At 43.6% G+C, this 60,948-nt stretch overlaps 4 protein-coding genes and 2 long non-coding RNA genes across 7 annotated transcripts; 2 read left to right on the top strand and 4 right to left on the bottom strand.

The window, feature by feature from the left end:
* Window positions 1-292: 292 nt before the first annotated feature.
* HOXC8 (homeobox C8) lies at window positions 293-4,922 on the bottom strand. Its single transcript, XM_058168274.1, has 2 exons — window positions 3,897-4,922; window positions 293-2,164 (listed from the first exon to the last, which is right to left on the bottom strand). The coding sequence occupies exons 1-2, from the start codon at window positions 4,330-4,332 to the stop codon at window positions 1,872-1,874; spliced, it is 729 nt and encodes a 242-aa protein (XP_058024257.1). The 5' UTR covers window positions 4,333-4,922; the 3' UTR covers window positions 293-1,871.
* A 7,058-nt stretch (window positions 4,923-11,980) lies between these two features.
* HOXC9 (homeobox C9) lies at window positions 11,981-15,800 on the bottom strand. 2 transcript variants are annotated; one of them, XM_058172527.1, is made up of 2 exons: window positions 15,374-15,800; window positions 11,981-12,302 (listed from the first exon to the last, which is right to left on the bottom strand). In XM_058172527.1, the coding sequence occupies exons 1-2, from the start codon at window positions 15,798-15,800 to the stop codon at window positions 12,046-12,048; spliced, it is 684 nt and encodes a 227-aa protein (XP_058028510.1). In that variant the 3' UTR covers window positions 11,981-12,045. The 2 variants fall into 2 exon arrangements, with proteins under 2 accessions (XP_058028510.1, XP_058028509.1); XM_058172526.1 differs by having other exon boundaries at window positions 14,543-15,496.
* LOC131192923 (uncharacterized) lies at window positions 14,191-15,912 on the top strand. Its single transcript, XR_009153815.1, has 3 exons — window positions 14,191-14,464; window positions 15,563-15,692; window positions 15,773-15,912. It is a non-coding gene; the product is annotated as an uncharacterized LOC131192923 (long non-coding RNA).
* A 536-nt stretch (window positions 15,913-16,448) lies between these two features.
* LOC131192260 (uncharacterized) lies at window positions 16,449-21,579 on the top strand. Its single transcript, XR_009153682.1, has 2 exons — window positions 16,449-16,697; window positions 21,400-21,579. It is a non-coding gene; the product is annotated as an uncharacterized LOC131192260 (long non-coding RNA).
* Window positions 21,580-29,019: 7,440 nt separating this feature from the next.
* On the bottom strand, window positions 29,020-34,413 carry HOXC10 (homeobox C10). Its single transcript, XM_058169365.1, has 2 exons — window positions 33,537-34,413; window positions 29,020-29,948 (listed from the first exon to the last, which is right to left on the bottom strand). Exons 1-2 carry the CDS (start codon window positions 34,405-34,407, stop codon window positions 29,671-29,673), a joined length of 1,149 nt encoding a protein of 382 aa, XP_058025348.1. The 5' UTR covers window positions 34,408-34,413; the 3' UTR covers window positions 29,020-29,670.
* Window positions 34,414-46,772: 12,359 nt separating this feature from the next.
* HOXC11 (homeobox C11) lies at window positions 46,773-49,223 on the bottom strand. The gene is made up of 2 exons (XM_058171020.1): window positions 48,524-49,223; window positions 46,773-47,005 (listed from the first exon to the last, which is right to left on the bottom strand). The coding sequence occupies exons 1-2, from the start codon at window positions 49,221-49,223 to the stop codon at window positions 46,773-46,775; spliced, it is 933 nt and encodes a 310-aa protein (XP_058027003.1).
* Between the last annotated feature and the right edge of the window lie 11,725 nt (window positions 49,224-60,948).

Genomic DNA, 60,948 nt, shown 5'->3' with positions numbered 1-60,948 from the left:
TCCTCAGAATATTAAGGGACACACACACACAGAGGTTCCCCAACACTCCTTTGGGCTGACTCAGCTGTGGTCCATAGAGTACACAGAGTGTGTGTTCCCACATTTCATTTAGCTTCATCTTAATCCAGGATGCAGATATTGGAACCTCAGACCGGGTTTTTTTTTTCCCTTTCGACCAAAAGCTGGATCTTGGTTTTTAGGCTGTCCATAATTTGAAGGTACCACTTGCCCACCAATAAGTTTTAGCAAATGAGTTTATAGGGGTGGGTGGATCTAAAGAATCGCCCAGCTATTAAAAAGCTCAATCTAGTTATTTTCCCCCTTAAATTTTATTGTTTATTTACGTAATATCTCACGTATACAATACAAATCCACGGCCAGCCAGAATTGCATTTCCGGCTGAAATTGCTACATTCAGAGTTTTGAACACTTAGAAGACTATGGTTGACATAAAACAGATGACATTTCTGTGTGGGTGTACTTCGAGCATCTTGCATTAACAGATAAGTCAAGACAAATAGATAACTATACATTCAGTGCAATTAAGTCCTAACTACATTATAAGCACAATAAAATAATACAATACTGTGCGTCCTTAACTAGGCAGTTTCAGTTGTTGGGAATTTTTTTTTCCAAAACAAAAAACAAAAAAACAAAAAACAAAAACGTAAGCAGCAACATACGACAACAAAACCGCAGTTACAAATACTTTCAAAGCATGATTCCTTCTATAGGTAGTGATAAGATACATTACAATGGTTTTGATCTTATTAATTATTATTAATAATATTATTATTATTTTCTGCTACTTAGTAGCTTGCATTAGGGCAATACACAACTCTTCTCAAACTGATTATGATGCTGTGGTTTTTGCAGTTCTTTATTACGTTATTTGACTAGGTATAAGCCCCCATCTTGTTGCTAATAAACGATTATTGCAGGTTTCCCATTAGGTAGTATATGAAGAATGCTCACACAAGTGATCTAGCAAATAACCCCATCGCCCCAGAAACCTTAATTTAGCTCCCTCTCTTTCACGGGTATCCTAAATATATTTATTCCTGGATCAGAGTAGAACTTTCCCCTCCCCTATACCAGGGTGTTTAGGGGTACACCCCTGTCTTGAAAATCGGAGGGCGCCTTGTAGGTAAGTTCTCTCTTAAGTTCGTAGAAACTCAGCAAGCGTGAAATGTTTGTCTTCAGGAATCTGCCAAGCCTCCACTTTTCCTAAAGGGGCGACTAGCCAACATCAGAATAATAACAATTGTTCTTTAAGTGATCGTGGCTGACAGCTAAAAGCGAAATCATAAATGTACCTTAGCTTGGAGGAGTAGATGAGTAGATAAGCTTGTTGCTGTTGTTGCTTTCCTTTAAAATTAAGATAAACCTACTAAAGAGATTATCCTACTCTCCTCACCACCCCCTTTAGAGCATTAGAGATGGGGAGGGCGGCTGCAAGAGGCATTCCAAGGAAGTATAGACGATGGCTGTATTTTTGTTCTTAGAACAGGGGAAATTGCAAGGAGTTGGGCTTGGGAGAGATGCTGGTGCTACTGGGGTGGGTGGGGGCCAAGGTACATGGTACTCAGAGCTAACTCTGGGTTTCAACGTGGTTACAATCAATCCAGTTCTCTCTTTATTGGGAGAAAAATTTGAGGGAATAATAAAATAAAGAAATATCAGCTGCTATTGGAGTAGGCAGAAAGCAGGGGAAGTACTCTGACAATAAAAAAAGGGGGGGGCTACAACTGTTTGACAGGTAGTTACTGTTGTGTGTGAGTCTCTCCGTTCTATACTCTATAAAAGCGAATGACCGTCTCGTAAACATCTGGATTTATCATCCGCCATAAAATGAGGACTTCAAGGAGAAGTCAGTCCTTGCTTTCTTCTTTTTCCTCCTCTTCTTTTTCCTCTTCCTCGTTGGTTTCCTCCTCTGTCTTCTCCTCATCCCTGGCTCCCGGTAGCTTATCCTTGTTGTTTTCTTTCTTCCATTTCATCCTCCGGTTCTGGAACCAGATCTTGACTTGTCTCTCTGTCAGTCCGAGGGCATGAGAAACCTCAATGCGCCGCTTCCGTGTCAAATAGGGGTTGAAGAGGAATTCCTTCTCTAGCTCCAAGGTTTGATATCGGCTGTAAGTCTGCCTGCCACTGCGCCTCCCGGGAGCTGTGTGACACCAATAATAATAATAATAATAATAATAATAATAATAATAATAATAATAATAATAATAATAATAATAATAATAATAATAATAAACAAAATTAATATGGGTAAGAACAGCAAATATGTGTTAGATCCTTCTTTCCCTTCCTTTTTAATTTTTCTTTGTTTTTTTCTCTCCTACAGGATGCTCCTTCCTTCCTCCTTCTTTCCTTCCTTCCTTTTCTTCCTTCCTTCCTTCCTTCCTTCCTTCCTTCCTTCTTCCCTCCCTCCCTCTCTTCCTTCCTTCCTCCCTCCTTCCTTCCCCCACCCCTTCTCTTCTCGTCAAACTCCTACTGCCCTGCTCGCATTCCTACCTGTACACAGCCAACCATGGCTCCAAACTCGGGCAGGCAAGCTCGCTTCTTTCACTCCCCTCCATCCTCGGTATGGCAAACCGGGAGTTTTCTGACTCTCTAGCACACAATGCAGCCTCTTCCTTTCTCCATCTTGGCTGATGGAAACCCTCAGGATAGGCGTTTCGCTCCCCGCTTCCTTTTTTTGTTTTGTTTTGTTTTCCTGCTTCTTGCTTGTGTGTGGGAGTGTCTTCCCAATACATCCATATGCATAGCTGTGGCAACCGAGGCGTTGAAAATGCAATCCAACGATTATAGATTACAGTCAAAATACTCGGCTCTGTCGGTATTGGCTCTCCATAATCTATGGTATCAAATGCCACACACGCTAGGGATGTATTTACCCCATTCTTCTAAGTGCCCCACTAGAGATCTGCTTAGAAGTCAAAACCCTCAATCACAACAATAACTTTTGATCTTTTATTCCATCCTACATGTTTGATCCTAAGCCTTTCTGGGCTCCCTTCTAATAATCTTAACAAAACAACTGTTGTGTTTTTTTTAAAAGCAAGGACCTTTTGACTGAAACGGTCCTTTAATTTACCTCTGTAAAACAACCAAGACTCCACGTGTTTTAAATTAAAAGGCCTTCTAAATAATACTCTACAATGGCGAAACTTGCCCCAGGTAGGTACATCTGGGTTGTAGTTTTTATATCTAATAACATATAGAGGAATTATAATTATTAGTAGAGATTGATCTAAAAGATAAAAACCTTACATAAATGAAATTTTAAATTGGACCACGTTGGCTCTTCAAAGGTTTTAACTTTTAATTGCAATCCCCACTCAAAACAGCCATCTCTTCTCAAGCAGTATCTCTCTCTCTCTCTCTCTCTCTCTTTTTTTGTAAAGCTCACCTTTTAGCCCAAGGCGTCAAGCGGTTAAGCAAAGCTATATGACATTTTAGAAAAAGCAGCCGTATTATGAACATGCTAATAACCTCGTGGGAGCTGTTCCTTTCTGCTCTCCTCCCGGCAAGCCATAAAAAGAAAGTTTTACTTTATTGTGATTTAAACCCAGAAACCACCTTTCTGACTTTTCCAAGACAACGGCAGCCCTTCTACTTTTTTAAACGAGAAAACAACAGTTTCTCCCCCTCCCACGTCCCCGCCATTGCCCAAAGAGGAAGAAGGGAAAAAAAAACAACACACAGGATTATAACCGACCCTTCTGTTTCTCTATCTGCCTTTCCTTGTCGCTTCAAAATTCAGATTACACTCCCCCCCCCACCCTCCTTCCCTCCTTTTCTTTCTTTCTCTGTTCAAATAGGGAAGGAAAACAAAACAAAACCACTGTTAAGAAGGAAAGAGGGAGGGGGAGGAAAAAAAAGATCCTAACCGTGCGGTCTCATCCATGGGAACATGAGACTGGGAGAAGAATTTTGATTTAAATGCCCTTGTCCCTCGCTAGAGTTACTGTTGGAGGAGGATTTACAGTCAGGATATTGAACCACGGCCGTCTCTTGCTGGGCACCATAAAGCGACTGCCTTGGTAGGGCTTCGTATCCATAGAATTTAGACGCCTCTCCGTGGCACGCCAGGGCGCAGGGATTTTGCTGGTATCCAGAGTTAGAGATACTGGAGGTTCCGTGGTGGAAGAACTCCTGGACGTGATGTGAAGGGTGTTGAAAGCTGGGAGCCGTGGTGCCCGGACCGTACACGAGCGCATGGCTTCTGCTCACACTTTGTGGAAATCTGCAGTCGTAGTAAGTTGGTTCCAGGGACTCGCCGCCTTTGTACTTGGAGAAAAGAGGATTTACAAAGTAGGAGCTCATGATAGCTCTCGCATGAAAAAGGAAAGAAGGAAGTCGACCTTTTTTCAAAAAAAAAAAAAAAAGTCTTTAATTCTATGAGATCAGTGCTAAGGACTCTCGTCCTCCCCTCTCCCTGGACTCCGCAAAGTCCTGGTTAGTGGCTGCTGGTGTTTTTTTTTTTTAATGCGCGCTCTCCCTCCCTCTCTCTCTCTCTCTCTCAAAGACGTTTCATAGTGCCTGAGTGGGTATGGCTGCTTATGGCTAAAGCTCTCGACTTCTCTTATATCCGTCGATAGGTAGAGCTCTCTCTCTCAGTTTCTCTTACTTGTTCCCTTCCCCTTAACACCACAGGCAAATTCCTCAAACTCCCGGTGGTGAGGCTCTCACACGCGATCTGGATTCATCAATCCAACCCGCCGAGGCAGGCTAGGAAGGCACTGACAAGGGGAAATCGCGGGGTTCGAGGCGAGGTGACGGGGAGGCGAAGGAAGCAGCCCTTCGGAGGAAGGAAAGAGGGGGGGAATCAGACACCCTCATATCGAGTGAGTGGAACAGGGTTATGAAAGGTGCGCAGTAATACCCTTAGGTGCTCGCTCGCTGGCTCTCTCCCTCGCTCCCCCCTCCCCTCCCTATGCTACGAGCCTCTTCACTGATCTGAGCAAATACATGCGCGGCGAGGTCAATTTAGGTTACTTCAACAGGTAATAGGTAGAAAACTTCAATCCGGATCATTTTTCCCGGGGAGAGCGGTTAGCCGAAGAAAAATCCCAAGACCACCATAGCAGGCCATAGGACTTGGTTAAAAGCAACCCACCTTCTCCCCCGCCCACGCTCCCGCCCCCCCCGTCTTTTCAAAAGATGGAATTGTCCTTACATAAGGAGGGTGTTCGAGAGAGGGGTCACAAGTCCCATTTCAGAGGAACAACCACCACCAAGTGGATGGAAGGCAGTGTTGGTGTTGTTCTCCCCCCCCCACTTTTGTTGTATACAACTTTTGGTCCCCAAAACAAAGATGGCGGGGATAGTTAGTTTATAAGCATTTATTGGGGTGGGGTGTGTGTGTGTGTGGGGGGGAGACTGAAGAGGTCCCCGAGGCATCCCTTGAAGGAAAAATGGAATATGGGGTCCATGAGGAACTTCAGGTCAGGTCTGAGTAATGGAAAGAGATGTATAAGGGGAAAGGGATATATACACTTGTGTAACTCCTGCGGGACGGGGAGGGGAGGAACTTTGGGAAACAGAGGCCAGAATTTGTCCCGTCTATTATCGAAGGTTGTGGGATGGTTCACATATCTTATGCATGTGGTATGTTTCCAACGTGTAGTCTTGCAAACCTCTCCCACACCACATTTCCACCACCACCCCCTCTATACTTTTTCCACTCCACAGTGACCATTGGCTGAAAGCATTCAGTTGGGAGATTTCCTTTTTTGTTTTTTAAATGGCTGCATTAAAGAGCTCAGGCCATTAAACAGAAGCATAAAAATCAGCAACCTTCTCTCTTTCTAAAGTTTAATATTTCCTGTGCTTTTTTAAAAAAAAGAAAAGGAAAAAAAAGGATTAAAAAGAAATATCAAAGCTACTGGAATAAATTAACTGTCCTCCAGGCCTCTTTATACTAAATGCACCAGAGCAATTTTTCTTCTATCCCTCCTCCACCCTCCAAATCTTTATAGTGTTTCTCTTTTCTCCTTCTCTTTCCCCAGAAAATGGCAAACTAAGTCAATTTCAGAAGGGAGGGGAGAGGAAATCGAAAGTGCTAGGCAGGGTGCAGAAAAGCAAAGCTAGGTTGGCCTATGACTGCAATAAAGATTGAGTTGGATTTGAAAGAGCAAACCACTGAGTCCATCCATCTCTGAGGATATTCACCCCTCACATTTTCTTTTATTTTCATGAAGCAAATAGCATTGGTTCCTAAATCCTTTGAAATCAGAGGAACAAAGATCACACAAGGTGTCCCTTCATTATAGTTTTTCTCAACACACACAGAGATACACACACAAAAAGAGAAGATTGACCCAAGAGCCAACCATTCTTCAAAAACAAGGGATGGTCTGAATGGTGCAAGAAATTGGGGTGAAGTGGATCCCCTCACTTTTCCCTCCCACAAAACACTAAGACTTAGTTTACTTTTTCTTCTTTCTATTTTTTTATTTAATCAGCACATGATATCAAATAGGATTGCAAATGATAAAAGACCTCTACAATTATTCCTACACTGGAGGCAAGAAAAACCCTACCAGATCTTAAATCAGAGAATCCTGTAGCCAAGCTCAGCAACTCTGAAACAGCCTAACAATTTTGGGGTTTTCAACTTGTCTTAACTGGCAGATTAAAGCTCAGAGTCATCAACAGGATAATTTACCAGAACTGGAAATCAAAACCTTTTTTTAATTTTAAATTTTTGGCATGATTGTCTTATTGCTGTAGTACAATATATTGAACGTTGTGGCATGTATGTGTTTGTGTGTATATAACACATTTTCTTATGTACATATGTTATATACACACACAGAAAGTTCTGTGATGATAGAATGTTGGTCCTTATATACATCTCACTCAGTCATATAGATTTTTATTTGATTTTTTTTTTAAATTATCTTCATACACAAAGAAAAAAGAGAAAGGCGGTATAGCACAACCTGCTTGTCTCACTAAGAAGCAGAGCTACAGAAGAGAGAAGGCATCAAAAAGACAGAAAAGTAGGAAAAACTTCTCATCAAATTCATCCTACGCATTATTTTTTGGGAAAGGCAAGCATCATTTTGAGGTTTTTGTGTCTTGTTGTTTTTTTAAACGCTCATCGAAGACGCCACATTCATTTCTGCCAGGTGATTCAAACGTGCATAAATGTTGATGAAATATAGCATATATAAACTACGCCATATGCTCTCATTATAAGTAACTGGATTTTGACGTGCTGCTTCGGTTCCGGCTATAAAACGTTAACTGCTGGCCTCCTTGATTACACAGATCTGCATTTTTGTGCCTTCCTGCAAATAAAGGTAAAGGCGCGAAGTATCTTTTGTCCAAAATGTGCCTGTGCGTTTTATTAGTCAAGGAATTACAGAAGAGGGTTCATAACGCCTTTAAGGGCAGGGGGTGCTGCGCGAACCCTCCTTTTTTTTTTTTTAACATACACGGCCCAGTGGTTCGCCATCCAACCTAACCAAACAGTGGGCTTGTGCTCCAACCTAACTTTGACGTTGTTTTTGCAAGTCATCGCTGACCGATGCACATTCAGCCCCCCTCAGATTCTGGAGCTCGGCTCCCACCCCCCTCTCTGAAATCGTCTTGTCAAGGCCTGGAGGTAAGGCGCCGCTTTTTTTTTTTTTTTTTTGGTAAATAAAGCGACTTGGGGGCGTCTAAAGATTGAGCAACAGCGCCATCTCGCGCCGGTTTGTCCCCAAGGCACGCGCCCTGCGGAACGGCGCGGGGTGGTGGGAACATGAGAGCCCCTTTCGGACGGTCAAAAATAGAGACAGATCTCCCAGCACCACCTCCTCCTCCTCCTCCTTCTCCTCCCCCTTCTTCTCCTTGGTTTTTTTTTTTTTTTTGGTACTCCACCCATCCCTTCCTCCCCCGCCTCTCTCCTCCCCCCCCCCTCCACACCATCCCGCGTTCCCACTCCATGCATACTATTAGGTCCCATAGGAAACAAAAGCCGTGTAAAACCCCATTTCTTTTCCTAAATAACAACAAGAAGAAGGAGGAGGAGGAAAGAATTAGAACATCTGGCGCTATTCGGTCAACAACAGATTCCCAAGGCTTGGAGGGGGGGGGGAATTAGGTTTTAATTATTGGAGGCGCACCCTTCGCTCAGGTTTCTTCTGCCCCCCTCCCCTCTCTTCCGCCCTGCCCCAGCTAAAACCCCGGTTCTCAGAACAATAACCCTCACGGCACCCCGCTCGTGCGCGCGCGCGCACACTCGCACCCTTCCACCACTGCCCGAGCGAAAGGCAGCCGCTTCCCTCTCACCTCTCCTGTCCATCTCACCCCCTCCCGCCGCCGCCCCCCCTCCCGGTTCACAACCTTTAAAAAAACAAGGGGGGGGCTTCCTCCTCTGCCAAGCGCTAGGAGGGGGAGCGGGTGGGTGGGGGACAGAAGGTGGGCGAGAGGGAGGGGGCGAAATGCGTGTCTGTTGTTCGTTGCCGGTAGACAAAACATTCCAATAATCCAGTTTCAAAGGGAAGAGCACCCCACCTTATTAAAACCATAAAACGATTAAGGCCAGACGTCTAGCCGGTTCCGTGGTCCTGTTTTTGTTCAATTCTATTCAGCGCGGAGACAATCAAAGTTGTAAAAGCTGGCATTTTTGGGCTGCGGAAATGTACCTCTGGGCTGCTTTCAAAGCCGCTGTATCCTGTCTTTTTTGTGTTGACTACAAAAGGGTTCTGTTTGGGGTTTTGTTTTTAAGGACAAGATGAGAGGCCCACTCCTTCCTTCCTTCCTTCCTTCTTTCCTTCCTTCCTTCCTTCTTTCCTTCCTTCCTTCCTTCCTTTTCTCCTTTCCTCCTTCTCTCTCTTTTCTCCTCTCTCCCTCTCCAATGCGTATACATATCCCCATCTACCCCCACCCCTATATAACATCCACACAAGCAACACCACCGAGAAATGGGGGAGGGGATGTTTTGTTATTAACGGGATTTTTAATTTAGCAACAAAAGAAAGCATAACGAATCTGGCTGAGGCGAGAAGTAGGTTTCACCAACGAATGCAAGGTTGCTTGCACAGTCGGTCCAGTTGGGTGAAGATGCTTGAAGATACAGTCTCAATATGCATATTTGAGTAAGTTATTCCCAGTTACTTCTGGGAAAATGTACACACACAGATCCATACATACATGCCTGCCATTAAATTATATCTATGAAAAGAGATGCCCTGAATTTTATGTGGAAGACTTGTGCAGAAACTGACACTATATTCCGCCATAAAACAAAGCAAGCTAGAAAGAAACGGGGAAAGAAAGAGGGAGGGGGGAGGGAGGGTGGGTGGGTTGGAGGGAGGGAGGGAGGGAGGAGGAAGAGGCGAGAGAGAACAACAGTCTTATGGAAACAAAGGAAGCATAACTTACATTCTTTTCTTCTCCATTACCTCCAATGGGAGCTCTGCTCTGCTGAAGACGATTGGGTAGGGGGGAGGAGGGGTTGGGGGAGAGAGAAAGGTGAAAGAGGCTGCATCTTTAGTCATCTTGAAAATGAGGACTGGTGGAACTGGAAGGGTCTTCAAGCATGGGGAAGGCTCAAAGTTAATAAAAGAGACACAGGCCTGGGACTAGTCTATCAGAGAGATGGTGGGAAAAGGAAGGAAGGAAGGAAGGAAGGAAGGAAAGAAGGAAGGAAGGAGGAGGGAGGGAAGGATTTTAAAGATGGATATTCTTTTTTGTTTTATCTTTTCAAATCCACATTGAATGCAGGGTTGTAACTACTAAATTGCCTCCGCCAGCATTCCTGTTACAGCAGACAAAAGGAAGACGAGGGGAGGGGGTTTATACATATTTATTTATTGCCCTTTACACGGAACTTTTCAATCTTTCCTGCCCTTCCGCATTGCTGGGTGATCGGACCCTCTTGAAAAACACTGCACAAAAAGCTAAAGCTTAGCTGTTACATTTTTTGTTTGTTTGTTTTGTTCGAACGGATAAGCATTATTTTCCTGCTCCCAAGTCCCACCTCCCCGGTCTTATGCAACCTAGATAAACACACAAAGCCTGCAAACTTATTTTCATAAACGAAAAGGCAGACAAAAAGTACGAAGTAACCATTTGAGGACATCAGCGGGCAAAGGGTTCCAGGTTTTTTTTTTTCCCCCCTTAAAAAAAACAAAAAACATTTATTGTGTTGTTCGTTTCTAGGGAGGCTTGGATCTAACAAGCTGCGGTCTGTTTACCATTAGAAAAATTAGAAGTTATTTGGCTTCTTCTTTCTTTCAAGAAAAGCAATGCTTTATAAACAAGTTGTGCTGAAGAATCTCACAGGCGTCTTTTCCCTTTTTTAAATTTTTTTTTAAAAAAAATCCTTTGACTTTCATTTCAACGGCCTGGCAACAGGAGACCTGCCTCTGCAGAAAAGCTTTTTGAATGAGCTATGAGAAATTAGAAAACCTGGCCTTCCACCATCCCAGAGCCCCCTCCTCGCGTTGCCACCTTTCCCGCCGGCCCCCCCCCGGGTCATTTAACTCGTTCCTAAACAGAGAGACCCTCGGAGTTTTAACACTCCCAGATTCCCTTTCTCCCGGCCCGAGAAAGCGGTTTTAAAAGGGGCCAAGGGGCTGGGGGGCGGGGAACCTTCCATCCGAATTCCACTCTCTTAGGCTTTATAACATTTTAAGCTTTTTATTATTATTTAGATGATGCTTCTGTCGCTATTCAGTCCTAACACTACCATTAGGAACACCCCATCCCCCCTCCTCTTCCCCCACCCCCCACCCCTGTGGTGGTGGTGGTGGTACATTACGAACCTAATTCGTAATTGCTTGGGCCCCCAAGCGAGACACTAACAAGTTTTTGGCACTTCGCTGATAATCCCAAAGCGTTCCAATAGAATAGTCTCCGGGCGATCACAAAAAGTAAAGAGTAAAACTATCTGCGAACAGAACCGGACTGGAGCCCTTATTTAATCTCGTACACATTCTTTGATTGCCCAGGGTCATAAATTAGTACAATTAATTACCCCAAATTAAAATGCAGAGCACCCTGCCGCCTTTTACCCGAATCTTCTCTCTCTCTCTCTCTCTCTCTTTTACGAGCATGACTTTAGGCAGATATTGGTATATTGAGAGACAAGGAGAAAGGATCAGGAGCTCAGAGACTGAGAAAGGAAAATAGAAATAAAAAAATAATGGTAAACATTGGGAGCCGAAGATCTGTTGTTTTCCTACAACTTCCCCGAGAGAAGATTATTCTGGTCTTCTATTTTTCGAAGGAAACCAGCGGTAATTAAATGGAGCTTTCCCCCCCCCAGAATTTGTATCCTTAAGAATTCCAGAACGTTGTGTTTCCCTGCTCTTCCCTTCCTTTACAATTTACTCGGGGGAGGGGGTATTATTCCTCCATAGGAGTTTACATTTAAAAAAAAAAGACACCTTGATTACCGACGGATTTTTTTCCTCCTTTTTTGGGGGTGACGTTAGGTATATATTTACAGAAAGCTGTTCTACTATAGCAAAACATAACAGTGTTACAAGAACGGTTCTGTGACAATCAGAGAAGACACAAATAAGTACACCAGTTAGACAAGAGGACAGAAACATTGTTTTGAGCAATCACTCCCCCCCTCACTTTTTTTCCTTTCTCTTTCTTTCCACCCCCCACCCACTTTTATTCTTTGCATTGTACAAAATATGCAACCACAACATCATAAAATAATTAAAAAAAAACCACTGGATAAATTTAACTTACAAAATAAAATACTAATCCAAAAATTCAAGTACTTTTGTTGTTTTTTTTTTCTGAAAAGAAAAAAAAGTTTATTTTTAGTTGCAATTGTTAGGGGTGTGTGTGTGTGTATGCGTGTGTGTGTTTGCATTTTGTAAAGAAAAGCACTTTTTATGTTTCTCTTTCCCTCTGTCTCTGTCTCTCTTTCTCTCTCTCATTTTTGTTCCAGAAAGGTTTGCCGTGTTTAACTAATTCTAAACACTCATCAGCACATTAAGGGGGAAAAAGTCAGGAACAATTTCTTTCATAGGAAAAACCAGCGCCTTGATTTCTCCACAGAGTGGAAGGATGTGGCCAGTTTCACTGCTGCTCTTTATTATTGTTATTATCGGTTTTCTCTTTATTCATTTTCTTCATTTTCATCCTCCTGTTCTGAAACCAGATTTTGACTTGGCGCTCAGTGAGATTTAGAACCCTGGCCACTTCATAACGGCGGTCCCGAGTTAGGTACATATTGAATAAAAACTCTTTTTCTAGTTCCAGCGTTTGATATTTTGTATAAGGACATCTTTTCTTTCTTGTAGAGCGTGCATGAATCCAATTTGCAACAGGATTATCTGCAAAATAAAGATTGGTGCGTTTAATTTATTAATAATTGTTTATTTACCTACCCACCTCTGTTTGTTCATTTAGCCCTTACCCAGATCTGCATTTATTGATGGCAGTACCTTCAAATAGAGATGCTCTAAATACATAGCCCATCCTTATAATTTTAGTATTTATCTAAAGTCTCCTATCTAAAATGTCTCTTTAGACAAGCGAGCATTCCCTGCTCCAGCCTGAAGTGACCTTCACGATTTTTAAGGGCACATCTATTCTTTTATAGGAACTGAGCGTGCACTGTGTTCATCAGTGTGCAAGCAGGGAGGCACTAAACAGTAGTGAGTTTAACTAGTTCTGTTCTGCACCCTGCTTCTGACTATCATTTGATTTTATTTAGCGATCATTTTCTCCCACAAGCTGCAATTCTAAAATAAAACTAGGGCCAAGAGGTTGTAATAGCAACAATAATAATAATATGCCTCTCTCGTCTCTATTAAGGGTAACTCAAGAACACAATCATGAAAAGTCTAAATTCCCACCACTTCATAGGCCCATAAACTCTGTTTACAAGCCTGGCTCTCCAGCTCTCTCCCCTATAACTTCCCATTGATGGAGCTGCCAGCAATTTTAAAAGGAATGAATATATATATATATATATTCAGACAGTGCCCCAGAAGAAGCCTAGTGGTTTCAAATAATAATAATAATAATTCTCTTCCCTTTTCTGAGCACTGAAATACTATCCCTTGCAGACCCTCTTTACAATTTTCTCTGAAGGAATTAACTCGTCCTTCATATTAATTATTTCTTGGGTGAAATTTGTAATGTGATGAATATGCTATTGATAGTAGTCTCCTTTAGTCCATGGTCTGTGCCTCTTTCCCTCGCTCCTTTCTTTCCCTCCCCATGAATTTGTATAAGTACATTTGCCTATGTACTCTGTCTGTGGCACAAATACAATTAAAATTATCAGGATGAACCAGTATTTGACCAGCATTATCAGGCCTGAAAGGATTTCTACACACCTGGCATGGGAATCTGTCTATAGAGCACAAGGGGAGGGGAAGAGACCAGCTCTGTTTATCTCTAGATGGGCACCCCCCCCCCCAAAAAAATGCACACACATATCTTTTGCGGGGCATGTGAATCAATAAACAAGTGGGCATTATTTCTTGGCACTAGGGTCATCTTAATTCCACCTATTTTGCTTTCTGTTTCTCACCTCCCACCAACTGCACACAAGAAGAAAAAAAATCTCCCATGTTTAAATGGCAGATGTCCACTAGGAAATGAACATTTCACTGTGCAGAAGAATGATTACTTAAAAAAAAAAAAAAGCAAAGCAAAGCAAAGCAAAAGCCCAAATCCCTTGGAGACCCTTTCAGCTGTTTTAACAGTGTTCAAGGTTATTTCGTCTCTCTCTCTTTTTAAAAAGTCCCTTTACTAGTAAGTTACACTGTAGAATTCTTTTTCTTTAAAAAAAATGGAAATGGGGGGGGGGGAGAAAAGATGATGTGTATTATTAACTATTCTTTCCAACGTTTGGACTTCTCTTCCCCCATCTGCTAAACTCCCAACAGCGTTCTGTACTTTCCCTAAATCCAATTATTTGTTTTCTCAGCCCCTTCCTTTATTTGCTCTATCCCTCTCCATTGCTATCCCTTAACTTTTCGATCCCCGTTCTGGATGGAGGCAAAAATCTGGGGAGGGGGGATAATTGTCTGGAATGGGGTTTTGCTTGTTTATTTGTCCCCCCCCCCACCCAAAGCTTCCTCAGGAAAATCTCCCCTGCTTTTCAGTACACATCAACATCCCAATATTCTTTCCCCTCCCACAGACCCCTGATGGCTTTTGCCAGACTTCTTCCTTCAAAAGTCAGAAGGACTAAAATGCAAGGAAGAGTGTGGGCAAAGCAGGTTATGGCTAGTTTAGGAACAAACAAAGTAGCCCAGATGCGAAAGAAAAGCAAGCGAGAGAGAGAGAGGACGAAGGACCCATCCAGATCCCGTAACAATAATAATGCTCATTAAAAACAAATCCTTTTTTTTTTCTTCCCTTCTTCGCCCCCTGCCGCCCTCCGTTCCCAAAAATCAAATAAACCAGCTTTCCTCCAGGTTTGTCAGCCCTTGTAGCTGGAGATCCAAGGGAAGGACGCCAAGAATTCTAAACAGTAAAGGTAATTTCTTTTTATTGAGCACTGTGCCAGGAGGCTGTAATGCCTTCCCGGTTGTAAACAAGAATGACTTCGACTTACTAGGGTCCAATTCGGTCTTTTCTTCTTTGTGTTTGTTGGAAGCGACGGCCTCAGATTCCGGAGAGGGTATAGTCTGCGGGGTTCTGTCCCTGAGATCTCCCGGGGATCCGTACATATAATCCGGATAACTACGTCCATCCACCGGTCCGCAGTCCCTGCGGCCGTGGAAGGCGTCGGGTTTAAGCCCGTAGTGCCGGCTGCTGGCTGGAAAACCTGGGAACGAGACCGCGCCGGAGATAGGCTCCAGCCAAGTGCGCATATACCGAGTGTCAGTTCCAATGTGTGGCTGGTGGGTGTACGGGTGGTAAACCACGGACGACTGGGAGTGCACGGGAGCCCACGAAGTGGTAAAAACGGCCGGTTTGGGGGCAAAGCTGCAGGACGGAAAATCTGCACACTCCGGTACCAATCCTGACGGTCGGGCTGCAGCAGGATGAGAGCCAGTAGCTGGGAACCGGGACGCCAGCAAGTCGTCGCTCTCGTGGCTAATCAAAGAATCTACATAATAGTTGCTTATGGGACCCGAAGCCGACATTGTTCCCCCCTCTTTTACATTCATAAGATTATTGTATGAACTGTATGTGTACTTTTTATCTTCTCATAGAACAATCAGGGCAGGTAATTATTTTTTCAGCCTTTCCTAGCGTGCCATTGGCTCCGAGATCCCACGTGATTATATTTACCCAAAATACAGTGTAGATCAATCCGCAGGTCTTTTTTTTCCCCCTCTCCCTCTTTCTATTTTTTTTTTTTAAATAATGCCTATGCGACTTGGGTTTTCATCAAACTCTTGAAATAATGCCGTTATTAGCAGCAGCGGTCGGATCTTACGTGTCGTAAGCTGAAAGGCGATTCGCTCGTTGGCTTGGCTTGGCTGGCTGGCTGGCTGGCTGGCTCGGCGACCTGGCTTTTCCATAGCCCTGCTGCTAATGAGGGTGTAAGGTAGCTGGTGTAGCAAGGTAGCACAAGGAACTATTTCTTGACGCAATTTGTCTCTGTCTACTCGCTCTGCTTCTACAGCTTTCGATAATGGATACATTACATGGAAGATCTTTAAAAGGGGAGGTGGCCGATGGAAGGTCCTTACGGAGTGATCCTGCTTGGCTCTCAGCCTCTCCGGCACCGGCTCCTGAATTTTAATTACATTCATGTATGTATATGTATGTGTATGTGTATACCCACAGATACATATATTCATATACACATTCATGTTTTGTTTTGTTTTGCCAGATAAAACCATCCGTTTTTCTACATACATGTTATGTGTATGTGAGGGAGAAGACTGGGTGAACACACACACACACTCGCACGCACATACATACAAACGCACAAGACGCACGCACGCACATGCACAACACACACACGCGTGCACACTTTGTGGGAGGAAAGAAGAAGATGCCTTTGTAAAACCCAGAGACTGGAAAATAGCAAGAACTCCCAAAAAAGTGGCATTCCTCTTCCCAAGAGGCTACATTATTCGGCAAGTAGTCGTAGATGTTTTTTATGTCCTTCAATAAAATTTTTACGAGGATCATTTGATTGTTCATGAATGTGTCGTTCACTAAATAAAACTGTACGAGTAAGTTTCAGTGATGAGGCATAAGTGGGAGTGAGGGAGTTTGTTTTTGCAACTGAAGACAGAAAGCTAGGGTGTGTTTGTTTAAAACGATTTGTTCTCTTTTCCTAGATTAATGTGTGTGGGTGCCCGCATTAAAAATACCTGAAACTTTCTGTCGATTCAATCGATTTGCAGAACTTCACTGAAAACACGTATCTGTGTCTGTCTGTCTGTCTGTCTGTCTGTGTGTGTGTGTGTGTGCGCGCGCGGGTGGGTGGGTGGGTGAACGCACGCGCGTGCGTGTGTTAAAAAAAATATAACCTTGGCTTGGTAGAGTAAGGTGATCGGTATAGTTTATTACCCTTAGTGATCTGGAAGGGTGGCTTTGGTCCCTGACTCTGGAAAATAAATCTGCAAAAAGGATGTGTGTGTGTGTGTGTTTGTGTGTGTCCCTCGGTTCAAGAATACAAGAACACAACAAGAGAGGCAGCGGCAGCTACTACTACTACAACAACCGTGTTGTTCCTTTTTGTGGTTTTTGTCAAAGAAGGACCAAGATTTCCAATACAATAACAGCAGAGGCGGCTTGGAAGTGAGGTACAGTTTCGACCCAGTGGAGGGAAGGGGGTTACAAGGCTTAAGGAAAGTGGGTGCTTATGGGGCTGGAGATGGGGGAGAGAAAAGGGACATTCAGAGGAGGGGGGAACCGTGTGCCCCAGGGAGATGGAGTAACCACTAGGGACATACTCAAGGCTGAGGGCTCAGGTCTCCTCTTGCTACAGGAGCAGGCAGTGGATTTATTTTTAGGCAGCTTGCTGGGGGTGGGTGGGAACTGAAGGTGCATTTGGGCAGGCAGGCAAAGTAGCAGGCAGAGCCATTTCCCCTCTCGGTTAGTGCTTATTCACTGGTTATTGTCCTCCTCCCCCTTTTTCTTCTCCCTTGAAAAAGACTCTGGAAAAGTTGTTTGATGGAACTGATTAAATGGATATTAACTCAGGAGGTCTTGATCGGTGTGCCTCAGCCTGCCCTGGCGGGAGTAGTAAAACTGTATTTTATTCCATAGGGAGCAGACTTGAAATAGAAATGCTGTACGGTTTGGATGTGTGTCCTTGTGCCTGTGCCTGTGTCTCTGCATCCAAGATTTGAAAACAGTCTTGCTGCAAATGCTGCACTAACCCCCTTCCGTCCACAGTTCTCCTCCTGTTTTCAACCTTGCACTTTCTGGAGGAGAAATTGTCCTGCAAGGAACCTAATGTGTCCTTTGGCCTGCCTTGAGTTCATTTTGTCTGTCAATCACAATTCTCTAATGACTTCATCTTTCCCCTCTGAATCTTGGGGTGGGGGGTGGGGGGGACTATGCTTTGATGGTCTTACCTCTGGGCTTTATATGGGTAGAAATATAGGAGCATGTGGGCGGGTGGAGGGATGCAAAGGGGGATAGGAAACATTGGAGGATATCAAATCCTTGCTTAGTTGCACTGAAGAAATATAATTTTCTTTGCAAAGAATCAACCTTCCAACTGATTGAAAGATCATATATATGTGTGAGTGTGTGTGTATGTTTGTGTGTGTGTGTGTGTGTATGTACGTATATATATATATATATATATATATATATATATATATAGAGAGAGAGAGAGAGAGAGAGAGAGAGAGAGAGAGAGAGAGAGAGAGAGAGAGAGAGAGAGAGATGTATAATGTATGTGTACATGTGTTTATATATATGTATATCCTATACAAAGAGTAAACAGAAAGTATAACATTAAGCATAAAAAGAGGGACTAACGCATGAATCCAAGTCAAGAATAACAGATTAGAAAAGGACGCCGGGGCGACCATAGGAGAAGCCAGCAAGGTCACTGAAATATCCTTGAAAGAAGCATTTAGCATTTAGCATTTAGCCCGACAGCAGCTGAAAAGTAGAAGTTGCCACTTTTATTTACCAGGGATCCTCTTATCCCCGAAAACAACAAAAACAACAGCAATTTTCCCCCACGGCTGCAGGTTGTCGTGGGGCAATGATCCTTGAGGGCTCAAGGTGCAAAGATCTTGATGCAAGTGCCCTCTGGAAGTTGTGCTATGCCAGGGAACATAAGATAATGAAAGAGACAGAAAGACTACAGATTGTCCACAGATAAAATCAAATGAAAGACATGCCTTTGCATCCAGAATATTCTATATCTATCTATTTATCTATCATCTATCTATCTATCTATCTATCTATCTATCTATCTATCTATCTATCTATCATCTATCTATCTACAGTATCTATCTATCATCTATCTATTTATCTCTCTATCTCTCTATCTATCTATAGTATCTATCTACAGTATCTATCTATCTATCTATCTCTCATCTATCTATTTATCTATCTACAGTATCTATCTACAGTATCTATCTATCTATCTCTCATCTATCTATCTATCTATCTATCTATATCTATCTATCTATCTATCTATCTATCTATCTATCTATCTATCTATTATAATCAAAACTCCTCATTCCTAACGAAGAAAGGTGCCCCTTTGAAATGGGCACCATTCTGGGAAAGGATAAATTTTCAGTTAACCTTGCCAGAGCAGGGTGGGAGGTATTGGGGGTGGGGTGTTCATATTTTCAAATGTTCTTCTTTGGGGACAAGAATTTTAGTTACAGAAGTCTAACGCATTGGCTACATTTCTATGCACTCTGCCCAGATTTTGCATCGTTATCTAGGTAGCAAGGTGAAAATCTAGCCAGCTCACAAGGCAAAAACCTGCCCTTCGATAAAAGATACAGTAGAAAGTCCTTAAAAGAACGTGGAATGTCCAGGTTATTTTCTATGTGAATACATACATACATACATACATACATACATACATACATACATACATACATACATACATACGAATATATATATATATATATATATATATATATATATACATTCAATTATATATATATTATAGATTATATATCTATATCTCATTGTATTTTATAGACTTCGTCGAAACGTAGCCAAGACACTTCCAATTTTACACGGGAGAAAACCCGAACAACCAAAGACATATATATATATATATATATATATATATATATATATATATATATATATATATATATATATATATATATATATATATATATATATATATATATATATATATATATATATAAAATACAATTAGATATAGATATCTCATATTAAAGCGAGGATAAAGGAAGAAAGAGTCATTTTATATCTCATTGTATGATATATATATAATAAATATATATATAAAATTTATATAATTGTCTTTAAAGCTAGGAAAAGGAAGAAAGGAAGAGTCATTTTTAAAAAGCTGCGGTTTTTTTAAAAAAAAATGTCATCTGTGACGTGCATGGGAAAAAAAAGAGTAATCTGAACCCCTCTGGAGATTTTATCGATCCTCAATTTAAATATGGCACGGAAGAATTATTATTTTCTAAGCGATTTCTGCCAGTTTTGTTTAGGTAGAAAAAGCTGACATTTGGCGAGCAGCCAGCTACCTATATTCCCCCTAGCGCACACTTGCACATCAGTGCACACCCACACGCACGATTGCACAGTTCTTCTTGCGTCCTTCCTTTGGCCCACACACACACACACACACACAGAGCCGTACGCAGTCTCGCTTCGATCTGATCCGGATATAAACTGTTGGCGTTCCGAATTCTCTGCTCCCCGTTTATTTCTTTGGGCTCCTGAGAAAAAAAAAGAAAAAGTTTCCCCTAATTTGAGAGGCGGACTCAAAAGTAGCCCCTCGCTGCCGCCGCGAGGACCTTAGTCCTACTCTTCTCTTCAGGAAAAGCGCTGAAGGTCGAGCGAAGGGTCTTCCATTTGTCTCTTAACCGCTCCCAACCTGGTCTACTTGCCCACTCTAGGCCTAAGGGGATCCGTGGAAGCAACCACAACACCCACAACCCACGGGGGGCTCCCAGAATTCCTGAGCAGCCGCTGGATTCAGGCTTGGAAACCGTAGGAGGAGGAGAAGGCGGAACCGGAGGAGCGCCCGAGAAACCTTCTGCAGCTCGATCTCTCCAGGGCGAAGCTCTCCGAGATGGTTGGGTTGAGCAAGCAAGCAAGCGAAAGACAAGACACCCATGCCTCCAAGGGATCAAAAGAGACCCACTCGCCCGCCCCCGCCCCGCTCCGCTCCGACTCCACCCTCGGGGCGCATTCCTTCGGCCCCGGTTGCCCAGTTATCTCACTAAACACCGTCAAGTTCGCATTAAAAAAAAAATCCACTCCCCCCCCCCACTCCCTCTTCCGGAGAACTGCTGAAGCCGCTTTCTCCTTCCCAGCAAGGCCCCGCGGTTGTAAACTGAAAGCATCGCGGGGTTGACAGCCCTTCATAAGGCAGAGCTCAATCGGTCCCCGCCGTTTAATATTTTCCCCGCGTGGGGACGCCTTTCTCCCCTAGTCCTCTCCCAAGGCCGAAGCACCCGAGTGGAAGAAAAGGGGGAATAGTGTATTGAAAAATGAAATGGGCTGCTAACGTCCACGAAAAGAGGCGGCGAGGAGGCTTGTGGCCTGGCAATTCTTTAAGGGTCCTTCTTTCGGGTGGTGATGGGGGGGGCGGCTGAATTCCCGGCCTTCCCTTCCCACTTCCAACCTCCACTTGCTTTTGCGGATTAAAAAATAACCGCGGCGGAGGGAAAAAGAACTGAGCAAGAACCCGATGCTTCTCTGCCATCCAAATGGATTTTTGGGAATGTCAGAGCGATGGAACCCTACCGTTGTTCTAAGAGGGACAATGGGAGCAGCGATAGTTAATGGTAGCAGTGGTGAGGGTGAGGAGGAGGAGGATGGTGCTGGTGAAAAACAGCAAGGACGTCGTTTCAGCTGGGTCAAAGATATCTCGGGTTTTTTGTTGTTGTTTTTTACTCTCTTTCTTAAACTGCGTGGCTCGGGGATAATTCTGTATAAGCGCTGTATTTGCAGGAATAATGGGCTATAGAACTTTACTTCCTGTGGGCATCTTCTTTCTATTTAACCCCAGGATAAAAGGTGGGGGGGGAGATGGAAAGAAAGCAGAAAGCTTAAAAATGTTCAGTACATTTAATTTTAAATGCAGCCTCCAGGAGTCTGTACCTGTTTAACCACCGCCTCTTTTTCCCTGCCCTTAAAAACTCTCTTCCTTGTGGTTAAGAATTTTGTCAGATGTTATGACTTGAGATGCCAGAGTTTTTAGTGCTTTGGTGGTGGCGGGGATAGAAGAACAATAAATTCCGAAGCGCAATTAAACCTCAGGACTAATCCATTTCACTGTGCTGTGGGTGTTTCCCTTGAACATTTCAGGCTGGAGGAGGAGGAGGAGGAAGAGAAAGAAGAAGAAAAAAGAGGAGCAGGAGAGGAAGAGGATGGCAGCAGCAGGAGGAGGAGGAGGAGGAAATTCACAAATGGAAGATGAAGTTGGGAGACATCAAAGGGACACAGTGTTTAAATGAGACATAAAACGGTTGGTCTTCTGCACCATTATCTCAGATCTCTCTCTTTCTTTTTCTTTTTTTTCCTTCGGTAACACAAATACCCACAACAGAATTCTTTCAAAACAGAATGCATTGGGGACAGGAGGGAGCAGGAATCACAGTAAAAAAATTAAAAAATAAATGAAAGCTCACACCAGACTTCCCCAAATGGAGTGCCTGTAAGATGTATGTATGTATGTATGTATGTATGTTATCAAGGGAGACTATCCCCACCTATTTCTCTGTTTAAAAACCAATACCAAACCCACCCTCCCCACTCCAGCATTCTCTTTCTTTCTATCAAGGCTGCTCAGAATGAAGCCTCTGGCCCACAAAGAAGACTCCTTGTGGTCTGTTTCAACCTTATTGCTGTCAAGGAGCTTTGCAGCCAGCTAGGTGTTAGTTCACATAAACAGGAGGTGGGGGGGGGGAGAGAGAGAGACAGCATTTATAAACAAGGGCAAGTTTCAGCCAAAGGCAGAGACAGAATGTTAGCCCCATTCTTCAAAGCCCCCCCCATCCCAGGGCTAGGCCTTGTCCTCAATTAGTGGTACCTGCTGCCCTCGCCTTAGCAGCCTCTCTTAGAGCTGAGTCAGGATACCTTTCCCTTGACAAACACAACACAGGCAGAGGCGGCTGCCTGCCAGCCAGCCAGCCAGCCAGCCAGCCAGCCAGCCTCTCTTTTTCCTGAAACGGTTCAGAATGTTCCTTTGAACTTTCCAGGAACTATTAAGAGTGTGGCTCAAAGGTGAAGGCGAACAGGGCAAAGAGCCCAGGAAGGAGAATTGCGTGTTGCACAGAGATGGTAGATGCAGATATGCCTCCCTTTCATTCTCTGCCACGCTGTTGAAATTCATTTTTTTAATCGATGCAGATATGCGCATGCATTGATATGCATATTTTATTGATATGCATATTTTATCGATATGCAGATATACCATATGCAAGCATAGCCTGCGTGCAGACAGCAAGGAAACAAGCTGAAACCTGCACCAATACTTACAAATGCATGCTCTATAGAGAGACCAAAAACCCTCCGCGCCCCAGCCCAATGAAAAAAACAGCTTGTTTCAAATTATTGCCTTCCCCAGGTTATACACGGGTTGTTGGTTTTTTTACAAATTACTCTCCCTCACGCTCTCTTGCTGTAAATACTTCTACCTATATGTTCATATGCATGATATATGTCAGTTTATTTTACACACAGAATAGAAAACACAAGAATACTCACATGATTCAGGGAAAGACTGTGTATTGATGCAAATGCAACACAGGCTTAACAATAGTTACACTGTTTGCAGTATGAAAATAAAAAGGCATTACATGCACAAAACTTTATTTGGGAGCATTCACTGAGCGATCACTGTATTTGGATAGGTATACACATTTATTGTATCAACTTATAGAGGCTGTATTAACTTACAGAAATAATTATACATGGCATTGCATACATTATATTGGACATACAACATGTGCGCCTCTGTTCCCTACCAGCATCTTCCATAAATGCTGGGGGGGGGGGAACCAACCTAGATAAAACTGTAAGAAAGGTTGCATGTAGGTTTGCATGCCGAACTCTGGACAGCAAAAGAGAAACTTTTTGAAGTCACACCTGCTGTGAAATGCAGAATTACAATCACACACACACACACACACACACACACACACACACGAGAAAAATGGAGCAACACTGGCAAATGCACGTTGAGGTTGCTAATATTTTATAGGCATAACAACAGCAGCCCCCTCCCCAGAACGAAACATATCCAGCAAGCAAGAAAAAACAATATTTTGCTGAGAGAGGAGAGAGAGAGAGAAATGCACAAAACAGCAAGAAATCTTTCTAATTACATCTTTTCTGACATTGGAGATTAAAAAGCAGGCTGCAATAATGTTTAAGTCTCTAAATTCTTCACTCTCACCCAGCTCTAATAGAATCATTTAAAGGGGGAACACACAGTAGGGGAGGGTTTAATTTTTATTACATTTCTTGACTTGGGTCGATTAAACATACATTACTTTAGATCTCCCCCCCCCCTCCATGTGAGAGGAAATGTGGGAAACACAGAGATAAATGCATATAGGTGTATTCACAGATATACGCATACATAGATACATAGATATAGATATATACACAAATATACACACATATACATAAAGATACACACACACACACATATATATACACACAAACTTAAACAGCCACACTACACATGACTGAAGGGTACTTAGCACTATTATCCCACTCTTCTTTATGTTGCTATAGGGGGTATATTTACAGGAAGACGGAAAAACGTTTCTATCTATAGCACATAATGAAACCATTCAATTATCTCAGGACCATGGCGAATAATTAAAGCCTTTGACGAATAATTAAAGCCTTTGACCGAGCCATTTATCTGCAGACCGGTGACTTTACACTAAGCAAGCACAATGGGGGCACTTTCGTTTGCTTATTAAAATGTTTAAAAATCGGAGGGCGTGCGTGGGTGTATTATTTAACATTGGGGAGAGGGGACCAAGAGATTTTTAAGGAGGTCGCTCCCAGGACGTTCGCTTGCTTGCACCCCCAATCGGGGCTTTAGTTTCCATACCAGAAATAAGAGAGGAGAAAAGCAATGTAGACCACTGAGCTGACAACTTACAGTCGTAGTCGTCCCCCCCCCCACTTCTCCCCAGCCCCACCCGTTTTGTGGTATTTTGTCAAGACCAGGTTGCCCCTCTCCTTCGAGAAAGGGAATCCGTGCACCCCCAACCCCACCCCACCCTTCGGTCTCTGAGACTCGGGTCTCCCCAAATCGACTGCTGAAAGTTTGCTAAGGAGCCTGGAGGGTTCAGAAGGAACGGTAGAGGAGGGTGAGTGGGGGGGGGAACAGTGAAAACAGTGGCCGGAGAATCACAGCAGTAGCAAAATAACCTTTTTCCAGTGAAAGTGCATAGGTACATCCTCCCTGGGGTGGGGGGTGACCGGGGGGGGGGCAGACTTTTATTTCTAATAAAAAATTGTGTTTAGAAAGGAGCCGTCCTAGAGCTTGACTGGGAAACAGGGTTCCCTACACACCTTTGTACTTCAGCTGCGGAAATGCATTTCTTGTCTATTAAGAAGTATATGCAGCCGCTCGCCCCAGGCTCCTGCCCTTGTCCCTTGCTCTTTCTCGCTCTCTCGTTTCCTCTCTTTAGTCAAGGATCCTGGGTTGCAGACCGCTGGGTGAATTCTTCCTCCGGTGCTAGTTTGCCTGTTTGACACTTTTCTTCTTTTGGGGTGTCTCTGTGTGCATGTGTGTGTTTGTGTGTGTGAGAGATGGTGGTAGTGGAATAAATCCCCACGATTCCCACCACCAATATAAACCTGAACCCCATCTGGAAGGATAAAGCTAATTTAGCAGCAATTTGCTCAGTGGCGAAAATCTCTCTCTTGCCACTTCAGTCCTGGTATCTTGGAATTTTTTTTTTCTTGAAAATCTCGGCGCCCGCACACCCGCACGCACAGCCGGGTTTAAATCCCAGCCTCCAGATTCACCAAAACAACAACAATCACCATTACAACAACTTGTTTATCCCAACACCGGGCAGAAGGGGTTGTTTTTTTCCCTCCCCTTCGTTAACGGGCTACTTAGCTACTTAGTAGAGGGGTGGGCATAAACAGATTGTAATCCAGGCTGCTCGTCCAGTAAACTACACCGGATCCTGAGCTCCTGGTTTTGCTCCCCTTTTCATTTTGAAGAGACTAAACCTTGAAAACGCTCTCGAGGAGGGTCTGTGAACCTAGAGTATCGCTTTCCGCTTTGTTCTTCAAGCCAAGGAACATAATAAGACTATAATTTATCTAAGTGGATTCTCAGAGTCCCGGGCAGGTTATACCAGCAATAGATTGTCATTGGGAGTCAAGGGGTTGTAATTTCACTCTTCCCCGGCCATTTACCGAACACCTGCGTTCATATAAACGGAGGTCTTGCACACTTCACAGCCTCCGTTCACTTCTCACAAAACTCGGCTCCTTTCAGAAACCAGGATGCAAAAGAACCCAGGTGGATCCCCCTCTCCCCCCCCCAAGGAGAGCAAAAGGTGGTCCTGAATCCCGAAAACCTCTAGGCTACAAATGCAGACAATTATTCCGATCTTAAACTTAGAAGCGTTAATCACCCGAGAAATTTTCAGAGTCGGGGGAACCCCCTCCATGTTTGTCCGCCTGGAGAGCCCCGTCGGCCAGAAACAACAGCAACCAGCAAGAGTCATCTGAAGTCCAGAGGCGAAGCGATCATAAGTGCTTGGGGAATTGTTGGGAAGGTATATGAAGCCGTGTGGTGAGTTGGAGACGGTTATGAGGTTTGGCGAACCTGCGTCCCTGCCCCCAGAAATGCCCTCCTGTCCGTCTCTCTCTCTCTCTCTCTCTCTCTCTCTCTCTCTTGCTAATTTTTCCCCCGGAGGGGGGCGGGGGGGGGAGAAGTCTGTCTACCACCATTTGTTCGCTTTGCCTGCTCCCTGTTTTAATAAAGGCTGCCGGCTCTTTCGTCTGGCTGCGTGTGAGTAGCAAAGGAAAAGGAAAGGGGGTCAAAATAAAAAGCGGGGTGGGTAGGTGGGGGAGGAAGGTTGCCCTTGATGAAGACTAACTGACGTAATTAAGGCAGTTTCTTGTTGCCGAGTTAAAAGCCAACCCCAACAACATGAAACTACCTAAACCACGGAACAGCTGCAGAAAAGGGCGAAAGATCCACAGTCATTTCTGCCAGAAAGAAAGAAAGACAAAAAGGGATGGAGGGGACAGAAAGAAAGAAAGAAAGAAAGAAAGAAAGAAAGAAAGAAAGAAAGAAAGAAAGAAAGAAAGAAAGAAAGCATATTTAGTCCCTTCGTTGGCTATGCTTCAGGATATGTTCCTGCTACCTTTCTCATCCCACGTTAGAAGCTAAGCACAGGAATAACCAAGCCCCTAAGAAAACATACTTCGAATTAAGGCAACATTTTTAATCTCTTCATTAAGATTCCCCCTCTCCTCCCCCTCCTCTTCCCTCACCCCTCCCCTCCCCTTCCTTCCTCTTTAATAGAATCTGCATTCAACTCTCTCTCACTCTAGTTGTCTGTGTGTCTGCGGTTGAGCTGCTAGTATATACTGAATTACAGCAGAATCCACTATCCTTCACTGGCAAACTGGCTCCGGCCTGACATTATTCATTTTGCGTTGCATATTGCCATCGCAGCTTCAGTTAAAGAAGGAGGGGGGGAAGAAATATCCACAAAGGAACGTCTCTGCGTGGGCCTGCGTGTGTGTCTGTGATCCCACAACATTTCAAAATACCACCAAACGTCCTTGCCTTCCCTTCTTCAGAGTCCGTGTCAGCCAGAACTCTGAATCCGAAAGGGCACGTTCAGGGAATACCCAACTCCCGACTTGTTTGAGGAGTGCCAAAGTCCTCTGGCGACCAACAAAAACAAACCAAAAAAAAAAAAAACACAAACCAAAAAACCCAAAAAACCTCAGACTCTTTCGTGTCCCTTCTAAAGAAAGCTCAACTTCATCAAAAGTAAGTTTAAAAGGGGGGGGAGGAGGAGGAGGAGGAGGAGGAAGAAGAAGAAGAAGAAGAAGGAGAAGGAGAAGGAGAAGGAGAAGGAGAGAGGAGAGAGGAGGAAGAGGAAGGGGTGTGGTGGGATCAACATGGAAATCTATGCACCACCATTCTTCAGCCATGCATATTCTGATCGAAAATGAGCTGTCACACAGGCACAGGGAAGCCCCCTTGATCCAACCCCCCCTCCAAGTCCTAAGACACCAAACCAGACGCCCTATCTGGATCAAACCTAGATCGCCTCAAAGTGGAGTTCACATCCACGCTGCCTTTACCTTGAGTAGACGCAGGAAGAGGGGGGAGGGAGGGAGGGAGAGAAACCCAGACACACACACACACACACACAGAAATCCACTTGCATCTCAGCCATGTATCTCAGCCAAGAAATCGTCTGTCTTACCTTCTGCACGCCTTCCACCGTGACATTCCCGTGCTCTGTACTAGGCTGGAAGCAAGAGGTGGCTTTAAAAAAAAGTGTATTCCTTCTTTTCTTTTTTCTTTTCTTTTCTTTTTCTTTAATAATAGAAAACGATTCTTCCAGAGGAGGAGATAAAAGGAGCATGCCTTTCCTTTCAGAAAGGGAAAAAAAAAAAGAAAGAAAGAAAGAAAGGGAGGGGGAAAGAAAGGTGGAAAGAAAGACAGACAGAAAAAAAGGACCCCTAGCTATGAGGAGTGTGCATCCCAAGAAAGCTGCTCTGCTTCTGACTTGCTTCCCTCCTCCACAGTCACCTTTAAATGCATCTTTTACTGCTGCGGCACATTATATTTGCAGATCATAAAATCCACCTCCAGCGCTTACCAAGACTGTCCTGACATTACTGTTTTATGACCTTGACTTATTGTGGTCACCTGGATAATATTTAAATCAACGTTATGGTCTCTCACTTATATTAAACCCGCTAGGATACTCTCCTGAAAGCCTTAAAAGGATGAGTACTAGGGGGAAAAATACCCTAGACGGAGAGGGAGGGGGGGACGTGGTTTTGGCACGGGGGAGAGGAAATCACTTTGAAAAATATCCAGTTTGTCCAGCGTTCTAAGAAATTTATTTGGCTCCATATAGAAAGGTACATGCACAGATTCCACATACAGGATATATTTAAATAACAAGTCACCAAAAAGAAAGCACAGGCATTCCCCCGACCCCCTTTCCCGCGATAAGATAGCTAGCGGTGCTGCCTTATTATTTTCTTTTTTTCTTTTCTTTTCTTTTTCTTTAATAATAGAAAACGATTCTTCCAGAGGAGGAGATAAAAGGAGCATGCCTTTCCTTTCAGAAAGTAAAAAAAAAAAAGAAAGAAAGAAAGGGAGGGGGAAAGAAAGGTGGAAAGAAAGACAGACAGAAAAAAAGGACCCCTAGCTATGAGGAGTGTGCATCCCAAGAAAGCTGCTCTGCTTCTGACTTGCTTCCCTCCTCCACAGTCACCTTTAAATGCATCTTTTACTGCTGCGGCACATTATATTTGCAGATCATAAAATCCACCTCCAGCGCTTACCAAGACTGTCCTGACATTACTGTTTTATGACCTTGACTTATTGTGGTCACCTGGATAATATTTAAATCAACGTTATGGTCTCTCACTTATATTAAACCCGCTAGGATACTCTCCTGAAAGCCTTAAAAGGATGAGTACTAGGGGGAAAAATACCCTAGACGGAGAGGAGGGGACGTGGTTTTGGCACGGGGGAGAGGAAATCACTTTGAAAAATATCCAGTTTGTCCAGCGTTCTAAGAAATTTATTTGGCTCCATATAGAAAGGTACATGCACAGATTCCACATACAGGATATATTTAAATAACAAGTCACCAAAAAAAGAAAGCACAGGCATTCCCCCCCCCCGACCCCCCCCCTTTCCCCGCGATAAGATAGCTAGCGGTGCTGCCTTATTATTTTTCTTTTTTCTTCTTCTTAAATATAATGGGTGACAGCACCACCTCACTGGAAGGAGACTGCATAAACTACATTGAGTAAGCACTTCTCTCTGCTATTTCCACATATTCACACGTATGAAATTCATTGGCGTCATTATATCTTTTATTATTGTACAATAGGCAGGCTACACTAAGGTATGGAAAAGCAAACTTTCAAACATAGCTAGTGTCCTAAACATTTTAATTTTTTTTTTTAAATGGCATTGATGTAGATCCTTCGGTCTTCCAAGCCCCCAACACACCCTTTTCTTCGCTTTGTGCTGTTTCTGAATAACTTAAAAACATATTAGAAGATGTTTGGAAAGCTAGTAAGCAACCAGCTGGTTCTTTATTTTACATATAGAAACACTATATATATATATAGTGTTCACATGCTGATGAATGCATCTCCGCTCTATAATCTTTAAATATCCAAATTATAGAATTTAACACTTAGCCTGAGGTCTTTTCCTTTCCCCCCCTCCCCAGCCTCCCTCCTATGCTCCTTGCAATTACGTCCAGGGGCTGCAGTGGGGGAAAATAATAATGATAATTTAAAAAAAAATACTGCACAAGATTTGCAATGATTCTCCCCATATAGCCCATCCCTTCCTTCCTCTGAACACCTTCAAGTGAAATTAAAATTGGAAGTCAGTTCCCGAATTCGGTTCTCTCTGTTCATTTTCTTGAGTTTCATCCTGCGGTTCTGAAACCAGATTTTGACTTGTCTGTCTGTTAGATTAATACTCTTGCTAATCTCCAGGCGGCGCTCGCGGGTCAAGTACATATTGAATAAGAATTCCTTCTCCAGTTCCAACGTCTGATGTTTAGTGTAAGGGCATCTTTTCTTTCTTCCGCTCTTTGCTGTCAGCCAATTTCCTGTCGTGTTTTCTGCCTTTATATCCTCTGTTAAAAATAATATTATTAAATAAGTATCTATCGGAATAGCAAAGCGAGCTTCCTACAGTCAAGGCTACTTTTTTTCCCCCTGCAGCTTTTTTTGCTAATGCCAAAATCTCTCTGTCCACTGCTAAAAAATAATGGGCGTTCTACCTCCAACTCCTTTTTTACTTAACATTTAGCTATTTTTTAAAAAACCCAGCCAGATTAAGCATTCAGGCAAATAACAGGAGCTAAGGGGTCGCAGAAAGCTGGGGCTGAAGTCCTATTTTAAACAATATTCACCTGGATATAAGCTACATAATATCAGCTCTTACTGGATTTGCCCCCCCCCCGCCCCAAACACACACACACACACCCTTCACGTATGACACATACGGAAAAACGTAAATGGGACGTTCCGCAGGAGACAGGCCGATTTTTTTAAAAAAGCATCAGATCTATCAGTAGATTCCTGCAGTTACAAAATTCCATTCAGGTTTGGAAAGATTTAATAATAATAATAATAATTCCAGAGGTTTAATGGTTGTCCTAATTAGCTACTGCTTGCACACCCACAAAGCTCCCGGCTCAGACACTGCTCTGAAACTATCCCTTCCTATTCAAAACTCGTCAAAAGCCAAACAAGATAGGGTGGGAGATTCAGAGGGTGGATAGAGAGAAATATTTTGCCTGTCTATCTCTCGCTCTCTCTTCCCCTCCACCCCCCCGCCCCGTTCCCAATAGTCCAGACTCCATTTTCCTTTGATGTGAAAGCTCTGGGTAGTTTTATTATGAGTGAAGGTAAACTTTCGATATTACTTTTCAAAAAACAAAAACAAACCGACCAGGATTTATTTGTACCTTTAAAATGACCCATCTTCCTATCTGCCTGTAACACACACACACACACAGAGACACACACGTATATACAGCACCCCGACTTTTTCCAAATATCCCTTTTTCATACAGGCGTGCCCAACTCTAACTGTTCATTTCAGTCTCCAAATTCACAAACACCTCCCCAGATTTGAATTTGAATCTTTTACCACTGGTGGCAGAATGTGAGGGCAAGCCTGAAGCCTTGTCTCGTCTACGAGGAGTCTTCCTGCCCCTGGATCCGAATTCTTGCCCCAAATTTAGGAATAGCAGCAAGCTGCTCCAAAACCGACCAGCGAATTCGGCTGCATAGAAAAGCCTTTCACGTGTTTAGCCCTCTGCCATTGAACCCTGTTAGTTCCTTCTAAGGGTTTGCCTTTCCCCCCAAACCTTAAACTCCTGTTCCACACCTTGCATAGGGCGTGCTGGATGTAAAGTAATAGAAACAGAGAGGAAGACTCCACATAAGACACAGAGAAGGTGGAAAGATAATAATAATAATAATAATTATTATTATTATTATTATAATCATCATCCCAATCAAAATTCATCCCCCTGCTGGCATAACAGTGTTGGATTTCCAGCAAATAGCTCTCTTCTTTCGCAAGGAAGAAAATTAAATAAAACTTTGGAAAAACCTAGGCGGGACATTTCAAATTCTTCATTAGAACTGACTGTTGTGATTAAAAGAGACCATGAAGTTGTTGGCTTCCCCCCCCCCCTTTCTCCCTTCCGAGAACCTAAAAACCAATCCTATTTTTATTATTTTTGTTCATTTTACTTTTGTGAATTGAGGACGCTGGAGAAAGTGTAAGCAAGAAAGCGTTTTGGGCGAGATTAGTTTTTAGAGATTCATGACACTGCACATTTTCTTCTTTGATTGGTAGATAAAATAATCTATCCTTGGTTGCGCGGAAGAGGGTTGGAAAATCCGTTTTAGGCCATTTTAAATTCGTATTTTAATTCCATATAAACGCATATATAAAGATGTAGGTGGAGACATTGATAGATGTAGATACATACATATGGACTGTATATATGTGTACACATGCAGACCCATGCACGCATTTACATACACAGACACACATATACACGAGATCAGATGAGAAATAGGAAGGACGAAGTGCTTGTATTCTTTGGTGGAATTCAAGCAACTTCTGTGTGCAAAAGGATTTGGTGAAAGCATGCATACTAGCACAAGTATGTATGCTTAGAAAATGTAAGGACTCCATATAAGCCAACTGGTCTCTATCCGCTTTCTAAGTTTTTTCCGCCCCTCCAATTCAAAGCTGGGTTTTGTGAGGCTATGGAGTCCTACACGCCAAAGTAAGAAACACCTTTCTTTTTTTTATCTGTATCTATTCCCAATAGTTGGGGTTTTTTTTGGGGTGGTGGTGGTGAAGGAACTCTTTGGGTAAAGTTAATCCTATTATGAAGAAAACAAACTCCACATTTTTTTAATGCTTCTGCTCTCCTCCTTCCTTCCCTTCCCTTCCTTCGTTGGGAGTAAAAGGTGACCTATAAATTTAATAAATAAGGATAAATAATACATATTTAAGCCCCTCTCCAACCCTTCTATCCGCTGGCTACTTTTTTTAGGCTTCACCTGCAAGATAAACTTCTTCATTCCCGCAGGAGCTGTTATATGATATATGAAGGTATCTTCTTCATTCCCGCAGGAGCTGTTCTCACCCAGAACACCCTTAACTTCAAGCAGAGGGTTCCTACACCTTCGCAAATGGTGGGCGAGAAGACTTCCTTTCTGTGCCAAAAAACGACCCTTGAAGCAGCAACCTCGGTGATTCGGGGGGTGGGGGGGCATGCAGCTTTGAGAATGGAGCTCAACAATCAAGTCCAGTTTGAAGTGTTTTTGGCAAACCGTTCCCAGCACACCTCACGTCCCCTCCCCTCCGGTCACCTTCGCCCCCCAGCCCGCAGCCCAGCCCTCGCCAGTCAAATTCTCCTCAAGACAATCAAGCACGGCCACGCCACCACAACACAACACAACTACATCCCCAAGAACTTTAACGCCTGCTTTTCATCAGGGCTGGGAGAGGAAAGGAGAGGAGAGGAGAGGAGAGGAGAGAAGGGGGCGAGCTCATCCACAAGAGCACGTTTGAGAAGTTGCAACCGCTCCTTGAACCACTCCCTCGCCCCTCCGAAGGGGCTCGTTCAGCGCCAGAACCCCTTGGGATCTCTTGACTGAGACCAACCAAAAAAAAAAAAAAATCCACTTCGCCAACGTAACCAGACCACGTCGCCTGCCCCTTCCCCGTCAGCCCCAGCTGCTGCCCCCACGAAAACCACAGCACGCCAGGCAGGGGCGTCCACTTCTGGCCAGGATGGCTGAGCCACACACTGCGGTGCCTTCTTTCAAAACGGATTGGAAGGGGGCTGTTGTTGTTACTGTGCTCGTGATTATTCTTGCTGTCACCCGTGGTGGTTTCGTTCTTACTGCTCTTGGTGGCTGGTGGCGCTTCCGAGAGGGGACAGCCAACATCGCCACAGGTCCCAGAGAGAAAAGTTGATGGAGTTTGACTAGCAGCCCCAGAGGCTGGGGCTCAGCTTCTCGAATCATAAGCCTAATCGCATTAATGGTAACAAATAACAACAACCACAACCACGGCCACCACAATAACGATAACGACCAGCTCCAAGTAGCACCAACCAGAACCGCTGCCCATTCCCCTAGGGTTCCTCCCCTGCGAAGCCAGCAGAAGGATCCCCTGACCTTACCTTTTGCCTCGTGGTCCGAATTGTCACTGCTGCTCTCGGCACACTTCTGCCCGCTTTGCTCCGTTTCCGACGGGCTGAGTTTGGCCACCGGGAGATTCTTCTCGGTCTTGACGTCGCCAGCCGGGCTGTTCCGCAGGTTGGGGTCCGGCTTGGCGCTTTCGGGGAAGCTCCCCGGTGCTCCTGGCTGGGCGAGGGAGGCGGGTGTCGGAGGTAGAGGTGGGGGTGGCCGCTCGGGCGGCGGCTGGGGTTGTTGCGCGGCGGCGGCGGCGGCGGGAGCCGGCGGCGGTGGGCCCGGGAGCTGCTCCCGTCGCTCGCTCGCTTGGCTGAGACCCGCCCTGGGTTCAAAACCGGCCTCGTAGGCGCTGGGGCTACCGCCGCTGGGCGCCTTCTCCAGGGAGGAATAGCCTGGGGTGGCGCGGTAGTAGCTAGGCAGGGGCACCTCCTGGTCAGCGAGGCAAGCTTCAGGCATCTGCCCGGGGTAGAGGGTGGCCTCGGGGGCGCTTTTCGCCCTTTTCTCGGCGTTGTACATGCAACAAGCATTTTCTTCCTTGACACTGGTCGGGAAGGAGCAGGAGGGCAGCTGCCTTGCAACAGGTTGCTCGATTCGGTAAGTATTTTTAGGGTCACACCAGGCATCTAGCTGAGACAGGTAAGGCGGGTAGGTGTTGAGGGACAACCCGCCGGCGTGGTTCACCTCGTCTCTTTTGGAAAGAGCCGGGATGATCCCACAGTTCCTCATCATTCCACAGCTGAAGTCGTTCGCAGGCTGCATGTACATTCCTTGATTAGAGGAATAATTCTCGCCCCGGCAGGTACCAGCCAACGAGTCCATCAAAAACGAGTTAGAAGTCACATTGTTGGGACATGACATTTTCAGAGAAGGATTTTAAGGAGGAATACTACAGCCAGGGGCTGACATCTTTTTTTTAGGAGGAAAAAAAAAATATCAGCACCATAATTATCCACGCATCGGTCCCAACCACGTGATAAGTAGGCCAATGAGGATTGAAAATGGCCTTGATGATTCAGACGCCAGTGACGTCACCGGGGTCAAGTTGTTTCGAGAGAAGAAAACCTGCGTGGAGCAACAGCGACATCTATCCGCTTCTGGAAGGTAGGGAACCCAGGACCTTCACATTGAACAAAGGAGGGCGACACGCTTTTTCCTCGAGTTTGTTTACCAATGAACGAACGCGTGTCTGCAACGAAGTGGGGGAAAATCAAAAGGAAGTGAACCCGTAAATAGAAGCAAAGTCAAATTCAAATTAAAAGGTCAGCAAAGAATTATCTATCTATCTATCTATCTATCTATCTATCTATCTATCTATCTATCTATCTATCTATCATCTTTTAAATAAATACAAAAATTGGAAGAAAAACAAATAAGCCAAGAATCCAACACTAAATAACAATATTTTGTTCCAACAACTTTTGGATCCTTTGAATTCTTCACCCCAATCAACTCGAAATGCACAGAAAATGTTTCTTCAGTTACCTTCTAATTTCTTCAATACTTGGTGGCTTCAATGTTAGCCGCGAATTTACTTCCCAAAAGTCTTTAGAAAGATCATTGTCACCTTTATCATCCACTGGAGTCAAAGAAAGACGAAGCCTTTGGCTTAAAACCACTCAAGAGATTTCCATTTGAAAATAGTCAAATTGACATTTGTCAATTTGCTGTTTTAGTGTTTATTCCAAAAAAGTGTTTATTCCAAAAAAGTGTTTTTCTTGCCTTTATTGTACGAATGCCACCTTTAAGGGGTTTTTTCTTCTAGCCTTTGAAAAAAGAAGGAAACTTCCTTCTCAAATTTTGACCAAAATAACCTGCGTTGTTATTTTAAAGTAAGCATTAACCCTATTTACACTCCTTCAGAAATCCAAATGTAAGTAAGTTTGTAAATAAACTGGTACGGTACATTAACAGAGCTAAAACAGCATTCTTTTCTATAGGATTGTGTGGATTTGGCATCTACTTCTTTCAGGAAATTATCACAATCAAATAAAGTATCAAATTGTGGGGTGTACGAGGAATCGTTTATTCAGCAGAAAGAGTGCTTAACCACAATTTTATGCACAAATTTAGTTGATCTTTATTTTTATTGATTGCACACTAAAGGTGGTTTTTTTTTCCTACCCAAATGATTGTTTCCTTTAGTTAAATTTTCCTTTTCTAGGTTCATTTCCTTTATTTTTTATGCTTGCTTTCTCCTTGCCACCTCTCTTTTTCTCTTTGAACTTAATGATCTCAGAATAATAAATGTTATCTCATAGATTAAGTTATGTTGAACGAGATATTTTTCTTGTGGCTGCTCTCTTTATTGGACATTTTCTAAATTAGGTTGCAATTAAGTCAAATTGTTCTTTAGCGGATATTAAATTGACTAGCATGTTACAATCCCAAACTGACAATCCTGTTGATGGTTGTCAGCTTGAGATGCTTTCTCTGTATTTTATGTCTGAGTTGGGCATGAATGGGTATAGTTAAAAAATACTTGCCATCTAACCAAAGATTTTGATAAAGAGATAAATAATGATCATACTTATTATAATGACCACAAGAACAGATTCACTCCATGGAAGAAACCTCAAGATCATTGTAAAGGATTTGAAACCTTTAGAGGGTTCAGAGTCATTTTCAAGGGGTGGATTGGCTGTCTTTTCAAAAACAGATAAATAAAGAGTGGGGAAAATTTTACTCAAAAAGATTGAGAGATGTGGAAATGTGGAACTTAACCAGTTTTGGTTAAAGATATATATCTAGAGATTTTTAAATAGGCTGAATGGCTGCCTAAACCCAGCCAAGCTTTAAAAACAAGTTTTCAATGACCTGGTTTTACAATTCAGTTTGGCTGTTGCTTTGAAAGGACTTGCAAAGCTGGGGCCCCCATCTTCAACCCCCCCCTCCTCCCTCCGATCTTCAAGGGTGAGAAGTTTTAATATCTTTAGGCCAAGGAAGTCTTAAACCACATAATTCTATTTGTCTCAAGTCCTCCTTCACACACACACAACGCCCTCCTCCCCCGCCACACAATTCAAAATACAACATGCTAAGAGCTCTCCTGCACTTTAAACATTGTTTTGCTTCCTTTGGAAAGCTGTTCCTGACTTTACAGCCTCTCTATTTGTGTTATCTGCATCGGGTCTTTTATAAAAACAGTTTGATAGAAATCGTTCTGTTTTATGACATCCCACGAAAATTCCACATAATATTTATAAGCAAAGAATAAAATTTTAGCATGGGAGCCAATGCTTCTTCATTTATAGGTAAAGAAATTAAAGACCAATACAGTGTGGCACTCTGTAGCTTTCTCCCATTCTCTCCCAGTTCTCCCTGCCTCCGCCCTTCACCTCTTTATTTCTGTATCTTATATAGCTAACACAATCATTTTTGGCTCTAAAGCTCAAGAGATGCCCTTCATGGATGCATTTTTGGGGAGAAAAACTGTCTAGATGAAAATGAAGTGACAATACATTTCCAAGTCTTTCATATCTATATTTTCCACTCTGGATTCTTGTCTGTATTGAGTTCCTTCCTTGCTCCCCCCTGGGAAATAGGAAAAAGGAAGCCCAAATTGCACTGAGATAAAAGCCTGTCAAATAATACTATTCTCCTCCCCCCCCACTCCTCCAGTTCTTTTTCAGAGATTCATATATACAGCATTGAGGACTCTTTTTTTAAAAAAAAATCAGATTGAATATAATTGGAGACAGAATAGAAGGGTTTTGAATGTGTAAACCCGGTAGAAATTAAATATTGATTGCCTATTTGTCATTATGATTGCTTCATTTAAAAAAAAACAAACAGAAGCGGATTTGTTTCTATCTGTACAAACACATGGAAAAGTTTTCAGTGTAAATTGGGTTGATAATTGAAGCTTTCCACAAACAGATTGTCCTAATGGCTAATGGCACGGGCGAAAACATCAGATTCATAAAAAAAAAATCGAAGTATATTTCTTGGCTTTAGTTCAGAATATGTTTGTATATGTGCGTATAAACGTATACATTAAATGGAGGTCTTGCTGCAAGTGCACCACCGTGGAAGTCCAAATAATACTTAAAGTAAAAAAATAATTAAAAGTATGATAAACATGCTTCATTAATGGAAAAAGAAATAAAATTCATCTGCTTAAGTAGAACCCCCATTGGGAAGATGCTTTACTCTAATTGTGGAAAATAAATACCAACAAATGCTATTAAAACTTAAATGGTGGGGAAATCTCTACATGCGGTGGTTGGGGGGGGGGAGAGATCTTAACATCTCAATCTGGCTTTTTACATTTCTTTAGAAACAAAACGTGTAGTGCATTTTAGGGTTTTTTTTGAAAAAAAATAGTAATAAAATAAAACCACAAAAGAAAGATTGAAGTTGCAGGCTGACCGAGGGTCACGGAGGCTTACACCTTAAGTAGAATTGAAGCTGGTTTGTGTGAGAGTGCCTTTGGATTCATTAATGCATTTATCTTGGGCCTGGTAGTTATTTGGAATTATCTGACTGAAGTAAAAGTCAGGAAGTGATTAATTTTTAAAAAGTCAAAGAAACAGGATAAAGTGGCCCTGCCAGTTTTCTGCCTTCCTGAGTATATGGAGCAATCTGCAGACGGGCTACTATTGTCTGCAGTGTCTGATTGCTCTTTCGCTGAATGCCAAAGGCAGACAGTTCATTTGAGACACCCCCCCCCCAAGAGGTCTTGAAACCAGGTCCTCTTCGCTTCCCTTGGAACAGCCTTCAGCCCCAAAGACACAGGGCACGCGGCTGCAAGGAAGGAGTGGGTTGCAAACACACACAACGAGAGAGAAGGGGGGGAGTGGGGGAGAGATATGCAGGAACCTCTGGCACAGTCCTGTCTAAAGCTTCACATTCCCCTTAAAAATCATATACAAGTGTGTGCACGTGTATGTGTGCACGTGTGTGTGTGTGTTGTAACTCACACACAAAAGCACCTACCTCAAACTTTTCATATTGTACTTGTTCTCTTTCCCCCATAATTATCTAATCAAGAGTAAAGCCTCAAAATGCCTCTTATGCCCACCATATGTTTATGCTCCCCCCCACCCACTCCCGTTCCTTAGCCATTTTTTTTTTTATGATAAACATTCATTTTCACTTCTCGGGAAAAAAAATTTGGTTAGGAACATTTTAATGATTATCTTAAATTTGTATTTCTGCCTGCTATTATACCCCATGTTGCGAAGGAAATAAATATTCTGATTTATGACAAAGTACACGAGAGTACAATAACAATGATGCAAAAATAAAACCCAACCCTTTAGATGTTGGCTTGGAAAGTGTAAACTATCACCACAAGAAATCTATCAAACTTTACAGTCCGTCTTATATTGTTTCCCTTCTTTTGGCGTAACTTAAGTCGAAGAATTATGGAATGATATTATATGCCTTGAGGTGGTATTGAAAAACTATGCTCTAGTTATTCCTACCCCCAACATAGAACGAACACACGCACCCACAGGTATTCGCCCTTTGTGCTTAAGCTCAGAAATTAAAGTTGACATGCATAACTTCTTCCTACACTATTCACATTCCTGATCATATTACATTTACCGCACACTGTTTTATGCCTGTAGTAGATAAATATCTACATGTATGCAGCTATGTACACGAAAAAATATTCAATTTCTTCAATTAAGTAGATCAACTGAAGTCGGTGGGGGAACAATGCAGCGCATTGTCTCAGGATGAAAAATGAAAACCATATATATCTCATTTGCTGTATGATACAATTCCGTTTTCAATTTTTTTTCCAAGTTAAGCGTGACTTTAATCTGGGAACGGAAAATAAACCTTTTAAAATGCTTTCATAACATAGAAATCGAAAGCACTTTGCCTAACTAGCATACTAATGTTATTAGTATTAGTATTTTGAGACGTTAAGGAGTAAAGCTAAAAAAGAAATTAAATTATCTAATAGATGGAAATATATATAGGAAGGGTTTTTTTTCCCCTGTTCCCCTTAAAATGGTATTTCCGTAAGTGCCGGATCTTTTCTGATGAAAACTATTGTGTAAAATGAGTGTACCAGAAAAGAAATGAAAGAAAGAAAGAAAGAAACCTAGACATGATATTAGATTTTAGAGAAAGAACTGACACACAAAATAAAAAGTGATAAAATATATAAGATTTGTTTATTTTGAAAGGAAAAACCGAAAGATTACTGTGAATAAGCGCATAAGAGCACCAACGTGCCTGCCTACCGTTCCTGTCCCAATGTCCTCTTTGACTGTATCCAATTCGTATAAGTTTTTTTATACTTATGCTTATATATATATGCTTATATATCGTATAGTTATTTCATGCTTATGCTTACATGTACTGTTGTGACAAATAAATAAATAAATAAATAAAAATTAGAGAAGGGGCGGCTCTTTTCCAATTACCCTTGATTGTTCAATATACTTTGAAACGCTACGTATGTAAAAATAATTTTATTTTGAAATATATATTCTCTTCCCTTTTCCTATTTTCTATCCTTTCCCATTGTTCTCAGACTGATGATACTTTCCCCTATTGTGAGAGTCGATTGTTCACACAAAACCAGAATTAGCTATTTATTTATATTTTTCATTCTGCTTCACTAATGTTGTAAAGATCAGCCATAGTTAAGTGGTTGATTTCATTCAACCAAGTGGATCTTAACAGAGAGGTGGCAAGTTGGATATTTTATAAGTACATTGCTGGATCTAGTTGCCTTCTATCCTTTTTAGATTTTAAATTGTCTTTTCTTTTTCTTTCTTTTTTTTTGCGTGGAAAATGTAATTGACACACGGGGATCCAGCTATTGCAAAGATCATTTGGACCAAGTCTTAAGATTTACATTAAAAATATTGAAGAATAATGGCTCAAGACCAATGCATAGACCCCTCCCTCCCTTCCTTCCTTCCTTCCTTCCTTCCTTCCTTCCTTCCTTCCTTCCTTCCTTCCTTCCTTCCTCTTTCTCCTATGCTACAAATAACCTTGACAGTTCCCCCCCACCCCGAAAACAAACAAAATACTAAACAGAACAAACCACAGGAACATTCTGAGCAGCTTCCATGGAACAGTGATCCATTTTTTATTTGCTGTAGCAAAGATTCCAAGACCTTCTTGGGCTCCAAGCTGCATTCTTGTGATTTCATGGTAAGATTTGTGAGTTATCACAAGCAGAGAAACAGTGCTTAAGTTCAACATATGCTGACCAGCCATATATGATCCACCTTGATCAAAAGCATATAAAAAGGGCCTTAATGAGTCGCCATCTTGAGGGAGGATTGGGTTAGCTCGCTTCTAATAAGAAGGCTAAACCTACGCCTGGCTTCTTTTCATATTCAGAGAAAGTTCAGATTTGTTCAGAAATATTATCAAAGCAGGGAAAATGGAAAAGGTAGCAGCTTTTGTTAGTTCGAATCAATGTCACTCATTAAATGCACACAAATCTCTTTCATCCATCCATCATCTCTCTCTCTCTCTCTCTGTCTACCTACCTACCTACCTCTATCTATCTATCTATCTATCTATCTATCTATCTATCTATCTATCTATCTATCTATCTATCTATCTATCTATCTATCTATTTCTATGCATCTATTATCTATCTCTATGTCTATCTTTTTATATTCTTCAATATCTATCCTACCTATCATGTCTGTCTGTCTGTCTGTCTGTCTGTCTGTCTATCTATCTATCTATCTATCTATCTATCTATCCATCCATATCTATCCAGCTATTATCTCTCTCTATGTCTATCAATGAATCTGTCTCTTCTGTCAAAAAGTTTTGTGCCAGTCAGATGTTCGAAAATAAAAAAGAAGGCAAGAAGCAGAGTTAATGGCACATTTAATTGTTGAGAAAGGGACTGTGCTAAAACGCCAGTCCCCGATTCTTCTAGTAAAAAGGACTAAGAGGGGATTTTATTTACATACAAAGGGAGGCTAGTTTTCTTTCCGGCCGCTTAAAGGTGCCTCCCGCGAAAGTTCACGTGAAAAGAAGTCAACTGAATCACACACGCGCACACACACCTCTTCCTTCCCCCTCCCCTCAAAGTCCGTAGCCTAGCCAAGAGGGGCAAGCTTCAAGTCCACTTCCCAAAGCCACTGTCGCGGTTCTTCGTGCTTCCGTGGGTCCAGCTTGGCCAAGTTCCCGAGCCTAAACAGAAACTCAGCGGGCGGTCAAATCGGACGCGTTGCCCTAGGCGCCTTATCTTGCGGATCTGGCGCGGTGTGTTTTACACGTTGCCCTCCCCACCCCCCACCCCCCACAATAAGGACTCGCCCTGGGGAGCCCGAATCTGCTCGCTCAGTCAAGTTCCAACACGGTAGAGCTGCGGCTCTCCTGCCACGCTTCTAGCCTCCCGAACCCAGGAGGAAGTCAAATACACTCGCCGAAGCCCACCGAAGCATCTTCTCGCACCCACCCGGGACGAATCCGTTTCACACATACACCCCGCCAGCCGGCGTTGAAGGCGAAGCTTGCAGTAAGCAAATTACAGCAGCGATAAGATGATCGGGGGTGGTGGTGAAAGGAGGCATTTCTTGCCCTCCAGCCGACCTAAAGGCAGCTGTGGGTCCTTCCCAGTAGCCGGCTCCGAGCTCACTTCCACCCCCCCTCACCTTTCTCACTAGTCTCCCCGCCAAGACCGCCTCCTAAACAGCGTCCAGTAAGTTCAGGCGGGATTCCTAGCAGGGGCAGGAAACAGGTTGGCTCGCTCGTGTGTGTGTGTGTGTGTGTGTGTGTGTATGCGCGTGCGCGCGCGCGCGCGTGTGTGTTGGCAGCCAGACGGAGATTCCCGCCCCCCCCCCCGCAATTAGCCTGAGGGCCATTAAAGTGGCTTTTCCCTGCCATCCTGGGCCTACGAGGAAGCCTTTCTCCTCCGATCTCTCCGAGCGAGACAGGGAAAGGAAAAAAAAGTTTGTTTCTGCAAAGGCTCAAAGCTGGTAGGAATTGTGTGGGGGGGAGAGAGGCGGGAGTGGGGCGGAAGAGGAAGAGACGGCCGGGAAAGGAGAGAGGTCGTCGGGGAGGGGTGGCCTAGCTGTAAAACTTTTTATGCCAAACAAAGTTATAAAAACTTTCCATGCGTTAAGATATTAAAAGGTTTTATAACAATCATAAACCTCGTATGTGGCAACGGGTGTCTGGGTGCCTATGCGTTAATGTCCATCTTTTTTTTTTTCCCCTCTAGATACATGAAACTACCGAGCAGCTGAGTTAAATATGAAGGGTCATAAAACGGCGCGGCTGGGTTCGAAATTTGGGTGGCACTCCCAGACACGCACACGCGCAAACCTCCCCCCCCACCCCCACTCCCGGCCAGTCCACTTACTTGAACTCAGTAGGCGGGAACATTGAAGTGGGGGGGGAAGCGACTAAGGGCCTTTCTGATTCCGGTTTATTACAAAAGGGTTAAAGGTGATGGACTTGACTCCCTTGAAGTTCAAAGACATCATATATTCACTTTCCAACACCCCCCCCCGCTTCTTGCACCCCCCCTCCCGTTTTCTCCCCCTCCCCCGCAACAAGTAGAATCTTAATGCACTATTAGGTTATTTGGCTCTCCGGATTTGTTTATTTTTTTTTTCCAGCTTAGATGCCCCGATTTTAGGGGAAGGTTAAAACAGCCACTTCTCTGGACTCAAGTCTTACTGGGTGCCTCTCCAGGGTGGGCCTTCCCGATCCAAAATTCCCGCATCCAAAAAAGAAAAGAAAAGAAAAGAAAAAGAAAGAAAGAAAGAAAGAAAGAAAGCCCACCCCTCCTTCTTTCCCCTCCCCGGGAAAGCGCATTAACGGGTTAGTCCTACCTCGCACGGCTTCTTAATACCCTTGTAAAGTCCCACATGGTCTATAAACTTGGATTTTACAACTGGCATTCCATTTTAGCTGGAGAAAAACTTTGAACTAGGCCTCCAGTTTCATTGTGTCTCAGCCCTGGCAAAAAGATGTGGGAGAGGAGGGGGGGGAGAGTGGGGGAGCCAGGGGAGGAAGGGGAGAGGTCGGAATGAGAACGTGTGTGTGCGGGGCAAGGGTTGGGGAGGGGCAGGGGAAGGAAGCTGGAGAAAAGGCTCAGCAAAGGCACCCTTATTTGTTTACTATTTACTGCGGAAGTCTTTTTCTATGGCCAGACGGTGGTCATTAAGGAAAAGTAAGCTGTTTAGGGCTGCAGGCTTTATTACAATGTCTAGACTAGTCGCCTCCTTTGTCCAGACAAAACTGCCGCTGTGAAGGTATCTTGACTGGACTTTGGGACTGGGGGAGATGCGCCTTATTGCACCTTGGCTGAAAGTTTTCCTTAACCTTGGAAAGGTTTCGCCGCCCACTTTGCAAAAGGAAGAAGGGCACCTTGAAGTGGCGCGCCATTTTGTTTTCTCAGTTGTCGGGCTTTCTTTCTTTCTTTCTTTCTTTCTTTCTTTCTTTCTTTCTTTCTTTCTTTTTTCTCTCTCCCTCCCTGCCTGCCTTCCCCCCCCCCCGTCGTATCACCTCCCACCCCCTCAGTTTTATAACCTGGACTTCATCAGCCTTTCAGGATGTTTTGGCTAGTTTGTGAAATAATCACCCATTAGACATCTTTATATTAAGCATGTGCACAGACTTTCTGAATCTTTGAGGGAGTTTTGTTACTTTGGAGTTGGGGGCTCAAGGGTTGGCTGGAAAGAAGACGGAAACGGAATAGAGAGAGCGGGAGGCAGAACAATTCCCACCTAATATTTTTGTGAGCAAAATAGATGATAGGCAGGCAGGCAGATAGACAGAGAGAGAGAGAGAGAGAGAGACAGAGACAGAGACAGAGACAGAGACAGAGATAGCGGCAATCCTTTCCTCATCTAATAGAAAACATTTCCGTTCAGATAATCCATCCTTGCTTTATGATGAAATTGGAAATGGCGCCAATAAGCAAACTAAAGTTTCTCACCCATTATAAACGTGAGCATATATTTGTGGATGTCCTCATAGTTTGATAAAACCCAAAAGTATTTTAATTGAATATAATCTGTGTTAACAGTTCATCAGCCATTCTATGAGAAAACATATTTTGAGCTCAGTTGTCCATTTATCCAGAGGCTGCATACTTTCAGGAACCGAAGGGAAATTATATAAGAATTGGCCAAGATTCAGTGTCAAATGTAAAGCTACACATTGAGAAATATTAGGCTCCTTCCTTCCTCCCTCCCTCCCTCCCTCCCTCCCTGTTTGTGATACTCCCCACATCTGCATAATTAAAACACGCACAAAAAATAGTTAAACACTTTCTTCTTATTTATCTTTATCTTGTAGCAAATTGAGGCTCTCTGAAGCAAGGGCGGGAGGGGGGCTTATTGACATGCAAACATAAAATTGCACTTCTGTCCCAAGTCCTGGGGTTGAACTTGTTTTGCTTAAGAGAAGGAATTAAGTACTTGACTTTGTATTTGCGACTAGCACAAGGGGAAAGGGGGTGGAAAGAAGGGGGCGAGGTACTTTATCCTTGAAGGTTAGGGAGAATTTCGACTTCTTTGTCGGGGCAGACAGAAATGCGCTCCTTTAAGCATCGTCAGCCGTAATAACATTTGGGGGGCGGGAAATATTGCAATATTGCTCATTAACCACTATTTCAGCATATTGAAAGGTATCATTGCTGCAGGGGTGGGGAGGGGGAAAAAATAGAGGGAAACAGAAATAAAGAAACAAAAACATTTTACGAGATGGGAGAAACAAAGACATCTGGAGCCAAACATAGCGGGGCCTGTATTCCTAGGCCAAGAAACGTCTATAAATGTAAATGCAGTGATGAAAAAAACGACGAACCCTATTGCAAATGTCTAATTAAACACAGAAGTTTCATATTAATGTGAGTATATCGCATGCAGGATGTTTCTCTCTTACATTATATAGGTCCGCATTTGTATATATGCAAACGCGCGCACACACACACAAACAAATGGGGATTTATTTTGCGCAAATCTTTCTCTGCCACACAGATATCCAGGCGCTCATACCGCACACGGACACCTACAATGTTCTGGCATTGAAAAGTCCTGCAGGAAAGTCCACACCACACTGACTGCAGTTTGTCTTTTTAAGAGGGAAATACTAATAAAATGGTCCAATAAAATCATAATATAGAACAGCTTGAAATCTCTTTATTTGCCATAGAATTTCACAGAGTTGCCCTGGATTCAGTTCTTTACATACAACCAAGATTTATTTATAACTGCGGTTGCCGGTTGCTGGAGCTGTTCTTGTCCTTGTTGCTGTTTGCTGGTCTCTCATGTCCAGGGGAGGGAGGGAAATGCATTTACACACTATTTAAGAGACAGTTATTGCAAATTTATTGTAGTCCATTCCACTTCCTCCCGGTCCAGCCCCCCACCCCCCCACCCACCCTGACCCCAGATGCAGAAATGGGATGGAGGAGAAAACTCAACCCGGGGCTGCCTCGGTATGTATATATCACAGGTCTATGAGGGAATCAATGGAACTTACATTATTATAGCGACGCCAATTCTCGGAAAGGAGATTTAAATCCGTTTTCAAGCAGCAAGGCGTGTTCAGCAATGGAAGCCCCGATGAAGAGGAGTGTGTGTGTGTGTGTGCATGGCAGGACAGGGTGGTGGTGGTGGTGGTGTCAACTAGTCACCTACACCCATGCACGCTTACCTACACACTCACCAATTTCGCGCACCTACCCACACATACCTATCCAGACAGACTCCTACGGAGCCTTCCTCCCAGCCGAAGACTGGAATTCTTTGGGTAGGGGATGTTTTTAGAAACCACAGCATCAACAACCTGCATCTCAGAAATCAGGGCCACCACAAAGCATGTTCGGAACAGAACTCACTTGGTTCTTCCAAAGGATGGAGAAGATGAGAGATTTGAAGGATGGCGATGAGAAAGGAGAACAATAATAATAATAATAACAACAACAACAACGAATCTGATTCCCATTGTTAGGAAGGAAACATTAGAAGTTCATAGAAATTGTCTTCTTCAAGGTTTAGGGAAAGGTAGAAAGGACTATACAAGACTTTTTTTTTTTTAATCATGTCCCAAACTGTCCCGCAAAATACAAATCTAAGGAAGGGGGGGGGATTAGAACTCAGGGGTTCTTTCCAGGCTCCGCTGTCAAGTCAAACCGTACTTTGCAACATCGTTTCTTCTTCATACCCAGAATACTTCAACGAGCAAGAAGGGTGGTTGGTTTTGTTTTGTTTTGTATTTTTTAATTTTTAATTTTTGTTTACAAAAGGGTAATAAAATAAAAATAAAGTTCACAATAAGGGATTTCCCGAGAAATACTGCAGGCGGTCTCTGCTCAGTTTTTTTTCTTTCATCCTTCTGTTTTGAAACCAAATTTTAACCTGTCGATCTGTGAGATTCAACATCCGAGACAGTTGCAGCCTTTTCTCTTTGTTGATGTAGACGTTGAAGAAGAATTCCCTTTCCAGCTCTCGGATCTGGAATTTCGAATAGGGACATCGCTTCTTCCTCGTACGGGGGGCACCTTAAAGGGGGAGAAGAAAGCGAGATAGAAAATATCATCAGAAGGCAGGAAAAGCAGCTACACAAAAAGTACCCTGTAAAATCCTAACCTTTCTCTTCCCCCCCCCCAACCGCCTCCACCGCCCCCCACCCACCCAAACGAGAGCTCACTTGCACACGAGTCCTTCCACAGTCCACACATGCTTCTGCCAACAAAACGTCTCCAACGTATCACAACCATGTGGGTAATCTTTCCCGCTCAGTTTTTTTAAACCTAGGACAATTTGCCACCCTGGGCTGCTTGGCTCTCGGAATAAGAGCCAAGAAAGAGTTCAGGCGTCTGCAATATTGCTGGGAAACAGACTTTTTTTTCCCTTTTTAAAATAATAATATATATATATATTTGCCCTGTTCAGTACCAGCTCGACTCCGAGTGGAGCAGAAGTAGACAAGGCAGGCTCTCTGCTTAAGCTTCTGGTTAACTGGAGTGCCACCCTCCGCAGAACCCCTACACACACACACACACACGTTTTCCACGCACAAAGAAAATCAAAGCCACAGATCTTATGCCGAATCTCCGCCCAAGAAACCGGGGAGAAAGGAAATACTTCCCCACCCCATCCCCAGGCACTCGAGTGGCAAATAAAAACCTGGACGCGCGCAGGCAGCTGGTACAATATTTTACCGTCCCATTCAGTTGTTATGAATGAAAATCGATGGCGTAAGGACACATGTCTGATCAATTGCTTCGATCCACGTTTTTCAAAGAAGAACCATAAATGTATGCCTTATGCGAGGGTGGTGGTTGGGGGGGGGCGTGTATAGTCTCTGAGATGTCCTGTCTCTGTTGTTGTTTTTTTTTTTTGGGGGGGACACGACGCTTGCGTGCCTGTCTGTGATTTCAGATGTCAGCAAAGTACTTTTAGCAACAAAGTAAAAGTGCACAAACAAATAGGAAAAAAGGGGAATTTAGCCGGGGCTTGGAGAAAGATCAGTGGCATCCGGCAAGCCAAGAGAGCCTAACTTTCTGCTCGTGACGTGAAGGTGTTGCTCTTCCCTGTGTTTATACACACGTACAGAGCACACATGTATTATTTTTAAAAAATAATAATTATAATACTCATAATCATATCCTCTCACCCACCGCTTGAGCGTTTCGGGAGGAAAGGAACCTATTAGTTCTACCCCCCTCCAAAGCCTGGCCTCAAATTCCGTGAAAACGATCCCTATAAGTTCATGATCAAAGTTAATATTTGTCACCCCGGTGGGCTTTTCAAATTTCCCCGGCTGGGGGGGCGGGCGGGCTGGGTCTTTCGCCTCCCGTCTCCCTTTCTCTCCCAGAAGCCGTTCCCATCGTAAACATTCCTCCCGTTGCAAGACCCAGCTTTGCAGCTTATCATAAAATCCCTTTGAATGCTTATAAAACTCCACATAAAACCTGGCCGACAAAAAAAAAACAGCGGGGCTAGTTTCCCTTCACCTTTCCCATTTTTACGGCCGCGGCGCTCGCTCGCTCCGCTCAAGCTCCCGCGCTACCTACTGGCGCTGCTGGCTTTGCCGGCGTCCTTGTTGGCCGAGGAAGAGGAGGCTGAAGAAGCTGGGTTGGTGCTTTCCTCCTCGTCTTCCGGGTCGACGCCCTGCTCGCCGCGGGATGACAGGGCGGTGGGCTCGGCGGCGGTGGCGGCGGCGGCAGGGTCGCTCTCCAGCTTGCTCTGAGCCTTCTGCGGGCAGCCCTCGAGCGGGTTGTCGGCCGCGCAATAGGCGTTCTCGAAAAAGCGATCGAAGCCCTGCGGCAGGACGCTGTTTTTGTTCACGCCGGAGTAGAAGCCGGTGGGCGGCGGGGGGTTGCCGCTGGGGGGATGGTGGTGGCTGTAGGCGCTCTCGTTTTTCATCAGCATCTCGGTCATGGTGGACGGCGGGAGGCAGTCCCGGTGCATCAGCTCCTCGGCGGAGTAACACGAGGCGTAACCGCTCCTAGGGTGCCATTTATTCGAGGGGTCCAGCCCGTAGGAGACCTCGCGCACGGGCTGCACTTGGGAGAGGTTGGCGGAGTAAGGGTAGGAGATCTGGCGAGACGGGGCCTGGGGCAGGAAGGATGACACGGTCGAAAATTCGGGGACGTAATAGGTGCAGCTGGGGAGGTAGAGGTTAGAAGCGCAACCTGCTCGCTCCCCGAAGTCGCCGCTCCGCTCCTTGCGCGACTGGGAGCAGAAGTTCCCGAGGTTGACCGAGTTAAACATCTTTCTCCTTTTCTCGCTCCTATAGATAGAGGTTGGGGATCCGAGGTGCAGAGGGGGAAAAATTTGGGAAGGCGAGATGACGCGCTATCCGTCTTAGTCGCGCTCTCCGGGACACGTGATCCAAAGTAGATATTGCCATATATCAGTTTGGAAGCACTTGGAAGCGTAGGAGTGGTTCACTTAGGTAAGATCTCAGAGGTTCAAACGATTGGTTTTCAAACACCGCAGAAACATTATGAAAATCAATCGCGGAATTTGTGTTCAGGGGTTCTGCCAGGCACACACCCCTTGTCAGCATTCAGAGCAGACGCCAAGGGATGGCTTTAGGAAGTTCTCTCTTTCTCTTCTTCCTCTCCCGTTTTGGGTTTGGCTTTCAGTGGTTCGGGTGGGGGATTCCGATGTGGGGTAGCTGCGTGGGAGTGAGGGGGGTGGGAGGGTCTAGCTAAGACTTTAACTGTAATCTCCCCCTCGCATGTGTGTTCCTTTCCCATGCTAGTCATATTTTAAGTGCTGGATTATCTCTCTCTCCCCCCTTTTCCTTTCCCCCTTTAATGGAGATTGAATTACTAGAAGCTCAGAGGAGAGGATAAAGATTCTTCAGTAAGTTTTTCAAATATTTCTCAAGGTCTCCATTTGGGAGTGAGAGTAGCATCCACATTCGCTCTGTATTTTGCCCAGAAGGGTAGCGGGACAGAGAGAAAGGAGGGAGCAATTAGCCCCTGGCCTTCCCCATTGATGGATCACCTGGTTGCTCTAGCAGCATCTCAGGTAGGCAGATATCATGAGGAAATATCATTTGGAGGGTGGGGGGAGTGGGGGGAGTGGTGGTGTAAACTTTAAAACTTTTGCCAGAGATGGAAATCCAAAACTGGAATCTAGTAAGGCCTAGATGAAAGATTAGAGTAAGCCCAGTATGAAAGAGGCCAGCTCAAAATGAAGAACCAATGATTTAAGATAAGGACTGATAAAGGATCAGAAGCCTATATATATAAAATGTTTGGTTAAATATTTATCAGGTAAGAGAAGTAGAGTGAATATTTAATGCAAGTGTTTATTGTCAATCAATATATGTTCACCGTGTCTTGTAAATTTATTTGGTCAGCTAAGTTGGGGGGAGGGATGTGTGATAGAAATTAAGGAGTTTTATTAAAGTCATTTGTCCTTGTAACCCTGCTTTGGATATTTTTCTTCTCATTTTGTATCACACCACGACTGAAAGCTGAAAAAAGATATATTTGGGGAGCGTGCCGTTATTGACATTTCCAATGACTTTCAAACAATAGTTCTCTTCTCCCAATATTAATTCAGGAAACTATGATAAAAGATATATAAAACGTATGGGCAGTTGGATGAGGTGAGGGGCACATATCCATAAAAACATCCAAAAGAGATGGGTTTTTTTAAAAAACAAATGAACATGGATTTGCTGCTTAAAGTAAAATGAAATATATATATATAAAGCTGCAGGCTACATTTGTTTAATAGAAAGAGCAGAACTGTCTAATATTCTCTTGCCTCTTTGTTATTTCCTCCCTTTCTCCTCCCCTCCCAAGTTTTATGTTTGTCTTCTTTAATTTACTTCTTGCTGATTCTCTTTGCTCCATTCTGTTCTTTCAATCTGTTCCACCCTTGGGAAGTGAGATGGGTTGGGAAGGAGGGAATCACCTACAATTTTACTTTGTTTAGATAAAATCCTCCTGCCTTTATTGCCGTCACTGGCTCCACTTTTGGACAGTTTAAAAGCCCCATAAGAAAATTCACTTAGTATCAGGAGAGCAAAATGACTTTAGTAGTGATATCCTGTCGATATGTGTTGTAAGAAACTAAAGTCACAGGAAGAAATGAGAAAGTCCAGAACTGTAGTAGCCAGTCTGCAAAATAATACATTAAGAATGTTGTCTGTGCAATGTTTGCAAGGCAATTTTTCCTCTGTGGAAGATAGGCTGGTGTGAATCTTTTAAAATGCACTTCTAATAAGGAAACAAGAAAAAGATGGCCTGATTTGCCCTTCTGATTTATTTTCACCGATGTATTTTGATTAGGATGCTTGTGTTTCAAAGCAACAGATCAGGGCAAGTTGGCAAGGCAAACCTGGTTTGCAGGACTATTTTTCTGGGACGGATTCAGCATAGAGCCAAATGGAACTACAGTTAATAAGCAAGCTACTTTACAACAAGAAAGAGATCAGCTTGATGGACCATGTCTCATAAAAGACCAAAACCTTGTTAATGTGAGGGGTGGTAGCAGCGGTGGTTAGAGGGGGGAGGGGAGAAACGGGATGTGGACTGAAGTATCCTTCCCAGGATGGCACACCTGGCATTGAGGCATGTCATCTAAAGCTAAGGTGGTACCACTGAAACCCTTTTTCAATTCTGAGTCTTCATTGATATCGTAAAAGGAGACACACACCCCCATTAGTTTATGGCAGTCAAAAGTCAGGAGTCTGGTAGCACTTTTTAATAAAATGTGCATGTGCGGAAAGCGTGCCACCACATACTTTATTAGGGACCTTTCAGGATAAGCTGGAGCAAAGTCAAGGGTGTGCATGTGCATGTGTGTGTCTGTAGCATTTCCTAAACCAAAGGATTAAAACTTGCCTTCAATGCTGCCCTCACTCCAGATACTATTTTAGTGTTGGGCTGTTTTACAAACTTCTTCCTAATTTTCCAATTATTCTCCAGCCACATCCACGTTCCCCTGTCATCTGTTTTGCCATTGATGTCAATCTCCATTTCTTAAAGCCTTACTTTGAGGAGTTGGGAGGCTTCTTTTGGTCTTTTCCCAGCTGTCCATTAAAGCATCAGGGAACGCTTCCCCTTGTCTTTTATAGAGTAATATTCATACGTACAGCATGCTATTAAAGGTATTGTTTACAAGGCTTATTACCCCACATCCATTCATGCCTTCCTCAACCCCCCACCCCCTCCAACACTCCAAAACCTGCCCGGGCGATGATATTTTCAGTGGGGCTGACTGGCAAAGATGCCCCATTCCACATCTGATCCAAAAGCAGTGTGTTTGACCAGACCCCCGCCTCCTTTCTCCCCCTCCTCAGTTTTGTACTTGGGATAGAATTACTTCCTCATTTTATTCAACTCTTTTGGTGGTGGAGAGCAGAAGAGATCTAAAGGTTGGCGGCTAAAAATACGTGGGGCGTAATGTCTGAGACGCTTTCCTCTAGGTGTGTGGATAATTTACTGCTCTTAATAGGTAGATATAAGTTTGAACAAGCCCAGCGCTGTGGCCTGTTTTAATGTCCTGGTTTAAAAGTATAGGGTTTGTCAGCTTCCTGCGAAGAAACACGGAGAAGACAGCTGTGGAGCCCTTGAATTTGAACCACCAAAGTCAATTCCCTGACCACCATAAAACAGAAGAATGAAGGCTGGAAGTCTCACATTCCTTTTGGTTTCCACTTCAACAACCAAAAAAAAAAAGGGGGAAAGAAAAGAAAAGGAAAGGAAAGGGGAAAATAAGGAGGGAAAAAAGGCCCAATGTACATATATGTGGCGAATAAACTGCAAGGTCCACTGACCGCTTTCATCCTTGAAAGATTTTAGTTTTGCAGCTGACCCAACTTTTTACAAACCATTTTAGGACCCCCCCACTTTTTTTTAATTTTTAAGAAATAAAGGACAGCGTGGTGCAAACGTTTTTTTAAAATAGATTTGATGGCTCCTTATAAAATGAGAGGGAGGGAGGGAGGGAGGGAGGGAGGGAGGGAGAAGGAAGGAAGGAAGGAAGGAAGGAAGGAAGGAAGGAAGGAAGGAAGGAAGGAAGGAAGGAAGGAAGGAAGGAAGGAAGGAAGGAAGGAAAGAAACAATTCTGTCATTTCTCAGGCCTGGCTTCGTGTATGCAATTAAATGTGTATATCTACAGCCAGCTGGTTGTTTATGGCTCTTTCAATATTGCATTGCATGAAATTGCTATGTTAATACAATGGTAGATTTTCATCCTCTCCTGCCAATTCATTTTCTGACCTAAGGATGAGCCTGCTTAAACACATGCTAGCCTTTTTATTTTGAAATTATTTTTAAAGGCACACGGGTGAGATAGTTCATTTTGGACAAGACTTTCTAGGAAACGCTCTTTCTTTCTTTCTTTCTTTCTTTCTTTCTTTCTTTCTTTCTTTCTTTCTTTCACTTTCTTTCTTTCTTTCTTTCTTTCTTTCATTTCTTTCTTTCTTTTCTTTTCTTTTCTTTTCTTTCTTTCTCACCAATATCAGCCTTCAAAGAAGCAGGGTCCCATTTTCCTTGGAGCAGGCTGAGCCAAAGAAACAGTTAAAATTTCCAGAATGGCGAGACTTGAGTTCTGGGGTTGTTTGTATATGTTAAAGGAAGTTGAGTCTGACCCTTATAGCATGCAGAGGATGAATTTGGATAGAAGCTCGAAACACGTGCTGCCAGTAAATGGGTCTCTCCAGGATAGCGAGAAAAATAAATAAATTCCTGTTCTCCTGTATCTATTTTTATTAACTTCCCACTCCAATCTGATAACAACTTTTTTCCCCTCCAGAGTTCTCTGGTTGATATTAGCAAATGTGGTACGGAGTCTGTTTTGGAGAAGGCACCTTAAATGTTATCCATTAAAATGATTGTGGTCCAGTCACCTTTCCAAGCATATTAATCACAGGCTTTCAAGCAGTGCAAGTCAGAGTGCTTTTAAAAGGAGAAATCAGGAGAGGGGGGGGGGAGAGAAAGAAAATAGCGCTTGCCTTTTCAGCATTTTAAAAAAAAACAACCAGCTTATCGCCTTGCAGGCTTTTTCCTAGGGAATTCGAGACACTACTCTTCCTTTTGCTTTAGATACACACTTCCTTTTGTTTTAGAGAACTCAGATGATTATGTCGACAAATAATCATTGCAATAATTTGGGAACCGGTACCGCTCAGTCTGCGTTAAGCAGCTATTTTCTCCTGCCTTGTATCAGGCCAAATAATTTCCCCCATTTTCGGACGCCTTTATGAACTACACATCTCACGGCCCCGTGCCTCGAACTAAGGCCCAATGATTTCAGTGGAAGAGGCTTGCCAAATAAATGAGTTTGGAATCACAGTCTGGCATTTGATTGCTTTTCTTTTATATTGCAGTTTTGGCGCAGCAACAGAGTAATTACTTCCCAAGGAGGGGGGGAAAAAAGGGAAAAAATTCCAAGTATTTAAATCAAATTGCAAACCTTGCGGGTATTAAAGAGGAAAGGCTAGCTAAGCCGTACAGTTAAGGAATCGAGGACCAGAAGACAATAGCTACAAGAAGGAAGCTGTTGGAAAATATTATTGCCCTCCAATGTCAAAGATAAATTTAATTGGATAGGAGCCAGCCTACTAAAGATGACTTCATAAACAGCATACGGTTCCAAGATAGAAGGCGAGAGGCAGGCTGAGCTCTTTCGGAGAGGCTGGATTGCAAGTTCAAAATCATGTGGACCCAATAAAGATAAAAGCTGATAAGCAGCATCCCACACGCAAAGCCCACACTGAGCAGGGTCGAGGGAGGCTGGGTGGTGGAAAAGAAGATGCTCACCTAGCAGCCCTATTATGAATGCATGCAGACCGCTGGCTGTGATCGGGTCAAGAATGGAGTCCCGGGATGGGTAAGAAACTCGGGGTTATCTCGTCCCCACGGATACTGTGTGTGTGTGTGTGGTTCCCCCCCCCCACTGTTCCGTGGATTTCAATGCAGATATGGTAATACAAAAAAACCCCACACACCTCACTTTGATACAGCTTTGCTTAGAAGTAAAAACCACGCGGTGTGTGTTACTTCCTCAGTAAGTAAATCTAACGCTCTACGGTAGGTGGAAGAGCAGGCTCTGAGTTGACAAGGAACAAGTGAATATGGGGCCATTTAATGTATGCCACGCATACACAAACACACACAAACAGGAGCTCAAATATAGATGCTGCAAAAGCCACATCCATTGGAATTTGTCAACACTTCATCTTGTAAGCAAGTCAAAGGAGACCTACTCATTCACCCATGAAATCTATTTTCAGGGTACAGAGCATCACTTAAAAAAATAATAATCATCGGGTTAGCAGAAACGTGCAACATGTTCATACCTGTGTAACATAATATAATGTTATATACATATATGTATATGGGAATGTGTGCTACTTATTGCTTATTTGAGTTTAGGGATTTCTTTTTCTTTTATTTATTGAGTTATTGTGATGTATTCTGTGTTTCGCGGGGGGGGGGGCTGCACCAAAGGAGGCTAATTCAATTTCATTGTACACATGTTGTGCATTGACAATAAAGGTTTGGTTTGAGTTGAGTTGATTTGGTTAGTGGTTTATGGGGGGGAAAGAAAAAAAGAGAAGAGGAATGAGGGGAGTTGGTTGAACAGCGTGTGTTTCTAGTCAAACCTTTCCAAATCAGCCAGCACGCGAAATCATATTTGTACAACACACACAAAGAGAGGGGGGGGTGGAACTTGCATATACAGTCAGCTTGCTTTATTGCCTCAACCAGGCTCTTGTTGAAGGGAGGGGAGGAGGTATAACAAAATTTCTTTTTATGGTAAGAATAGGCCATCTCTTTCAAGTTAGTTTCTCAGCAAATATCCTGGCACGAGCAGCCTTTTCATTAGGATTTATTTCTTTGCAGGAGTTTGTGAGTGAGTGAATGAGTGTGTGTGAGAGAGAGAGAAGTTGCTGCTGCTGCTGCTAATATGAAATTTAACCCAAATCTTCATCGCAGATATATTTTGGGGGGTTGGGCATAGTGGTAAAACTACCCACCCCTCCCTTTATCTACATCTTTATGCATTCTATAACTTTTCTCTCGGTAGAGAGAGTGATACACAGAAACATTAACCCATCCCTTCATTTGTATGCTGCTTTGATTTTTTATTTTTGTCCACGGGCAACTCTGTTTTCATTTGACTTAACACCAATCGAAGTAAAATCTCGCGGTTGTGTGTGTGTGGTTTTTTTTTAATAGGGGGGAAACGCTAAAACTCTCCACTGGCTTCTAATTTTCCTCCCACCCGCTCCCGCCACCTTGGGCACACAAACCCCCTCTCGTGCACAACGTAGGATCAGCGCTGTTAGGATCAACCCGCATTTACTATATCGCCGAATGAAAGAGAATGCCAGAGAGAGTGAAAAAAGTGTGACACACTTGTAAATCCAGAAACCGGTTTGGAAAATTTAAAAAAATAAATAAAAATTTAACATTATTTCACTCCTGCGAAATATCCGTCTCTTTGTTTGCATGGGGCCATGTGCGCGTGCGCACAGCCGTGTACTCGCTCTTTCTCCCCGAAGTGTGCATATGATATACACCCCACCACCACCCAACCCCAGTTCGCGTACACGCGGACCTATTTCGAAGAGGACGGCTTACTCCTCTGGTATGTCAGGAGAAAGTGGGGCAAGCTGAAGAACAAGTTAAATTAAAAGAATTGCTTTTCTCTCCCCACCCCACCCCCACCAGATGTTTAAAGATTTAGGAGGGGTTGTTATTGTTTAGTGGGACGTAATGTAACTTCTGAGACGCCTTCTTAAGGATGGCGATTCCAAACTACCCCACCAAATATATTCTTCAATATTTGCAAGCTTTGGGGGTTTATAGGTAGGGGCAGGAAGGGAAAAGAGGGACTGGATTAATCCAGCCAATCATTTAATAATTACCATATCTTGGAAAAATGTCACACAACCTTCTAAGAAAGAAATCCCAAATTGACTGCCAGTGTTTTTTTTTTAAAAAAATAGTAGGGGGGGAGCTTAAGAAAGGAGCGTAAACTTGTTTTTCTGTATGCCTATCCCTTCCAATGAAGGGACAAAAAGACAAAAACATACCACCCAGCCAATATTTCAGATCACCACCAATGATTTGGTCAGGGTGGGAACAAACCTGAGTTTGTTTGTTTGCAGAATTTACTTATACTAGACCTTAATGTCCTGGTTTATGCATTCCATTTTAAATACTGTCGCCTATCAATCTATCTTAATGAATTGTTACACCCCTTTCAATAATTAACTATGCATCCACTCACTCAGTCAGTCAGTCAGGCTGTTTGCCTGCCTGCCTCTGCCGAGTTCAACAACGGAGCAACTTCTTCAAGCTTATTTTTCCACTTTTGCACATGGAACAATGTGTGTGAAGGATGGAGTGGATTAACACCGAAGTTTGCAAACGCAAAGACCCACATGTAATTACCGAAGAGCAGTATCTACAGCTATATATATCTCCTTGCTTTCTTCTTCTTTCTTTCCCCTTTGCCTACTTTTAAATGCTAACAGTCTAAAGTCAAAACTCAAAAAATAATAATAATAATAAGGCCGTTGGAGTTTAGATCTTTGTGTTAACAGATAGAATAGAGGTGATAAGAGGTCAGATCACACAAGGAGGATGAGAAAAAAAGGATTTTAATTTTTTTTATTATGTCTGTCTATCTAACTATCAATCATCTATCTAGCTATCATCTATCAATCATCTATCTATCATCTATCTATCTATCATCTATCTATCTATCAATCAATCATCTATCAATCATCTATCAATCAATCATCTATCTATCTATCTATCTATCTATCTATCTATCATCTATCTTATATCTATCTATCTATCCATCCATCCATCATCATCTATTTTAACCTACCTTCCTTTTTTCCCCTTTTTCCCTTTTCTCATCTGCTTGGCAGGACTAACAGGGGAAAAAAGTCCTTGCTTTGCGAGGTCTTTCCAAACTAACCAAGATGCAACCAAACAGGAAACACAAAATGGGAAGAAGTGGGGAGGGTGCCGGTGCGGAGAAGGGGTGGGGGAGAGCTGATGAAACTTGCAATGAACCTCTGGCCTGAATCTAAGCAAGATACCAGAAACACACACACACACACACACTGCATAGATTAAATGTGCTTTTGAAAGCTGTCACTCACCGAATTGGTTGTGATTTCTCCTCAGTCATCCAGAAAAGGATATCCATGCCAGCTCTGCATCCTTGCCCAACCTTAGATTTTTTTTTTGTGGGTGGACCAAACCGCTCAAACTTGTTCTTTCTCTGTAGCACAAATGGGGCTGAACTAATACTGAACTAATGATAACTATTGCTAAGTAAACTTCCATGTATTCCATACCGGATTCTTTCTTTTCTTTTTTAAAAAAATGAGGGGTTGGTTCATCAGGAAACCCAAACAGGCCAAGCCCTTCATTAAAACTAACCAAAATGCCACAAAACTTTGTTCCTTCTTTTCTGGGACTTTGGGATGTGGCCAAAAAAAAAAAAAAGGATTTTCTGAACTTTGGTTCTGAGGAAATACAGCATAAGGAGCTCCAAGATTTAAGGGAATTTATATGTGTTCTGGGGTTTGGAATTATTATGGGTTGGTCACATAGTCAGCCAGATGTTTAGACTAGATTTTGGCATTTTTACCAACATATCCAGTCCTTCCCAAGGACCCAGGATAGGCCACTGTTGATGCTTGACGGTATTAAATGTTTCCTCGCAGGATGTAAGCTGTGCCCAAGAAAGCTGCCGTTTGCGATTGATCGTTGGTTTATTATTATTATTATTATTATTATTATTATTATTATTATTATTATTATTATTATTATTATTATTATTATTATTATTATTATTATTATTGATAAATTATCACCGATACCATAAGGAGTTCTCCAGCAATTGTCTGGGTAACTCTCCTGCTTTCTGCTTCTTGGAAACCAAGACAGAAGACAAGGAAGGAACAGAGGAAGAATTTAAATTATGGGATGGCCTCGGGGGCTGTAATAGATTAAATCGAGCCTCTTTTGTTGGCCAAGTGGCTGCTGCCAATATTTCATAAAGGGTCATATTGTTTCCTCGAGAGGAAGGTAAAAACCCAAGTTATCTTTCACACGCGGAGAACAGCTCGCCACTGGGAAGAGAGGAGAGGGGGTGGATGGATGGGAAGGAGCGCGCTCTTTGGAGAGAGAGAAAAAAACTGGCCCGCTTGCTCGTTCACGCAACTTACACTTTGCTCCTCTCACCGCCGCTCTTTCCCCTCTCTTTCTCTCTCCAGGCCGCCCCCACCCCTGCACCCCCAAAGTACATCCCTACTTCAGACTCGGGGTTACTTTCCCGATTCAACCTAAGTATTAAAAACAACAGCAACCACCCTGCCTTCGCGACCCCGAATCTTTGGCAGGTCTCCCTATAAAACGTTAGGAGGAGGCCTTTGTCTTGGGAGAAGTAGAACGGTACGTGTGCACCGGGTTTCCACACACACGCGCGCGCGCGTTTGCAGGGAGTCTTTGAAGGTGCACACGCACATTCAAAACTTCGCTGATTCTCGCCCCCCCCCCCACCTCCACCTCCCAGGCCCGCTTCCTAATCTCCTGTCTCTCCCTCTCCCTATCATTCCCCTCCACCACCACATCCCAGCGCTGCCTTGGACTTTTGCAAGATGGAAAACTAAGCGTCCCGACTGACTTAACCCCCCCACCACCACTTGCCCAAACCTTCCCCGCCTATTGCATTTGCCCCTCTGCTTACCGAGCGGTCGGGAAGAAACGCCAACGGAGTGGGGGGGAGGGCATTATTAAACCCTCCCGGGGCTCTTCTTTATGAAGCTGGATTTTCCTCCCAGGCAGACAGAGGTACTCGCATCTCGGTGAAAGGCGGCTTGTTTTCAAAGTCTGCAATCCAAGAAGGATGGGGCCATAGGAGGGGGGGAGAAGGAGGCCGCCGCCCTCCTGAACAGATCCGGGGTCTTGGTCCCCAGAAAAGGTTCTCTCTCTCTCTCTTCCTTCCCCCCCTCCTTCCCCTGGCTTTCCTCTTGCCCGCTGCGACTTCGAATGTCACAGAAAGAAAAGGGGAAAGAAAGGAAGAAGGAAAAAAAAAAACCCCAGGAAGAAAAGAGAGCGAGGAAGAGGGAGCCCATATGTTTACTCGAGTAAGAAAGGCAAGGGGGCAGTTGTGACAAATCCCTGAAAATGGAGGAGCGCCGTCTACCATATAAGGTAGGATGCTAACTTGACCTTCACTTTGTAATGGCGGCCCCCCCCCCGCCCACTGAGACAGACAGTTGTAAACAGAAGCTGCCTGGCAAAAAGGGAGGGAGGAAGGAAGGAAGGAAGGAAGGAGGGGGGAGGAAGGGAGGAAGGGAGGGAGGAAGGAAGGAAGAGGGGAGGGAGGGAGGGAGGGAGGAGGAGGAAGGAAGGAAGGAAGGAAGGAAAAAAAAAACCCCAGGAAGAAAAGAGAGCGAGGAAGAGGGAGCCCATATGTTTACTCGAGTAAGAAAGGCAAGGGGCAGTTGTGACAAATCCTGAAAATGGAGGAGCGCCGTCTACCATATAAGGTAGGATGCTAACTTGACCTTCACTTTGTAATGGCGGCCCCCGCCCACTGAGACAGACAGTTGTAAACAGAAGCTGCCTGGCAAGGGAGGGAGGAAGGAAGGAAGGAAGGAAGGAGGGGGGAGGAAGGGAGGAAGGGAGGGAGGAAGGAAGGAAGAGGGGGGAGGGAGGGAGGGAGGGAGGGAGGGAGGAAGGAAGGAAGGAAGGAAGGAAGGAAGGAAGGAAGGAAGGAAGGAAGGAAGGAAGGAAGGGGGATGGGGAGGGTGGAAGGGACGGAGGGAGGGAGTAGGCCACAAAAATTGCCAATATCTTTGAAGGTTTGTAAACTGCAGCAAGAGAGTGCTAAACTCTCTAAACTCCAGCAGGGGAAGATGAATGGGAGAGACAGAGGGAGAAAAGAAAGAGGGGCATGGAAGCCAACCAGCTTCTTTATTAAAAGCCTA

Source organism: Ahaetulla prasina, chromosome 2 (assembly GCF_028640845.1).
Source record: "Ahaetulla prasina isolate Xishuangbanna chromosome 2, ASM2864084v1, whole genome shotgun sequence".
Lineage (NCBI taxonomy): Eukaryota > Metazoa > Chordata > Lepidosauria > Squamata > Colubridae > Ahaetulla > Ahaetulla prasina.
The sequence above is the reverse complement of the archived record's forward strand: the minus strand, read 5'-3'. Positions and strand labels throughout refer to the sequence as shown.

Bases quoted from the DNA above. Each gene is read 5' to 3' on its own strand.
- HOXC9 (XM_058172526.1), bottom strand. From the start codon at position 15,101: ATGAATGTAAAAGAGGGGGGAACAATGTCGGCTTCGGGTCCCATAAGC. The intron at 12,303-14,542 runs GTAAGTCGAAGT...TTTATTTTGCAG, and splicing joins AAAGACCGAATTGGACCCTA to ATAATCCTGTTGCAAATTGG.
- HOXC10 (XM_058169365.1), bottom strand. From the start codon at position 34,407: ATGTCATGTCCCAACAATGTGACTTCTAACTCGTTTTTGATGGACTCG. The intron at 29,949-33,536 runs GTAAGGTCAGGG...TATTTTTAACAG, and splicing joins TTCGGACCACGAGGCAAAAG to AGGATATAAAGGCAGAAAAC.
- HOXC8 (XM_058168274.1), bottom strand. From the start codon at position 4,332: ATGAGCTCCTACTTTGTAAATCCTCTTTTCTCCAAGTACAAAGGCGGC. The intron at 2,165-3,896 runs GTTAGGATCTTT...GGTGTCACACAG, and splicing joins CCCATGGATGAGACCGCACG to CTCCCGGGAGGCGCAGTGGC.
- HOXC11 (XM_058171020.1), bottom strand. From the start codon at position 49,223: ATGTTTAACTCGGTCAACCTCGGGAACTTCTGCTCCCAGTCGCGCAAG. The intron at 47,006-48,523 runs GTAGGTAGCGCG...TCCCCCTTTAAG, and splicing joins CGGCAAAGCCAGCAGCGCCA to GTGCCCCCCGTACGAGGAAG.